General features: G+C 44.1%; 6 protein-coding genes across 10 annotated transcripts in view; all 6 read right to left on the bottom strand.

Moving 5' to 3' along the window:
• The window catches only part of LOC136478457 (probable phosphoinositide phosphatase SAC9), a 13,925-nt gene extending 6,947 nt beyond the window's left edge, over positions 1-6,978 (bottom strand). The window contains exons 1-9 of the mRNA XM_066476913.1: positions 6,475-6,978; positions 4,324-6,282; positions 4,092-4,199; positions 3,795-3,965; positions 3,107-3,349; positions 2,838-3,000; positions 2,554-2,759; positions 1,268-2,038; positions 825-1,022 (exon numbers count right to left, since the gene is read on the bottom strand). Coding sequence (XP_066333010.1) covers positions 825-1,022; positions 1,268-2,038; positions 2,554-2,759; positions 2,838-3,000; positions 3,107-3,349; positions 3,795-3,965; positions 4,092-4,199; positions 4,324-6,282; positions 6,475-6,963 — 4,308 coding nt within the window. The 5' untranslated portion in view covers positions 6,964-6,978. The remainder of the gene's footprint in view (positions 1-824; positions 1,023-1,267; positions 2,039-2,553; positions 2,760-2,837; positions 3,001-3,106; positions 3,350-3,794; positions 3,966-4,091; positions 4,200-4,323; positions 6,283-6,474) is intronic.
• Positions 6,979-18,800: 11,822 nt separating this feature from the next.
• Positions 18,801-23,041, bottom strand: LOC136475264 (4-hydroxybenzoate polyprenyltransferase, mitochondrial-like). The gene is made up of 9 exons (XM_066472820.1): positions 22,433-23,041; positions 21,751-21,886; positions 21,489-21,610; positions 20,141-20,210; positions 19,891-20,040; positions 19,657-19,792; positions 19,478-19,574; positions 19,147-19,360; positions 18,801-19,058 (listed from the first exon to the last, which is right to left on the bottom strand). The coding sequence occupies exons 1-8, from the start codon at positions 22,864-22,866 to the stop codon at positions 19,291-19,293; spliced, it is 1,215 nt and encodes a 404-aa protein (XP_066328917.1). The 5' UTR covers positions 22,867-23,041; the 3' UTR covers positions 18,801-19,058; positions 19,147-19,290.
• A 2,084-nt stretch (positions 23,042-25,125) lies between these two features.
• On the bottom strand, positions 25,126-29,180 carry LOC136470768 (uncharacterized). The gene is made up of 7 exons (XM_066468503.1): positions 29,127-29,180; positions 28,922-29,035; positions 28,717-28,830; positions 28,523-28,630; positions 28,347-28,436; positions 28,051-28,114; positions 25,126-25,372 (listed from the first exon to the last, which is right to left on the bottom strand). Exons 1-7 carry the CDS (start codon positions 29,178-29,180, stop codon positions 25,347-25,349), a joined length of 570 nt encoding a protein of 189 aa, XP_066324600.1. The 3' UTR covers positions 25,126-25,346.
• A 652-nt stretch (positions 29,181-29,832) lies between these two features.
• On the bottom strand, positions 29,833-46,905 carry LOC136478458 (uncharacterized). 5 transcript variants are annotated; one of them, XM_066476916.1, is made up of 7 exons: positions 46,195-46,905; positions 45,820-46,064; positions 31,459-31,628; positions 31,058-31,202; positions 30,588-30,835; positions 30,010-30,380; positions 29,833-29,931 (listed from the first exon to the last, which is right to left on the bottom strand). In XM_066476916.1, the coding sequence occupies exons 2-5, from the start codon at positions 45,929-45,931 to the stop codon at positions 30,588-30,590; spliced, it is 675 nt and encodes a 224-aa protein (XP_066333013.1). In that variant the 5' UTR covers positions 45,932-46,064; positions 46,195-46,905; the 3' UTR covers positions 29,833-29,931; positions 30,010-30,380. The 5 variants fall into 5 exon arrangements, with proteins under 5 accessions (XP_066333013.1, XP_066333012.1, XP_066333016.1 ...); XM_066476915.1 differs by lacking the exons at positions 45,820-46,064; positions 46,195-46,905 and adding an exon at positions 31,762-32,336 and having other exon boundaries at positions 31,058-31,112; XM_066476919.1 differs by lacking the exons at positions 45,820-46,064; positions 46,195-46,905 and adding an exon at positions 31,762-32,336 and having other exon boundaries at positions 30,588-30,942; positions 31,058-31,112.
• Positions 46,906-53,569: 6,664 nt separating this feature from the next.
• On the bottom strand, positions 53,570-56,968 carry LOC136475265 (replication protein A 32 kDa subunit A-like). The gene is made up of 10 exons (XM_066472821.1): positions 56,741-56,968; positions 56,515-56,631; positions 56,280-56,377; positions 55,424-55,465; positions 55,224-55,301; positions 55,067-55,145; positions 54,884-54,979; positions 54,720-54,802; positions 54,383-54,454; positions 53,570-54,308 (listed from the first exon to the last, which is right to left on the bottom strand). Exons 1-10 carry the CDS (start codon positions 56,825-56,827, stop codon positions 54,224-54,226), a joined length of 837 nt encoding a protein of 278 aa, XP_066328918.1. The 5' UTR covers positions 56,828-56,968; the 3' UTR covers positions 53,570-54,223.
• Positions 56,969-57,626: 658 nt separating this feature from the next.
• On the bottom strand, positions 57,627-59,556 carry LOC136475266 (delta(24)-sterol reductase-like). The gene is made up of 2 exons (XM_066472822.1): positions 58,312-59,556; positions 57,627-58,195 (listed from the first exon to the last, which is right to left on the bottom strand). Exons 1-2 carry the CDS (start codon positions 59,554-59,556, stop codon positions 57,752-57,754), a joined length of 1,689 nt encoding a protein of 562 aa, XP_066328919.1. The 3' UTR covers positions 57,627-57,751.
• Positions 59,557-70,524: the final 10,968 nt, after the last annotated feature.

Consider the following 70,524-nt stretch of genomic DNA (forward strand, 5'->3'; position numbering starts at 1 on the left):
TTGATCTCCACTTCGTTCGTGAACGGGTCGCCATTGGTAATGTTCGGGTTCTTCACGTACCAACAACGTCCTAGTTTGCTGACATCTTCACCAAGGGTCTTCCCACCTCCGTGTTCCAAGATTTTCGCTCCAGTCTTCATATCAGCGACCCCGCCGATTCGACTGCGGGGGGGGGGGGGGGGGGGAGGGCTAGCATGTTTACTGCTTCCTTTATTACTAGCTGACTGCCTAGGAACCTCCCCTGGCTGTCACCTACTTACTCCCCTCTTTACTGTTAGTATTTACTTCTCCTTTTGCTGCTAGACGGCTGATGCCTGGGAATCTTCCCTGGCTGTCGCCTGTGTGCTTCCCCCTCTCTCTCTTGTGTTAGTCTAGCTCCTATATAAATCCCTGTAATTTGGTTTACTCAATATGAACGAATACAAGAGCTAGTTCATCCTCTATCATTTTTCATATTGCTTCCCTTGTTAAAATGTAGCATGCTCAAGCTGTCAAGGATACAGCTGTACTGAAATGTTTTCCTTCTCTTGCTCAGGAAGAACACATATTCAATCAAGTTATGTGATTTTATGATTAAAAAATATGATTTCATTAACTCCAGTAAATATCCTTCTTTGTTCTCAATCATTAAGAAAATGGAAATGAAAGTATTAGAGATATGTATAGTCTAATACATGACTATACATATCTCTAATAGAAAGATATACCCATAGTTCTGTATATACAGTATTAAGTATGCCTGGCTAACATTGTCCGTACTGATTTTATAGATAAAAATAAGGATAACATGATGAAGGAAAAGAACGTAAAGTAGCCTATCTTACAATTGGGCAGTCAGATGTCGAGTACCCACAAGAACTGACAATTATAGCAACTCCTGCAACATCTGATAAACCACCAAGAACAATTGAGAACTCCACTGAAGTGTTATCTTGCGGAGCTTTCCAGTAAGACTTGTACTCTCCAGTACCAAAAGGTGCCAGTAACGAAAGCAGTGGTTCAGAGTCATTGGCAGTTTCAACCTGAGTATAGAGCATAAGGCATGATCAAAGCATTATCTATGGTAAAAGCAAACTTCATAGAAGAAAAAGAGAAAGGGGGGAGGGATCTTAAAAAGAAGATGTTATCACAAGGCCAAGTTTATTCACTGCTTTTCCATGGTCCATGGATCAATAGTCTTGCAAATACATCAGAGTGTATGAACAACACAGGGCAACAAATAATGCAGGAGTGCAATTTATGATCTTGGTACGAAGTTGAGAAATACCATTTGTAAAAAGTTTGCATATGGAAATTCTGCAAGGGATTCTTCACCATCAAGGATCTGCTTCAATTGTCTCTGACCAAATTGAATACTTTGAGATAAATCAGATGCTTTCCTGTACTCCAGTTGGCAGACCTGATTCACAGCACTCAGTGCCGCTTTCTCTGAACGATCTTTTCTGCGCAAACTATGAAGAACCCGGACATAATCCACATACAATGCACGTTTGATAATTTCACTACAGCATGATTTGCACACAAAACTATCTGCGAGTGCTGAATAGCCACCACTTTGACTCCCACCATAAATCTTCAACTCCCTGTAGGTGTTAAGCAAAAGGAAGGCCCCTTTCCCAGCACAGCAAGCTTTGCAAACTGTCCTTTCACACCGAAAACATTCCACAAATACTGATTGGTTTTCTCTAGTGGCTAAAGCTTGTGATGAAGACAGAGCATGGACTTCACATGCCCCACCATAGCAGGATTCATCATTTTCACTGATGTTCCAAAAGTCTATAGCGTGTTCACTGCCCTTTTCAAGCCCTATTGAAGCATTAACACGATCCTCAAGGACTGTATGGCCCAGCAGTGCCAGATTATCAGCTAAGCTGGATAACTTCAATAGGTAAGAATAATCAACTGAACGGTTTGGATCCAATGTGGCAGGAATTACACCAATTGATAACAATGCCTGGTCCCTTTCAGTGGCAGAAAGACCAAGACGGAGACGTTTTATTTCAAGCTTCATCATTTGCTCAAAGTCAAGACCCTTTCCCTGGAAAGATGAATAAAGTTTTATGTATTTTGGATTTAAATTCATAAACACCTTTTCAAAATAGGTCAACTTTTGTTCCTTCATTATTTATTTTTTCAGAATAAGCAAGTATGTATTGAAAAGCAAAGGAAGTAATAATGCCAGAACTCTAAACATATGTAACCTGAATAGACCTAAAGATTCAGATAATCTGTCATAAATTGAAACCTTTCTTTGTTAGGGGAAAAAAGGGTTCAGTAGTGTTGCTACTAGAAACTTCAAACTAGACCTGTCTTTGTTAGGGGAAAAAAGGGTCCAGTAGTGTTCCTACTAGAAACTTCAAACTAGAACGGTAGAACCATCTTGCTCATTTATCTGAACAAAGAAGCAATTCAATATTTTACTGGCAACTTCAGGATAAAGTCAATTTCAAAGTATTTTTTAAGGAATGCTCAACAAAGATCCAAGAAAGTATACTAAGAACAGAACATAGAGGAATAGAAATAAAAGGAGATGAAATTTTCACAAATGAATACCTTATTATAGCCAGAAAGGGATTCAAAAAAATTAAGATAAAGCTGTGTGCTGCCACATTCTTCAACCTGCTTATTCACTTTAGGAACAGGCACTTCCAATGCAGGGGCAAAAGGATTAACATCAAATCCATCATCTAAGAAGTTTGTTTGTTCCCCATTACCAAAAGTATTTTCAGTTATATGTGGCTCCGACATGTCAAAATCACCTGTGAGAAAATCCAACAAATTTTCTGAACCACCTGTTTGAACTGATGATGAACTTTTAGTGTAAGACCCATCAATACCATGAGAATCATTCCCAGGCATGGAAGAATTTCCAAAAGACTTGGAACCTAGATCACAGTGAACACTTGATGATTTTTTATTGAGAAACTCCATAAATTCAGGAGCATGTTCACTATTGGTTAACATGTCTGCCCATGGAAGAGAAACTCCAAGTACTTCAATCTGTTAAAGAAATTTATACAACTCATCAAGAAAAAGATAGACAAATAGTCAAAGCCAAAAGTAACTTTTTAAAAGCGTCTCAATCTAGAGAATTCATCAATTTTACCTCACCAAGAGTAATGGGTGTTCTTGATACAGCAGATGGATGAAAAGATAATGCAACAACTCGATTCAAAAAGTTTAGTTCTCCTTCTAGCTCTTCAAAGTCGTATAACAAAGGAAGATAGGAGCTCTCTTGAACATTGGGCCTAGCACTTTTCCCTGTAACAGCCAAGTCATCTGGATCAATTCTCCCAGTGAGTGGAATCAGTAAATTTGTCCCATTCGAGCACTGTGGAATGCAAGCACCCTACACAAGTAATTTCCCAATTAATATTCATTAAACAATACAAAACGAAGCAAAAACCAATTTTAAATCAACAATACCTAAACATGGTGAGGATAGGATTATGAACCTAACCAAAATCCAGGCCAAACTCAGTAACTGTGGTTAGCTTATCTCATCTCAGCCAAAGTAATCAGCACACAGTTCAGCATTGGTTCTGAATCAGGCAAAATTTTCATGGTCTTAAAGTCAGAGTTAATGCACATGAAGCTCAATTTTAGCAAGGGCAGCAATTTTTGTGTCTGCACATCTGGGGTCTTAACTTTGGGTACACTGTTGTCAGTTCATCAAGCCAAATCTTAAAAGTATGGAAACTAAATTGGTATTTGCAAAGGAACATGATGAAACAGCTGGAGCAAAAGAAAAGGATATTATAATAAAACCAGTGAGGTAAGATAGAGACAAGGACCTCAACCACGAGTTTGAGGGAGTCTATGCTTGAGCCAACTCTAACATCTACGGTTGCTGGATATGAAGAATCTTCAGCACCGTGGGAGACAGTAAGCAGCAGTTGACAAACATGACAAGGTTCCCCAAGGTATATAAAAAGTTCAACATAGTCTGGACCTTGCTGACACACCTGCATGCACAAGAGTCTTTAACATGCTATGTGAAAAAGCATCACGGCAATAATTAAATAAACCAGAAAACTATCAGGAAGACTCTTCCAGATGCATCAAGAAGAGTCTTTAAGGAAGAACTATACCCAAATAAGATCCTTCCTTTTGAAGCTGAGAAGACTGGAACCACCATCAGTCATTGGGGTGATACTAGGAACTGGTTTCAACATGCATCCAGACGGCCTTGATAGCACCTGAATTGTCAATATCAAGAATGTTATCACCAAAAAAAAGTATAATATAAATAATATAAAACTGCATCAAGACCAATAATATCAGTTTGCAAGAGATACACTGATAATGAGTAAGTTTACCTACTTTGAGAGGGAACATAGGGATGGAAGGGAGATGCTTATATAGCCTCAATCCAAGGAACATCTCTAACTGCTTTTGACGGGAACTATCATTCACAAAATTTTGGTACCTTCTTTGCACCGTAATCCTCACATTCTGAACAGCTGAGAATTTACTAAACTTTCCAGTTTCCTCCTTGAATATGTTCAGAATCTCACTGTGCATAGCTTTTGAGCCAGTGTACAACGTAGCATGGATATCGCCAGCCAAAAGAAAAAGTTCAGCAAGGTGGTTCACTGGAGCAAGCATTGTTGAGCCTTTGAACTGATCAAATGTCATATCAAATCTCTTCCAAGGCTTCTGTGGAGCCTCCTGGCATGGATGTTCCCATGTGGTAGTACGTGTATTATGATCGATATAAAATGATTTCCCTGTTACAGAGTCAAAGCGCTCCTCCCATCCAGGGGGCAAAGAACGAGTGTTTCTACCATCATATTCAGAATATCTACTTGACAACCCAAACATTGCATCTATGTCAAGCGAGATGTTCAATCGACTACACTGTTCAACAAAAACTTGAAGTGCACCAAAGTAACTAGCAGCATTGGTTCGATCAAGAGAGTCTGCACAATTGAATCGTATCACCCCATTTTGAATAGACTCCATGCAAAACCCGCCATTTACATCATCATTGCAGATAACTGATCCTTTACATTCACTAAGCTGCTGCCTTACATCATAGTAATTCCCTTCACTGAAGCCAATGACCATTGTAGGTGCTTTAAGATGCCTCCATAGGCCCTCAACTGTCTGCTGCTGCCCTTTTAACTTCACAGTGGCATGCCAGTCATAATTTACCAACTGAATCCATGTGCTTCCCAGCTTTCCAGTAGAGTTCATGTACCGTATAGATTCTTTGAAATGATCAACAAGAACAGACTCTGTTTTTCCTTCGCCGTATCTTAACAAGTTAACACAAATAACAGGAACCCTTCCAGATTTCTTTTGCCTGGACACATTCGCTTCAGATGATTTATTCCCGTATCTTCTGCCCAACCGTTGGTAGTATTGTAAGCTTCCGTTGTAAGGATCATTTGCAACATAAATTTCGGCTTCTACTGACACCGCATTTTTTATTTCTGCACCCCACCATATTGGTATAGTTCCACGCCGCCAGATATACGAGCTAAAAGGGATACGCTGTCCACCCTTGCGTGGAACCCAAACCAGTTGCTCGCACTCAACCTCATTGCCTGTGCCTGAACATGCATTCAGTCCACGGGCCAAATAGCGGGTTCCAGGGTGCAGTCGACTACGGCGTGCAATAAGGGCAACTAACCCACCTTGCTGCCCAGCACCTCCAAAGTTCCGGCACTCGGCAAACCCCTGCAGAAGAATGACGCAGTGTCCTGGCAAGCCAATGTCCTTAAAAGGCTTTGACAGCCACTCATTCCAAACGAATTCGTCATCTGGTTCCCGTAGTGTCATAGGACTCGGGAAGGGCCTGGTAACATCCCTTGTCTCACAAAAGAAGTGCTTGCCGTCAATGTCGAGATCGGCCAAGTCACGTATATTCTTCTGCTCTCCAGTTCCCTGGGGTTGAGGATTCTGCAGCTGGATCTTTATCCACTGGCTCTCTGCCACTGTGTATATGCACCCGCCTCCTGGCAGATTGGGGACGGACGCGCTCAGCTGCGTCGCAACCAGAAGCAGAGCGGAGCTTCCTAACACTGCATATCCCAGTAGTGCCTTGGCATATGTGGTGCTCTTGGATAGAACCCTTGACCCATCGGTGATGTAGTTGAGAGCCGCTGCCTCGGAATCAAAGACGTCCTCCCCATGCTTCCCCAGGTAGCGCAGGGCACCGGTGGTCGGATCGACGTATACGACCTGGGTATCTCTCCTCGTTGACAAGCTGATGACAATGTACACTTCGGTCGTCTCCAGGACGACGACCACCACCGATGTGTGCATCTGTGATTTCTGGAGAAATGGACTGATCAGATTCGGATCCACATGATAATTTTGCAAAGCAATCGGAAGTTAGTAGGCATAATAATACATGCATATACACCTGTCTGTAATTAGATTCAGATCCGATTACGAATAGTATGTTAGGGTTTGGGGGCGCACGGCTTCGCACAGCAGGAAGGGAGGACCAAGGGGAATGAATACCTGGTGTCCTGGTGGTGCTGGTCGCCGGCCAGGGTGGCGAGTGGCGGAGTAGGACAGCAGCGACGGTCGCGGGGACACCGGGACTGCAGAGGGCGGACGCCGCGCCGGAGCTGGTCGCGAGGACGCTGGGCCTGAGGTGGTGCTCGACCGAGCGCGGTCTCCTCTCCGGGTTGCGGCGCGGCGAGCGGATGGAGGAGACCGATCGGGATCGAGATTCACAGTGACTTTACTGAGGCACAAGTTAGGACGTAACTTTCCCATACACATCCGCCGTCCAACTCCGATCGAAGCATCCAGGTAATCCAAGGCCTCTAGAATTTGTTTTATTTTTTTCACCCAAAAAAACACTAGACAGCAGGAGCGCCCCGGAGCGCCCGGCTTGCTCGCGCCCGTGGCACGCGTGTCTCGCCGCTGCCCTTCGTGCCACGTCGCCCACCTGAGGCTGAGGAGAGGGAGGAGCTGGAGCTCGCGCAGCCTGGCCTCAGCCATCTCGCGCCTGCGGCACCCGCGTCTCGTCGCTGCCTTCCATTCCATGGAAACGAGGACTAAGGAGGCGGGCTTGACGGGGCAATCAGCACGGTGAGCCTTTTGTCTTTTGCCACGGCGACGGCAAGCAGAGCGTCGTACAACAGCCACGTCAACGACCCGAAGAAAATAACCTTAAATCTCGGCGTCAAAGCAATTGACGCTGAGACATATAAGCTCGGCGCCGAGGTCAGATCTATTTTTTAAAAGGATACCGCCAGGGTCGTATTTGTGAAAATCTAAAAAAAAAAAAGGCTGAAAAACAAAACAAAAAAAAAATCGGTCGCCGGACCACGTGTGATTGGCTGCTGCGGCGCCAAATGCGGTGCTGCCAAGCAGCTGAGCCAAGGCGGCACCGTGCTGGACTCCTTTCTTGAACGCGCTAGACCAAGGGGTGGCCGACGCATCCGAGGACCGCGGTGGCGTCGGCAGTGCCAGAGGGGAGCAGCAACGTGGAAGGAGCAGGGGCTCGTCCGCGAGCTCGCCGTGCACGCTCTGGCTCCGAACTCTCCCCAGTCCCCACTAGGTAACAGCATCAACTGTTTGGATAGAGATAGAGAGGACCCCCATCGACATCCTCCAGGAGTTAGTTTTATAAGTCTTGTAGGTTCTCCATCTACAGCCTAGGGAAAAAATCATTTAGATTCTATTCTTCACGCATCGCACGGCACGACCTATACTATAGGTGAACTACCCTTGCCAACAGATGCAAGCAGAAAACATTGTAAGAACCCTGAAGGATGAGCACCTGACCATCCACATCTGGACAAGAGGCTGCTCGCGCTCCCACTCCCGCTAACCCAGCCAAGCGAACAGGGCATAGAGTGACACCAAACTGTGCACAAGTAACACAGAAACATGCTCCTATGCATGCAGTGGATGGCATCTCAGATATTATCATTCAGATGTGCCAACAATTTTGACTGCAAGTATTCTGCCACCCGTGTAAAAATTGCCAGCTGACCTGAGCGCGGGGCATGACTGCATGAGCAGCATTGCTGTCCACAAGTAATCCTTGAAGCAGCTTAAGACCATTCCATGAATTTCTGGTGCACCACCAACTTATCAGCATATGCTGATAGACATCATCAATGACAGGCAGGCACCATCAAAGTCTTCCATTGCTCCAGCAAACCGGTGAGCCTGCAGAGTGATAAGTTAAGTTGGATGAGATACATGAGTAGCTTGAACGTAGCGTGTCAAAATTAATGTTACAAAACAGAGTAGCTCCATGGTGTTAGCAAACTTATGGCTGATAGGAATCATACCATCAACAAATGGATACACCCCCACCCCCTCCGAAACACACCCACCCACACCAAAAAAAAAAGTAAGTGTTCTGCATTTCTGCTCGCAAACTTTGGCATGTTCTGTAACTTTGGCTAGGCCACAATCCAAATTTATCTACTATGACCCAATTTGGGTCATACCTTGATTTGGCTGTAGCCAAATTTTGGCTTGGCCACCAAGGGACACTGTCTAAAAAGGCCCTACATCTCCCTCTTCTTGTCAGTGATTTGATTCCTCGCATACACACCTCATCTCAGTCCACCTGACAATTGACATACTTGGGTGTAATGGCTCCTGGCAGAACAGCTATTAGACTAACTAATTCAGCATACCACTCGAACAAATGATAGTAGAAAAATAATGGGATCAAAGTTTTCGGATACATGATAGTGGGAGAAACTAAATTTATAAAACCAGAACGAGCGATTAGTTCCTGTAGTTATGAATGAACTGTGTCTGTAGATATATCTTGAAATTAGGAAGGCTTAGTTGACATAACTGCGACACAATATCGAAACCTGATTTCTTGGTGAGTGATGGAACCTAAGATCAGTAACAAAACCATACGAGAGTGTAAATGCAGAAGTTTATTTAAGGCAGAGAAGTTTCAGCAGGTAAGAATGAAAGATGAAGATGCCTATTTGCCTTTGATATCACACTGACAAACATGAACTATTGGTAAAAGGCATAATAACTCTAAACAAAAAGCAGACATCTGCACTCTGCAGGTGGGCCAGTAGATGTTCACTAACCTACAGATAAGTTGATGACTCCATCCTGACGATTCTACCGCGCCCTTTATGAGCTGTGTTTGTACATGATGGGACGACAAAATCAGAGGTAGCAGCAGTACCTGTGGTTATGATTGAGCCGTGTTTGTACATTTAGGTACCGTTCATTTTGCAAAATTTTTCAAGATTCCTCGTCACATCGAATCTTTGGACACATGCATGAAGCATTAAATATAAATAAAAAATAAAACTAATTACACAGTTTAAACGAAATTCACGAGACGAATCTTTTAAGCCTAATTAGACTATGATTGGACACTAATTGCCAAATAACAACGAAAGTGCTACAGTACCATTTCGCCAAAAAATTTGCAAACTAAGCAAGGCCTTACACTGAAAGCAGGAAGACCTTGTCCAAATCGCTGGTACACAGTACCAATCCATGATTTCTTGGTGAGTAGCAGTAAAATGGTACTCTACAACACCCAATATGAGTAACAAAAGGAACTGCACGTCTGTGTTACTGCATTTGTTTATTTAATTGGAGCAGACAGGTCAAAATCTAGTACAAGGAAACAGGACACGAGCACATCTGATAACAACATGCGCGTGATAGATCAGTGTAGGATGAATGAATGTCATACAGGTTGCCAAACAATCTTCTGAAATATATATATGTTCAATGGAGTAGCAGTTACTATTAGCAGAAGCATATGTATATACAGCAAGCAGAATGAGTTGGTAAAAAAAAAGGGGTAACAAGCCCGCTTAATTTATTAATGAATGTGAATCCAAGGAGCTCCAGTAGAGCATCTAACTGATTCCATTTTTCAGTCAGTCAGTAAAAGCATGGCATTGGTACTAAAGCGCTACTCCAGTTTATACTGAATTGTGTGGGTGAGAGGAGGAAGAGATGTGGACCGAAGCAACAAATCAGGAGAAGGACGGGAAGCCGCGGGCCCTAGGCGGTCTTGGTAGGATCCTGCTGCTGCTGCTGTGGGGAGGCGGAGGCGGATCCTCCTCCTCCGAGTTTGCGGTGGATGAAGGCCTCGAGCACGCGCCGCCGCTCGGCGGCCTTGGCGCGCTGGGGCTCGATGTTGGCGTAGGAGAGCCTGGCGGCGGCGACGATGAGGGCTGCGCCGGTGAGGAAGAGGCAGGCGGTGGCGGCGCGCTGCGAGCGGGTGGCCGTGTACTGCAGCCAAACCATGATGCCCCGCGGCGGCGGCAGGCGGGTGCTGGACTGCAGGGAACGAACGGAAGGGAAGAGAGGCGGGCGGTTGGTTACTTCAGCTCCCATGGGCCATGGCCCGACCCGAGAAGGCTTCAAAATTGGGCTCGGCGGGCAAAACAAAAGAGGCCCAAAACCACCAAAATCTCCCGCCCATTCGTCGTCGTCGCCCTCGCCAAACAAACACGCCGCCCGCCCCTTGTTTTCGCATTTGTATCTTTGCGCGAAAAACCCTCGGCTATGTAATATTCACGTGTCACCTTTTTTATTTGGCATGTGCCGATGTTCACCTCCTCATCGGCAATAGCGGTACAGCCTATATATTCATCTTTTATTTACCCATTAATTACTGCCAGAGTTATAAACCCATCTATATGGAATATATGAACATAATACATAAACTAGTGATATGGACCAGCGCTATTATCTACCCGGCCCATCGGGGGGGGGGGGGGGGGGGGGGGGGGGGGGGGGATGCTAATGTAGCTCTGCACTTGGTCAAAATTTCTAAAAAATGAAAAAATGTAGAAAAATAATAATATTTATAAGACACAATATAGGTAGTTGTACCCGCGGATAATAACTAAATCTACAACGCGGAGAAAATTCCGCAAAGGTGAGGGCTCCTGCGTCCCACCAGTCTTATGAATATTAGTATAGTGCATAAACTAGTGACATAGGCTAGCTGTAATACCCTGATGTTACATTGTAATGTTTTGCTGAAACATTTCGTAAGCATCTGATTTATGTGCATTTGTGTATGATAGGCTCTTTAATCAATGTTTGGCATTGAAACATTTTTACGAAACGGGAAAGAAAAAGGTTACGTTTCATGTCACATAACGCGTTTATTGCCTTAATCGAATTATTGTTAACGCTAAATGTTATAAAACGTTTTGTGAATGACGATAAAAAAGTTGCGGCCGATGACATGGATAGCTAGCGAGTACGTCCCGGGGATCGGGTTTGGGGTTCGTCGCGAAACCATTCAGATCGACGTTCTCCGCGTAAGTCTTTGAAGTGGTCGACGAGGCCATCTTCAGCATTAGTTGTAGAACAATTGGCCTAAGAAGTAGAGCAATGTCGCGACTGATGGTGATGGTTAGGTGTACTCCTATTCGCATCGAGAAATTAGATTAGCGTTTGGAGCATGGCGTACGCAATTTCTAGCTGCTTTAAAAATCGTGCACGCCACCTGACTGAGCGCTGGGCGTGGCCACCACCCCGGTTGGCTTGCCAGCGCGCTGTGCCGCGCGGGCCTGAGCCACTGTCGCGCTCGGCTGCGCTCACGACGCCGTTCACGCGCACGCCCCGCGCGTCCTGACCATCTGCCTCACTACTGCCCGCCTGCGCGCTCTGCCTCGCTGCTGCTCGCCTCGCCAACCGGCGCGTGGCGCCCTGACCGTCGGTCGTGCTCTGCCTGCACCTTGCCCTGCCCTGCTATGGCCGTGGTCGGGCGGGGTCCCGCGTCCGCGTCGCTAGTGGCTGCGCTCGGCACCGCTCCTTTGACTCCCTTGGCCGCTTGTGCGTTAGGAGACTGCCGCTTCACGGTCACCGCGGCGTCGCATCCGCCGTGTCGTCGTCTAGCGCGGTCCGCAGACGTGCCATGCCTAGTCTCGTCGTTTGCTGCAGCGGCCGTGCGGACGGCTGTCAGGAGCACGCCCTGGGGTTCCCCATGGCTAGGCACGGCGGTACCTTGCGTTGACGCCCGCAGTCGAGCCATGCCGAGCCGTGTGTTCCTCTGTCTCCGCTGTCCCCTTGGCGCCGTCATGTTTTCCTTCCAATTCACCGAAGTGGTTGCACCCCGTTCCAATTGGTCTTGCCCGCAGCTCCGTTGGGCAGCCGGTCGCCTTTCCTGCCCCACATAGCCGCCTGTGGCTCAGTCCTGTGCGCCAATTTTGAAGGGCCGAGCACTCGGGCCGTTAAGACCCGAGGTGCCTGCGCCGTCGGCTTTCATTCGCCACCATAGCCGCTCGGTCAAATTCCTCGCGCCACTAGCCTCCCCTTCCGTCGGTTGTCACCATGCTCGCCATATCCTAGACCCTACCGCCGTAGTGCATCCCGTGGCGCGGCCGTGCCATTGCCGTGCTCCGCCGCACTCATCGCGCGCACGTGGCCGGCTTGGCCTGAGCCATCTTCGATCGTTTCTGCACGTCTTCCAGTTCCGTGGTGAGTCGCTGGTACTCGTCCACTCCTTGTTTTGTCCCGGCAGTGCTGTTGTTCACCGGAACGACATCGCCGTCCTTGTAGGTTGCCCACCGTCGTGGTCCGAGCTCGCTGCGACGTCTCGGCGCCTGTGTCTCCGCTCGGTGGTTTGCGTTCGCACGTAGGTGAGTATCGGCTCTTGATTTTAGTAAGGAGAGGGCCGGGGTGGCCGACATAGACGTCCAGTGCCGCGCCGTCGCGTCGGTGCGTGCTCTAGATGGCCAGGGACTTCACCACGGGGAAGACATAGAAATCGGAGGGTGCTGTTGTAAAAACGTAGACTGCGGAAATAGGGACCTAGAGATTATTGCGAATTCATTGTAGAGCAGGGGTGTCTGTGCATAACCTCCATCGCGCACAGGCCTCTCCCGTTGTGGGCTGTGGCCGGCTGGGCCGCGCGTACGCGCATAGGCCACGCTGCTCGGGTGTGTGCGCCGTGCAGTCGTGGGCCGAGGCCACGCGTTTTGGGCCGCGAGGCTAGTTTCGGTTTTCTCTATTTCAGTGTATTAGAAATTGTTTATCTATTTAGGTTATGAACTGAACTTCAATAATTAGTAGTAAATTTCATATTTGTCCAAAAATAGTGAAACTAAGTTTGTTAGGTTCGCAAAAATGTCGTCTACCTGTTAGTACAATTAGTTCACCATTAGCTGCTAGGATGGTAGGCTCATAAGCTTGAAGTAGAAAGCTTAGCGGTACATCGATATTAAATTGCAAGATTTGTTGTGGTAAACCGACGATAACTTTAAATTGCAAGATTTGTTGTGGTTCTGCCACAAGAAGGAGGCTCGAGGGAGGAGGGGAGCCTCCATCGTGATGCTCAGCCCGGGAGAGAGGGGGGAATCGAGGGAGGAGGAGGCGGTGCGGTGCTCTCGACTGGGGGAGGCGCGGGGAACGAGAGGCGAGCGAGGCGTGCGTTGCAAGTGCAGCGCGGCCACACGGTGGGAAGGGAGGGGGTGGGCTAGGGAAGTTAGGGTTAGGAATAATATTGGGCTGGGAAGTGGGGATTCTTAATAGGCCAAGCACCGGGCCTCCCCTAAATTGTTGGTCGTGCCGTGCCAGCCCACGTGCCTAGGGTAAGGCCCAGACACAACCTGCTTCCTCAGGTCGTGCCAGCTGAAAGGTCCTAATGGCTAGAGGGGGTGAATAGCCTAATAAAAATTTCTGCAACAACATTTAGCAAACCAGTTAGACAATTATGAGGCGAAGCAAGTGTTGCGCTAGCCTACTAAAATTGTAAGCCACCTACCATGATTTTAGTTGATATAGTTTCTATCAACACAATAGCTATGTCACTACACTAAGTTAGTATGCTCTCAAAGGCTAACTAAAGAGCCACACTAACCAAACTAATAAGCTCTCACAACTAGCTACACTAAAGAGCTTGACAACTAGTTTGCGGTAGTGTAAAGAGAGTGAGCAAGAAGGTTATACTGCCGTATCGAAGAAGGAGTCAATCAATCACAAGAATGAATAACAATGAATACCAATCACCTTGGAATCAAATGATGAACACAATGATTTTTTACCGAGGTTCACTTGCTTACCGGCAAGCTACTCCTCATTGTGGCGATTCACTCACTTGGAGGTTCATGCGCTAATTGGCATCATGCGCCAAACCCTTAATAGGGTGCCGCACAACCAACACAAGATAAGGATCACACAAGCCACAAGCAATCCACTAGAGTACCTTTTGGCTCTCCGCTGGAGAAAGATCAAGAACCCCTCACAATCACCACGATCGGAGCCAGAGATAATCACCAACCTTCGCTCAATGATCCTCGCTACTCCAAGCCGTCTAGGTGGCGGCAACCACCAAGAGTAACAAGCGAATCCCACAGCGAAATACGAACACCAAGTGCCTCTAGATGCAAACACTCAAGCAATGCACTTGGATTCTCTCCCAACCTCACAAAGATGATGAATCAATGATGAAGATGAGTGAAAGGGCTTTGGCTAAGCTCACAAGGTTGCTATGTCAATGCAAATGTTCAAGAGAGTGAGCTTGAGCCGGCTATGGGGCTTAAATAGAAGTCCACACGAAATAAAGACGTTGTACCCCTTCACTGGGCACAACACGGGATGACCGGAAGCTCCGGTCATATCGACCGGACGCTGGACCTCAGCGTCCGGTCACACGATGCGTGCCATATGTCCCCTCTATTCAAATATTGATCGCCCGATCTCAACGGTTAAGTGATGACCGGACGTAGCAACTCAAAGTGACCGGACGCTGAACCCCAGCGTCCGGTCGTTTCCAGTAAGCATCCAGAAACGATTTTTCATGACCGGACATGTTCGGTCATGCTCGACCGGACACACTCAGCGTCCGGTCACTTGGCGACTCCTCTGTCTACTGCCACGTCAGTAGGACCGGACGCACCCTATCAGCGTCCGATCACTGAGTGATCTAGCGTCCGGTCAGAGACCGATGCTGCGCGTCCTCTGCTACCACTGACCGGACATGCCGGTCCAACCGAGACCAGCGTCCGGTCACTTACAGTGACCTCCATCTTTTCTGTCTAGGGCGCCGGTGAAGTTTCTAACACTTGCTCAAATGTGCCAACCACCTAGTGTATCACCTTGTGCACATGTGTTAGTATATTTTCACAAATATTTTCAAAGGTGTTAGCACTCCACTAGATCCTAAATACATATGCAATGAGTTAGAGCATCTAGTGGCACTTTGATAACCGCATTTCGATACGAGTTACACCCCTCTTAATAGTACGACTATCAAACCTAAATGTGATCACATTCTCTAAGTGTCTTGATCATCAAAACAAAATAGCTCCTACCATTTATATCTTTACCTTGAGCCTTTTGTTTTTCTCTTTTTTCTTTTCAAGTCAAGCACTTGATCATCATCATGGCATCACCATCATCATGTCATGATCTTCATTTGCTTCACCACTTGGAATGTGCTACCTATCTTATGATCACTTGATAAACTAGGTTAGCACTTAGGGTTTCATCAATTCATCAAAACCAAACTAGAGCTTTCAATCTCCCCTTTTTGGTAATTGATGACAACCCTTTCACGAAGATATGAATTGAAATTCAATTGAATCTATGTTGCTTGCCCAAGTATATTTACCATGTGTAAAAGGATATGGATAAGTTTCATGAACCCCATATGGTAGCAATTGCTCCCCCTATATATGTGCTAAGAGTTTGGATTGTAGCTTGCACGTATGCTTAGATAGAAAATATAGGAGACAATGTCTACCAAATGATGCTAAGGTGTAAAAGATGGACCTTTGAAGCGCGATACCAATCGGAGTGCACCATTATACCATCCTTAGCACCATGATTAGCTTGATACCACTTGGAAATACTTGGAAGTGAAACCATTAGATATCCTATGCATAATAGTTTTTCATTTTATCATTCAAACCTACAACTAGCATACACCACACAAGCATGGATATTGAAATTTAAAACTTATGCCATGTAAGCAAATATATTAAATGCACATTTAAATGCACCATTCAAGTTCATGAGCTTGATTCCCCTACTTGTGTGCTCAAAATTTTAATTGATCCATTTCTTTTATCATATTCCTCCCCCTATGTTAAGTTCTTTTCCTTTGTTGCCTTTTCACTATCTTAGTACACAAATATCTTTGTTTTTCTCCCCATGTACTAATATCTTTGTTTTTCTCTCATTTTGTTATCAATGACTACAAATGTTCAAAATATAGATAGGTAGAGATTATCAATGTCAATCAATGGTGTGGGGATCATATTTTCAAATTTGATTCAATCTAGATCATTTGCCAAAGATATTTAACTCGGTTTGATCCAAGGACAAGCTTCTTCACACCTTCAAATAAGGGTTATCTTGTGCAATGTTGAGTTAAATACTTAGAGCTTATTTTCTAGATTAAACACTAGATTTACAAGCCCACAAACATATCATATGCTACCACTAGATCAAAATAAGCATAGAAGCAATAGTGGTACCATATAATCATTAAATTCATTTGATTTTTATGAATGAGCCTATTAAATATGAAAGATGTCTAGATGCACTAAACATGTCCTTAGTAAATATGTATGACATGTCAATCAACTTTTACCTTGGATTGCTCGAAGGAGAGGCATGTCATATAAGTGGGGGTGCATCAACACATATTTGAGAAATCTAATATGTTCAACTCATTCCTTAGCTTGCAAAATCTTTTCTCATCCAATGGCTTGGTGAATATATCGGCAAGTTGATCTTCGGTGCCTACACTCTCAATGTAAATGTCTCCTTTTTATTAGTGATCTCTTATGAAATGGTGACGTACATCAATGTGCTTTATTCTTGCATGTTGAACCGGATTGTTGGTCAACTTGATTGCACTCTCATTGTCACATAGCAATGACACTTTTTTGAACTTGATTCCAAAGTCACTCAAAGTGGCCTTCATTCAAAGTATTTGTGCATAACAACTACCGACGGATATGCATTCGACTTCGGCGGTTGATAATGCAACACTATTTTGCTTCTTTGGTGAAGCTGTTTTCATTCCTGCTGGATGTCCTCACCAAGTGAGAAATTTGAAGGTGTGACCAAGCTTTACCAGTGTGACAACCAAGCTGGATCTTTTTCGTTCTCCTTTTGAGTGACATCAAATATCATGGTTGTGATTGATGAAACCGTCTTCATCTGTGTGCAGTCCTGCATCAAAGTTGCTCTCGATTTTGTTTCCCCGGAAAATGTTGGTGAGTGTTAAGTTGACTGGGGAGTTCAGACGACTTCCTTCTTTCCACAGAGCTAAAGAAGACAAGCTAGAGGTTAGCACTGTGTACTTCCCATGATCTGGCCTGCGCTTATGGCTTGATATATCTGATGTGATGCCTAACCCAGAGACGAATATATGTTCTTTTTTCAGATTAAGAAGATGGTTCTTCATGCCCTGAACGAAGCTGTAAATTTCTTGGATCCTTGTTCCTCAGAAGGGTAAGTGAAACTAACCATAATCAGTCATTGGCAGCTGTACATTTTGGTGACTCGTTATGTTCTGGCAGGTTGAAGATTGGGGTTGGTGAGACCATCTGTGTAGATGAATCTGTAGATGAGGAGCCGCCGCCTAAAAGGCAGGGCAGTCGCCGAAGAGGTGAAGTGCCAAGTATGTCCAACAACAAAGCCACAGATGAGAAGCCTAAAAGGCGTGGCATCAAGGACAGCAAGTCCAAAAGTGAAGCTGCTGATGAGAAGCCTAAAAGGCGAGGTCGCCCAGTAGGTTCTCGAAATTGTGGCGATTGATTTGTAAGTCCAGTTTAGTTCCAGAAAATTTTGCAAAATTTTTCAAGATTTTCCATCACATCGAATATTTGGACGCATGCATGAAGCATTAAATATAGATAAAAAAATAAAACTAATTACACAGTTTAGACGAAATTCACGAGACGAATCTTTTAAGACTAATTAGTCCATGATGGGACACTAATTATCAAATAACAACGAAAAGTGCTACAGTAGCATTTTGCAAAAAATTTCGCCATCTAAACACTACCCAAGTTTGAGCTGGGGATCATGCATTTTGGAAGGAGATGAGCTTGTAGGCTGTATCGATGGTCAGGCATTAAGGTGTCTGAGCTTTTGTTCATGTATGGTGATCGCCGGCCGACACCGATGGATGGTTGATTAGCTGGTCCGTGGAAGTAGACTGCCATCGACCCAGTCATGTAGCATGCGGGTGCACTAGAGAGAACTAGGGTGAGAAACAGCAGGGCATATGTATGCTGCTGATATTTCGGCGACTTGAATAGCTGGGGAAGAGCCTCCCTTGTTAGATACTGAGCCAACAGCCAATGCAATGGTGGTGCTGTTTCGTTATTGTAGTCAATTTTAGGAATGAATTTGACCAACCATTTGTCTAGATTTATATATAAAATTACATTAATCTAAAATTGCATTCTTTTTCAGACTGAGGGAGTATGTGCAGTTATTATTTTTTCATGGATCGAGGGTCCGCATGAATTTCACAGAAAGTAGTCCTGCTCCTGCATGAATTTTGCAGGAAGTAGTCCATGTTAAAAAAAACATAGGAATCAGGGGGGGAAAAAAAAGAATCCCACATTCTGAAGGCCTGAAGCCCAGTTAGCTGCGTCACTATTGTTGCAGAGGCAGCATATCAATCTCAGATTGTGGACTACCATTGCACCTATACGGGATACTGAACAGATGACAACGGAGCAAAACTTAAGGTTGCCAAACCATGCTATCAATTGCCTAGATTGATTGATGACTCCTGGGCACACATGGTTGATGATGATTCATTCCAAGGCACTCGGTCCAAAACGAAAGCATCAGTATGGTAAGCTGGCTACGTCCTCAGCCAGGTAATGGACACATCGGTGTATGTGCATCTGCTTTCATGTAACAATATACTGCAATGTTTTGCCCACTTGTTTTCAGCTCGAGGTGACAAAAGGGGGAAAAAAGGGTGCATGCACTAGCTCATCTTTTGGCATACGTAACGTATATAAACGACACAAGAATGTGATTGTTGTACATCAATGTATTTTTCATGTCTCTTGTGATCTTGTCTTACACCATTGTACACGAGGTGGAGAGCACCACCATAATTGATATGCTTGGAAAACAGCCTGCTTCACAAGCCAAGGTTTGATTATTGTAAAAAAAATGCCAATTAGCAAGGATGAAAGCATATGCTATGATATGTGTTAAGGAGCTTACAAAGTCCACTTCTGCACCACACCGCATTAGCTAGCCGCCTAGCCCAGAGTCAAGGGCTTGGTAGTCTTCCTACATCTCATCACAGAATTGCTTAGGTTACACTGGGCCCATCATAGAAACACACCATGCTTCCTCAAATGATCCTCACGATACAAGACGCCCAAATAGAATCCCACTAAATACCAAAGCTCCAAACCACTTGTTGGACACAAACCTGCAGGGCATCAATTCATCGAATTAAGGTGGACACATAATGTGGATATCAACAACCACATTATGTAGGCATCAAAATGGCAATAGGTAGTGGATATTCCAAGCAAGAAGAACATACTTCATGTTGCAATCTGAGCGGCTAGACAGATCCACAGTTGAAACCTGCCACGCTAACTGTGCAGCTGCAGCTACTAGAAATGGATAGTAGGGCCATCCTGTTCGAAATGATTTCAGGTCTAGAGTCAATATCAAGTAAAAAGAATACTACTTCACTCAAGTATCACACTAAACACCAACCAAGGTCAGCATTGTAACCACTGAGTGCTAAGCTGCCAATGCATGCTGCACCAAAGCCACTGATCCAGTATTTGGTCAAATCTCCGAATCTTAATGCTGTGGACTTAACTCCTACTTTGAGGTCATCTTCTTTGTCCTGAGATGCATGTAGATACACATGGATAAGACACTGCGACAACATGAAATGGTCACTTCATCAAGGATGAGTATGAAAGAGTGGGAATAGGGAAACACCTGATGCGCATATACAGTATCATACATCAGTGTCCAACATATACCAGCAGTATACAATGGAAGGATGATTGCAGGCTCTAAGCTTTCCTTAATAGCAGCCCATCCTAATAAAGCTCCCCAGTTGAATGTCAGGCCAAGATAAGCCTGAGGCTGTTATTAATGCATCAAAAGAAATACAAGCCCTCACTCTATAAGTAGTAATATAGTATTATTCTATATAAGCCTCCATATGCACAAATACAACACATACCCAAAATGTGAACCTCTTCATCAGGGGATACGAGAAGACCAGAAAAAGTGAAGACGCCCCCAGAATACGACTACACACAAAAAAAATGACAAAAAGATAATGTATAAACTGTTTATAGTCAAGATACCTTTGTTTTGACTTTCAGGTAATGCAAAGATAAGAAAATATTAACAGGCACATAGTATGCTTCTATATATTCTTAGGGAGAACTGTGTGGCGGCCCAATTTATTTCCTGGTTATCAATCAAGAAAATGCAACTGGACCCTAGGTAGCACCATAACCTTAGGATGCAAACCCAAAACACGTTGGTTAATGGCTTAATGCTGCAGTTAAAGGACCATCCCGGTCATAGCCACAAGCATACTTCCTCCAATCGCAAATAAGTCCATCTTGTCCTAAGTCAAACTTCTTTAACTTTGTCTATTACCTAAAGTTTTATACAGACTGAAAATACAAGACTGGCATGACTAGATTGATGATGAAAAATATTTTCCTTATATATCACTTAATATATTTTTATAGATGTTGCTAGTCAAAAGGGTAAGCTTTATAGGACGACGATTAGACCTGCTATGTTGTATGGTGCAGAATGTTGGCCTACGAAAAGACGACATGTTCAACAGATAAGTGTCGCGGAAATGCGTATGTTGCGTTGGATTTGCGGTCATACAAGAAGGGATCGAGTTCGGAACGATGATATACGTGATAGATTAGGGGTAGCACCAATTGAAGAAAAGCTTGTCCAACACCGGTTAAGATGGTTTGGACATGTCCAACGGAAACCTCCAGAGGCACCGATGCGTAGTGGAATCCTAAGCCAAGATAGTAACGTGAAGAGAGGCAGAGGAAGACCGAAGTTGACTTGGGTAGAGGCAATAAAAGGAGACTTGAAAGGATAGAATATACCCAAAGACTTAGCCTTAGATAGGAGTGCTTGGAAAACAGCTATTCACGTGCCTGAACCTTGATGGCTTCTGCTGGGTTTCAACTCTAGCCTACCCCAACTTGTTTGGGACTTCAAGGCTTTGTTGTTGTTGTTGTTGTTGCTAGTCAAAATGTCATACTGAAGACCATGCTGATGTCCAGGAAGCAGTGAGTTTATCACATAAACAAGATAGAAAGAATATGGGAAGTAAAATGAGTACAGTTCCCATCAAATCAAATTGCAGGATATGAATATCCTAATTATCCTCAAGAAAAAGAGTTGGAATAAAGAGCCCCTAAATAATTTGATCATAATGTTCTGCTATTGATACTCACTGATAAGTGGTTGTGGGAACATGGATAGTCTAAATGCATATAATAGTGGCAGCCGCATCAGACAAAGAAGCATCTGAGTTTAAATACCTATAACTGTTCAATTGGAGAAGAATGCCCAGTCCCAATAGGAGCTGAATTCCAAGGAAGCCCACTCCCTGTAAAGGAGTAAGCACTCCTGAGGCAAAAGGCCTACTTTTGGTGCGCTCAACCTATGGAGAAATATGTCACCAGATAAAGGCCATGCAACATCCAGAACAGTTTGTTCATTGGTTGATTATTTGTTGTGCTTAATTCAGGTTAGGTGCAAGGTATCATCAGCACTCAGAACATCAAAAGAAAGCAAAATCACCTTATTATCAATGTCGCGATCGAGAAGATCATTCACTGTGCAACCAGCCCCCCTGAGGAGGACAGCTCCACATCCGAAGAGTGACAGCATTTTCAAGTCTGGCAACTCCCCTGGCATTGCTGCTATTGTGATCGACCTGTGAAGCAAAGGTCTGATTGATTCTTCAACACAGAGGGTAAAACATCCTATCAATTTAATAGTGTAAAAGAATTCAATTTCAACACATGCATAACAGATAAAATAATGCCCCTCCTCCTTAGAAGCTCTAACAAGACACAAGACAGCAGCTCGATGATCATTGTTACCATTTAGTTGAATCTGTAGCTAACAAGGAAATATGCTGCGTTTGCTATGAGGACTCAAATTTAGTATGTGTGGTGACAGTATAAAACTGGGGAGCAAAACATTGAGCTGTTCTTGTATCCAGTACCAATGTGCATGTCTTCTATTCTTCCTAAACTTTTTGGACTGTACATCGACAAGCAAAACCTCTCCCTTTTTTTTCCTTTCATCTTTCATAAGGCAAAAGTAAAGCATTTAACAGTACATATGAGTCGAACCACTAATCGCCACCTCGTTTTTCTGTTAGTGTTGGGACGCATGGACTAACTGAATCAGACATGCAAAGGCATGACAATACAGAGCATTGAGAAGCAGGAGAACACAAGAAGGAAAGGCATACCACATGCAGGGCCAGGCGAGGAGCCAGGTCCCGATGGGCTTGTCGAGGCGGGCGAGCATGGCGTACGGCCGCGCCGCCTCCGGTACCCACTTGTCCACCCACGTGAGCGGCGGCGTCGGCGAGGCCTTGCCCGCGGGTTCGGAAGAGGACGAGGAGGTGGAGAGACGCGAGGCGTGCGAGAAGTGGCTCGGGAGAACCCTTCCGTGGAGCACCTCGGGGGCGAGGACGGCGGACGCCGGGTGCGGCGGGCACCGGCGGAGCGCGATGAGGTGGCGCCGGTCGGCGTGCGGGCTAGGATCGGGGCGGCTGGAGGCTGGGCTCTGTGGAGACGGCGAGGAGAGGAGCGACGACAGCGCTGGTAGGGGGAGAGGGGCACGGCGCCCCCGGCGGCGGAGCTCGGATGCGGCGGCGCGGAGCAGCGCGTGCGGCGCCATGGGTGGCTGTCAGTTCAGTTGTGGGATGGACGAACTTCCAACCAAGGCCAGTTGGGGTGAATGTTCTGGTGGCAGGCTGCTCCTGGATGGGGCGGGCGGCGGAGACGGCTTGTCGGAGGGGCGCGAATGGAACCGCGGCGGGCGTCGTGAGATGGGCGTGAGGGCGGCGGGCGGCGGCGGCGACTGCGACGACAGGGCTATGGGCTATGGCCTACGGAGTATGGCCTATGGGAGGGAGAGGCATGGGAGGGCCCGGCCCAAATGGTTATGGGCCTGCCTATGGGCTATGGCCTATGGCCTATGGGAGGGCAGGGGGGCCCGGCCCAAATGGCTTCTAACATTGGAATGTCATTCCCCATCAACAATACGTCATCCACATAAAGGACAAGAAATACAATTGCGCTTCCACTAACCTTTTTGATTTGCTAAAAAAAACTAGCCTTTTTGTACTTCTTCATTCTTGATGATGCCAAAACCCTTTGACCACTTCATCAAAACGAATATTCCAACTGCAAGATGATTGCTTTAACTCATAAATGGACTTTTAAAGATTGCTTATTTTGTATGCCAGGCGGCTTCTTGCATGTTTTTTTTTGTCATGAGTTTGACCGCTCATCTTATTATTCAAAAAATTGTTCTAACATAAAAAACATAAGTCGTGCTTAAATAAAATATCTTATCTTAGTGCTTAAATAAAATATCTTATCTTAGATGATGAAATGAGCCATACACATAAGATATACGAAACAATAATTTTTTTGGCTTCATCAACCTGGGCGTGCCCCTCATCTTCGTGGTTAAAAAAAAGACAAGCGATCAAACTTGTGAGCAAAAATCAACGGCGACAAATATAATCCCTCCATCCCAAATTATAAGTCAATTGCAACTTTCTTGAAGAGTCAAAGCTTCTCGACGAAAATAATAGAGAAAATTGTAAATATTTATGACATTAAATAGATATACTATAAAAATATAATTAATAAATAATAAAGAATATAATGATACTTATTTAGTCATAAATGCTATTATTTATTATATAAATTTGGTCAAATTTGAATGTTTTCACCGTCCAACAAAGTTGGAATGATTATTTAGATTCGGAGGAGGGAGTATATGGCGTGGATCCGGGGCCAGTAGAGTAGGTCATTGATGCACCGAGACAGAAACGAACGTACTTGTAGTAAGTAATTACGATGGAAATTAATTAAAATAACAACTCGTGTTGGAATCGGAGTTTGGTACTGAACCGTGTCCATCCAGAAAGAAAAGCAGGGAAACAAGGAAGAAGAAGCGGAGGAGCCCCGGCCCGGCCGCACTATAAACCCTCCGATCCCCTCGTCTCGTAGCTACGTCACGAGAGAGACACCGCGTCGGCGTCGTAGGTAGTAGTAGCTAATAATTAAGCTAAACCCTAGCTAGGCGACACGACAGGCAGGCAGGCATCCCATGAACATGATGCAGGACTTGATGGAGGCGATCTCGCAGTCGGCCGCGGCGGAGCACACGCGGGGGCGTCGGCGGTGGCGGCGAAGCTGGCACAGAGCGTGGGGAAGGCGGCGTGGATCGCTGGGACGACGTTCCTGGTGCTAGGCGTGCCGCTCATCTTCGTGGTGGAGCGGGAGATGGCCGTGGAGCAGATGGAGCACGACCAGCAGGCCGAGATGCGCGTCATCCTCGGCACCACCACCTCAACCTGAACACCCCCCCCCCCCCCCTCCACCAAAAACCGATTAGCTAGCTAGCAGTGCTTATATTACTAATAAGCATTATTTATTAGGTTTTCATTCATTGCCCATTGTATGTTCATCTGCCCGGTGATCGTGAGTGCTTGACGGGTCGATCTTGTGAGCAAAAGTACACTACACCACAACACCAAGATTAGCGATGAACGATATGACGTTAAAAGCGGCTACAGCGACAGACAATCTGACACTAAAAACTTACAGCGACAGACTTTTGCAGACGCTATAAGTCCTGTCGCTAAAAATCTTTAGCGTCAGACAGTACTTTTAGCGACAGATAATCTATTGCCTCGAATATTTATAGCGACAGATAGTCCATTGCTAGTTTTTAGCGACAGATGCTCTGTTACTAGACATATACAGACAGATCATTCAACAGTCCATGTATTTATAGCGACAGATTGTTCTTTAGGACAATATAAATATATAAAAAAAATACAATGAGAAAATATGTAGCACATATCATACCCAGATTCAAGCTTAAGGTCCATCACGTAAAGATATAAAAACGCATACATCACATGGAGATCAATACATATATAACATACAATCTTGTCTTGCACAGTACATCATTCAACAAGATCAGCCACCAAAAGATCACATCAATACTAGTAGTTTGTGTTTGACATACTAAGGTTTGTGCACACAATCATTTCTAGGAATTCAAAAACCAAAAGCAATGGCTTGCCAACACTAGAGCCTCCACCAGGTTATGTGCAGAACCATTTTCCAGAAAACTCAAGCCAAAGACTGCCCAACACTTTCTGAAAAATATAACAACCATGTAATTAGGATGCATTGAGCATGGTCTATGGCAATTTTAACTAGATGATAAATAGAATTACTAGCAAATAACATATAAGTAAGAAATATATGTTGAACGTTACGATTACAAAAGTAACAATGTGGACATCCATTCCAATCTGAAATATGACTTAGGAGTAGCAGGGAGCACACATCAGTTACCCGTCTGGAGTCATGGAATTTCCAGTTCAGGGGAAAGTGAGACACAGCTTGAGTTGTATAGGATGTCTAATGCACAATGGGATCCAGGATTGTGTGCCCAGGATTATAAATACAGAGTTGATGTAGATTTCAATGAGCATCACACAGCTCTCAGGCCATTGGAGAATGGTCTTATGCTGCAAATTCAACAACATCTCTCGGCCAATGGAACTGAAAGAACCATTGTCCTGACAGAAATAAGGCTTTATTGGGCTCCTTATCTTATCAGTCGGTGCACAGTGCTAGAATATCGAGCATTTAAGTGCCAAAAATTGTGCAAACTATACAATTTCAAACGAGATGAAACTAGTCATGGAGAAGATATTCTACATGCTTCAGTACTCAATGAATTCTTGACTTGGATGGTGTGGAGATGCATATCAGTATTACATCTTGATGGTCCATGGGATCCTGGTATTTTTCATGCCGTTGCTTGTGGACAAGCAACATTTTGTGGGGGTGGAAATGATATATGTCAACACATGTTACAGTCAAGTTGTAAAATGGAGACGCATGCTATAGTCTTAGGTGCCAATGATGTATTGCAGCATATCAGTGCTTGTTCTCTATTCCTACAGCTTGGTCACAGAAAACTATATAGGGTGCTGTCCAGTGGTGGTGACTCTTCCCAATTCCTAAAACTTGGCATATATGTATCAAACCAAATGTTTCGAGAAATACTTGGTCAATTCTTCTATTCTAAGGCCTAGAGATTTGCTGCTGAAGAGCTATACAACATTCTTGACCAAGTGGATGAACTATTGTTGTTTCCTGACCAAAAGATCGGTAGACCATGGTGTGACACTGATCGGATATGTGAACTGATTTTGTCTTGGAGAGGCAAAGGTTTCAGCCCAAGCAAATGTTTGTTGCAACTAAAGCCATACATAGTGAGACAGCGGGATCTAGGAATTTCTGGGATCTTTAGTCATCGAGATACAATTCATGGTCTTGCCGTTGCTTGGGGACAAGCAACATTTTGTGGGGGTGGAAATGTAACACCCATGAATAGCAAGGTGTCCAAGGCTTTAGCTGACAAGTGGACTACCCACCCATGGGACCCAGGTGGAAGACCGGATGATGTGTATAAGTTCCAAGAGGATGAACCGGGGAGGCTAGAAAGAAAATAGAGAAGAAGACAGAGGTAAGGAGGCCAGGCTTCCTACTCCGTATCGAGATCCCCTCCGATCTTCGATTGTTGCCGCTCACGTCGCCGGCTTGATCTCACTGGCGGCCACGGGTCGTGACAGCAAGTAATAGTTACAGTTACAATTTTCATCTCTAAACAAATGCCTTCTTTCTCCATCATATTTAGTATAGCTATTACCTATAAACTACAACCTGACAACATATCACATGTATAGGTACGACTTGGGTGAAGCTCACTCTTGTTTCTAAGTTATATAGGATCATCTTTTGGGAGAACAGCATTTAGGCCAGCGGCCAGCCCCTCATGTGGATTTAACAATGATTTTCTCCCGGGTTACATCTCAGGTGGTAAACTATTTAGTTTGAAAAGTAAACTCAGTCTTCACAAGGAACGGTAGAAAGCAATGCAAATGACAGAACGAGAATCGGAACTCAAACGCGGAAGATACCAACAAAACAGCTTGCTGGACCAGAAATTCTAAGAGCTAGAATCAGAAAATCAGTCTTCACAAGGCAACGCACAGCACAGGAAGGATATGCTGCTGCTACACAAAAAGCTTGGTCGATTTGCCTGGATGGCCTGACCGATCAGCAGGCTTGGCCGAGCAGCCTTGCTGCTGCAACGCACACACCAGAGAGAGGTACAGATGGAGATAAGCTCTCAACCATGCATACTACTCTAATCAAAATGAAGTAATTTAACACCTCCAGTAAATAGCCAATGGTTGAGTTGATATTTCACGGATGAGCGGCCAGCCCCTCATATTTATCCTATGCATGAGTTGTACGACGATCTCATGCACTAACTAAAACCTGCTCACCACCCAGAATACTAGATACACAATCCAAAAGTGAAGATAGCAAGTTTCTTTCGACCTACATACTAGTGTGATCTTCTTCATACTGCTAAGATCAAACTGCTTGGTGCTGATGTAGGTATCAATTTTAAAGGTGATCTATTATATAGATAACAGAAACAAAAAGTACCTACGTGCCCATCATACTCGCTGCTATGATACTTAGCAATTGGTAAGTCAACCAGGCAGATAGAGATAGACCCTGTAGTTGCAAATAAGATATTTCTAGACGATTAAAGTTGTCTGGGAAGCAAGTCCATTGCAATAATAAACTTGAGGGCCCTATTGCTAATAGTAGAAGCCATCACTTTGTGACTTTGTCAGACCATGAGCAGTACTACTAGCTAGTACTTGCATATGTAATTGAGCTGTTATTTTCTATTCACTTGCAGCCTCTATTCACTTTGTCAAACTCTAATTTAGGGACATACCTGTAGTGCCCTTGAGAGGTGTACTAGATGCCTTCTTGCATTCCTTCTTCTTGCATTCCTTTATCTATCACAAATAGGTTTAATTAGGACATTGGTCATGCATCACAGATCAAAACAAAATAAAAATTATGTCAAGTCTAGTTTATTACTTTATTGTATGGCCATGCAATGCTCATCTTGAGAGCACTAGCCATAGTCTATATCTTGCCATAAGTCTGAGGCAACATAGCATCCCTTCTCATCACAACATTGACAACTACTTCACAATATTCATTTCCAAGAGGCTGGCCTCCTACCATGGTGTTTGGATTAGTTGAAATGATTGTTCCCCTAGCCACAGCTAACTCAGATCTCAATATAGCAAACAATATCACGTCCTTTCCAACCTAAAATAAATGATGCGCCCATAAGAATTTTAAAGCAAGGAATGTATATGAAACCACAAAAGAATGTAGGAAGACAGGAAGATTACAAGGTTATCATGAAAGCGAGGGCCATCATTTGTTGCTGTAGTTGTCTTGTTTATAGGTGAATGGGCTACATCGTGTCTATGGGGGAGCAAGCTCTCATTAGTTTTAGCCTGAAGTAAAGATACACTATTGAGAGCTGTAAAACATGGAACATTTAAAATCACATAGAAACATTGCTGCAGCATTGCAAGATTACATGTGTATCATTTGTAAAGCGAGGGAGGATATCATTTGTTGGTGTAGTAGTCATGTTAATAACTGAACGGGCTGCAACAGGCCTAGGGGGCAGCAAGCTTTCTTCCATTTCAACCTGAAATAAATGATGCACTCATGAGAACTATAAAGCATGGAACATTTTTGAAATCGCAAAGACAAACATTGCAGTAGAAAGGCAAGATTACTTGTGTATGATTTGCAAAGTAAGGGTGGATATCACTTGTTGGTGCAGTAGTCATGTTCATAGCTGATCGGGCAACAGTAGGCCTAGAGGGGGGCAAGGTCTCTTCCATTTCAACCTGAAATAAATGATGCACTCATGAGAATTGTAATGCAGGGAATATTTTTAAAATCACAAACAAATACTTTGCAAGGGCATAGGAAGATTACATGTGTATCATTTGCAAAGCAAGGGCGAACATTTGTTGCTGTTGTAATGTTCATAGCTGATCAGGCTACAGCATGCCTAAGGGGGAGCAAGTTCTCATCCTCCTCACCATAGTCATCATAGTCTTCATCCTCTACATAATTATCATAGTCTTCACACTGAAGAGCATTATGTGCCTCGTCGATAGGTCTTTTAGGTGTCGGACTCTACACAAGAATCGGAATAATAATATTCATTGGCTGCTACCAGAGAAATATATGTGCAGATTACGACATGTAAAGAGATAATTTAGTTCGAGTTCTTTACCGCATGCTGTCGTGAATTAGAGCCATGCTGTGACAGGACTTCATCATTTGTCCTTCCTTGTGCCATCCTTTCCTCTTCCAATTCCGCAATGCGTTGTTCAAGAGTTCTGTTCTTACTTTCAGCTTTCTGTCGAGCAAAAATTTCTATTTGCATCCTTGTTGACATGAGTGCTTTGAGCCCTGGGGTACCAATCTCTTGGGGAGTTGGTCCTAGACCCAAAACACGAACACGTCCTCTTAGCTCCTTTGCTCCATAAACAGCAGCATACGCATCGCCTTCTTGAATTGTTCTATCCTTCAACTCTGGTTGAGCTTCAACAATGGTTTTAATCTCATCCTACAAAATATGAATAAGTAAAGTGTATACAACATATCCATATTTCTTTATTTGGGGAAAACTTACAATTGTTCCTGCTGCCTCCCTTAAAGGTACTCCATTTTTTCTTGTATGTGTATTGATGTACACTTCATCTCTTTGAGGGGTGCGTCCAAGTGCTTTACCCTACAAGTTTATAACTATGTACCAATGAAAATGCCCCAAAATAATTTACAGGATAAGTAACATGATAGGATTCTATACCAGATTATAACTACGGCAAGCATGGCTGATGCTTCCAGATGTATGATGAACCCTCAACTTCGCATGATTTGCTTTTCCTCTTTCAGTGTGAGCCTATAGTAGAAATCATTGAGATTTGCACATTCATAGGCAAGTAATGGAAAAGAGAGATTCATATGAACTGTTCCTTGACGTTAAGGAGACCTCCAAAATTTAATAAGATAATTGATGTCATCATCATTTAATATATTTTTAAGTCTTTCCTTCATTTGTTCATCTGTTAATGTTTCATCAAAAAACTTCTCTTTTAAGTTTGCCTTGTAGTCCTTCCACTTCCTTGCATACGTATCCATAAACCATTTCTTGACAGCCTCATACACATCATAGAATGCCTAATTTGCCATTAAAAAGGAGCCATCAGATCATGTACAAATTATACTAAGCTACTATTAATTGCTATGTGGGTATTAGATTGCTACAAAAAAAGCTGATTATTGATGTACAGATTATGTACAGATTGCACTAAGTTGCTATTGATGCATAGATTATACTAGCTGCTATAAATTTGATAACTTGCACAAGGGTAGACAATGCTATACCTACAAGTTATCCCAAACTTGAAGCTTCTTTCCAAGGGGAACAGATCTCCAATCATTAAATTGAACTGGTAATATCTTTCTCACTTGACAACCAATGGCACTAGCAAACTTCCTATAATTTTCTCCTACAGGCTGTCCATATTCATTGACTATTATTTTGATTTTAGGCATGTCAGTTGTCCTTGAGAATATGTCATTCATTGTGGTGATTTTCCCTTCATTCCTCTTTTGAGTACCATTGTACAAATCTATACAGATGAAAAAGTAAATGTGAGTATTTTCAGAAAATATCAGCATATGTCATTCATTGTGGTGATTTCCCCTCCATTCCTCTTTTGAGTACCACTGTGCAAATCTATACAGATGAAAAAGTAAATGTGAGTATTTTCAGAAAATATCAGTATATGTTCTCAGAAATTGTAGCCAGAAATTGAAAAAAATGTTCTAAAAAATTTTCAGAAATACAATACCTTCATTGTCACATAAGAACTCTCCGACTACTTCATAATCAGGATCATCAATAATCTGTTCATTTGCAGTCTCAACATTATTTCTTTGTGGTCTTGGTCGCAAATTATGATGTTCAATGGCTGCATCACTTGTGTTATGAGTTGTCTCCAGGAAAATGCACATGACAATGCCAATTAGTATTTGTACTAGTTTAGAAATCACTATCCTTTATTTTAAAAAGATCAGTTTAATCCAAGTGCAGTATCTGAGGTAGTAGTAAAGTGCAGTATCCAAGTGCCATCTAAAGATTATTATTTTTTTATGCAGAAGTTAACCGAACATAGTAAGGTAGCAATTCCGAGCAACCCATAAGTATTTGTTCTAGTTTAGAAATGTTCTAGCACTATTGTACAAGGCTAACCTTTGTTCTTTTATTTGGTTGGGCAGGCTGGAGTGCGACGCTCAGCTTACGAAGATGAAGGGAATCCATCTTCTCCTGGTTTCTTGCAACTTGTTCCCATTTCTGCCTCTCATACTCAGTCATGCCATTATCTTCGTTACATCTTCCTCTTGCGTTTGACATTTTTTCTCCTAAAAAGGTACAAAGGAATTAGCAATCTTTTCCTTGTATAAGAAATAATACAAACTGAAGGGAACAAAATTTTCAATGAGGCAATCACATACTGCATAAATAACACTTATTTTTTAGGCTCAACAATTATACCATCTATGTCTGTCCTAATAGTGGGGACAACCTCATTAATAACATCCACAGTCACCTTGGCATTTAGATCAGGCAGTGGCAGAACTAGTCCATTGCCATTAACTAGGTGCTCACTCTCCAAATTATCCATATCATAGAAGTCTCTTGGTTTGGACTGATGAACAGAAACCCACTCAGAACCAGCATGTTCAGGAACATAGAAGACTTGCATGACTTGTGATGCTAGTATGAAAGGCTCATCTGATACTTTTTCACCAGTATTCAATAAATGTTTAAAGTTGACAGTGGTGACCCCGAACTGATCGGTTTTAACCCATTTGCCCCACACATGGTTGTCAACCCAATCACACTTGAAAAGAACAACATTTTCTTTGTGGTCATAGTTCAATTCAACAATCTCCTTTATAATGCCATGATAAGTCTTGTTTCCTATTATGACATTATCATTATTACCCCTCTAAAAGCATGTGGACTCTGCAACTAGAGCGACGCCACTATTTTTGACAGACCTACCCACATCATAGGACTCAGTGTGAAAATCAAATCCATTTATTATGTAGCTACTATATTTTTGTGCACTCATAATTGGCGCCTTGGGTAAGATTTGTATCTCATCTGGTACTTCCTCACATATTTCTTCCACCTATGATTAGTAAGAAATATTATTAAGGTAAATGAGAAGTTCAACTTAGATAACATGTGTTAAGTTCTCTTCCTACTTACATGCGACCTAAACCACTCATGGAATTGTTCATGCTGCATTCGGTTGATAGCTCATTGGTTTCGAACACCAATTGAAGATATATAGTGAGCATACTTTCTACAAAGGTCAATTTTATCATCTTACCATTGCAAGAGAATCTAAACATATGGTGTGAAGTGAAATAGGTTACTTACTCCAAGTAAAGCCCTATATTTGCATAGTTGAACAAAACATATCTATGTGCTTGTAGCCAAGTCTTGTGGTCTAAACTCACTGTGCACTTCCCAGCTAAACCCCGACCAATGCTATCAAAGAAAGGGGTTGTGGAATTTTCAGCTTGCAGTTCTTCAACATTTCTAAGTGCTTGGCTGTGTAAATAGTGTCCACATAGTGTAAGGCTCTCATAAAACATAGAACCCTTCATAATTGATCCCTTCGGATGGCTTTTTGTATGAACATCACCTTTCAGTCTCATCAAAAACCTATACAAATATAATAGGCTCATTATGTTGTAAAATAGTATGTATTTTTTATACGTATGCTGCAATACGCTCATAGAACTTACCTCTCAACAGGCCACATGCTATGGAAATGTACTGGACCAGCCAGTCTTGCTTGTGCAGGAAGATGGACCATCAGATGTACCATAATGTCAAAAAAGGAGGGTAGGAATATAGTCTCTAGAAGGCTTAAGGTTTCAGCTATTTCAACCTCTAGACTATCCATATCACTTTTGTGGAAAACAGAAGCACAAAATTCCTTGAAGAAATGACTAACACGAATCACTGCAGCACTAACTACTTCTGGCAATACTTTCCTCACAGCAAGCGGTAGTAAGTGTTGTAGAACGATGTGGCATTCATGACTCTTAAGGCCAAACACCTTTCTCTCATTGACATGAACATTGTGACGTATATCAGATGCATAACCAGCAAGAAACTTTACCCCTTTTAGTACTTCACAAAATAATTTTTTTCTCATAAGGACTCATTGTATATGGTGCAGGTGGTAAATAAAATTGGTCTTCAACATCAACAGGGTAGATATCGCTTCTAATACCTAAAGTTTGAAGGTCTAAGCGAGAATTCAGATTATCCTTAGATTTCCCATCGGTACCCAAGAATGTATTAACAAAGTTCTCATACACATTTTTCCCTATGTGCATGACATCAAAATTATGTCGCAGCATCAGTTCTTTCCAATAGGGAAGTTTAAACCAAATAGACCTCCTTTTAAAAATGACTAATGGCTCCCCTTCCTTGCGTTTCTTCCTTGGTGGTTTCTTTCCATATGGATCCTTGCCAAAAACTATAACAATATCTTTAGTACACTCCAACACTTCCTCCCCAGAGAGTGGAGTAGGTGCCTGCCTAAATTCAGTTGAACCAAACTTATCTACATCGAACCTAAATGGGTGATTTTCATCCAAAAACCTACGATGACCCATATAGCAAGTCTTGCTGCCATTACCAAGTCTATGTGAACAAGTATATGAGTGGCAATCAGGACATGCCGCTTCACCAGCAGTGACACAACCAGATGCATAGCCTAGACCCGGGAAATCTGTAATAGTCCACAACACTGTTGTTCGTAATTGGAAGTACTCACCCTTCGATGCATCAAAAGTTCTAACCCCCTTAACAAACATATCTAACAAATCATCCACAAGTGGCTAGAGAAAAACATCCATATCACTACCAGGAGCATGTTTTCCAGGAATTAGCAAAGAGAGTATGAAATTTGATTGCTTCATGCACATTGATGGTGGAAAATTATAGGGAATACATATACCAGGCCAAATGCTATAGCTAATACTTTGGGTTCTATAAGGATTAAAACCATCGGTGACAAATGCAAGGCGTATATTTTTGCTATCCTTAGCAAACTCAGGATGTTTAAGATCAAAATCTTTCCATAGAGGAGAATCTATAGGATGCCTAAGAACATCATCTCTTGTTCTCTCCTCATCATGCTATCTTGTTAGACTTGCTGTTTTAGAACATAGAAATAATCTTTGGAGCCTTTTCTTTATCGAAAAGTACCGAAGAACCTTCTTAGGAACCTTGTACACATGTTTCCCATCTAGACTCTTCCTAGCTGATTTCCAACATGAAACCTCACACTTTGGACATGATTCAGATTTTTCATGTTCCTTCCAATATAGAATGCAATTATTGTCACAAGCATGAATACTAATGTACCCAAGTCCTATAGACTTAATCAATTTCTTAGTTTCATAGTAGTTTCTAGGTAGTGTTGAACCCTCAGGTAAGACATCATTAAATAGATCTAGTATAAGGTCAAAACTTTTGTCAGTCCATCCTCCAAGGAGCTTGATGTGAAGTAGCCTAATCAGGAAACGCAGTTTACTATACTTCTTGCGATTAGAAAATAATTCTTGACTATTGGCTTCTACCAACTTTTGGAGGTCAACTAGTTCTTTAGGAACCTCAACAGAACTGTTGTCTTCGAAATCCCCTCTATCATCTAAACCACAAGCTAGGTCTCTAAGCAATGCAGATATGTCATCCTCTTCACTAGACTCTTCCACAAGATCAGCACCATCACCATTGTCGGTATTCACAAAAGAGGAACTAGCTTCCCCATGTAAGTTCCAAGTTGTGTACCCTTTTAGAAACCCATCACATATCAAGTGCTCTCGTATATCACTTGAGTCTCTCCAAAATGAGTTAACACACTTTCTGCAAGGGCATAGTATCTTGTCCCCTACCGCTGAATTTCTAAATGCAAAAGCTAGGAAATTATTGACTCCTTGTAAGTATGCCTTTGTGTGCCTAGCATCACTATTGATCCATGATTTTTCCATGAGTCTTTGTGGGGACTGAGCGTGTACCTACAGTACTTAAATCTGTTGGCTGCAAGCAATGAGAAGAGGACGACATTGATGCAGCAGATCTATGACTCGTTGGGTTTAGTGGGCCAGCTCCATAGTACTTTCACCTAGGGAGCTGAAATGAATTGGAAAGAATAAATCAATTATGCCTACTTGTAACACTGGAAAGAATGGTTTCGGGCTTACGGTAAGAACAAGTATATAGACCCCTCATTATTTTTAGAATGGTTTTAGTAAGGAAACATGCAAAAGCTAGGAAAAGAAATTATCCCAACCACTGCAAATGTAAACCCAATATGAAGAGCTTCCCAAAATTATCCCAACCACTGCAAATTGACTAGTTGGGGCAGCAAAGGATAGATGTTCACATCAATAGATGGGAACTGGTTACATGTTAACATTAATCCATGGGCCCCATTCAAAAGCTGGACAAGAGCATCAATCCTCAAAACATATTATTGTGGTATAGGAGATGATTCTTATGAGATGAACGCCAATTCATACCAACTGCTTGATAAATTTGTGTCATCTCCTTCCAATACCATGAGTTCAATTAGCCTCTTGGATTGCTTTATACATTTTCATGTCATAATGTAGATTTGCACCAAAAATCAAGTACGGAGTACATAATATGAAGCCTGAACTACCATGAACAAAATTGAATCAAGTGCCCAAACTTCTGATTACGATTACATCTGACAGTGATACAGCTAGAGCATACAAATCCACAACAAACTGATGGATGGACAGCTCAAGAAAAAAAATTCTCAATTTCAGTGCTCAGGATAGCAAAATAGATCCTATAGAATGGAACTCGCTATCAAGGCAATCGATCCAACAGCTTGCTTACCAGGAAAAGAAGTAGTGATGCAGCATCACGGTCAGCTTTGGGGGCGCGTCCTCCACCGTTGCGTGCTCCAGGGGGTGGCGTGCTCCGCCGTGGCTTGCTCCAGGGGGCGATGGGCGGGGATGGGTGGGGCAGGATCTGAGGTGCTGCACTCCGACACACAGAGGAAACGGACAGAGGGCGAGCTCCGACCGGTCCAAATCTCATCCGTAGGGGCTGCACTACGGAGAGTAGGGACCGAGCTGGCCTGGAGCGCATGGCAACGAAGGCCACTAACGCTGCCCGAAGCTGGCTAGAGCGTGATCGAACAGAGGGGCCGAGCGAGCGGGAGCTTGGGGGCCGGGCGAGGCGAGTGAGCGAAAGGCTGGGATTCGGGAGGGAGGGCAGCGATGGGTAGGAGATTGCGAGCGGCAGATTGGGGACAGGGTGGGCTAGGATTTGGGAGGGAGCTGAGAGGTGGCGGGCATGAGATTTGGGGTCGGGCAGGCGCGATTTGGTGGGAGAGGGCGGCGGCGCAGGCAGGTTCATTTCGGCACCGCTCCTGGATTTGGGATTTGGGGGAACAGAAGGGTCTAGGGTTTCTGACTTGTGGGCTAGGCCAAAATTTGCACGGGAGCTTGGCGCGAGAGAAGTGGGCGCGTGAGCTAGATGGGGCCCATTTATTTTTGGTGGCAGACTGACTGACGGTGTACATGATATTAGCGACAGATCGTTAAACATTAAAAATGAATACCTATAGCGACAGACACTGAATTGCTAAATGTGGATTTAGCGTCAGATGGTCCATGAGTTATCTTTAGCGTCAGATCATCCATCAATAAATATAATTTATAGCGTCAGATGTCTGACGGTGATGTGGTGTTGTAGTGTAGTGGTAGAGGTCTTTATTTTTATTTTATTTATATGTATTTGTTGGTGGTTATGCGTCATGTCTTGTGATCGGTTTTGTTGTTACTATATGGAATGAGGAGCTAGTATCAGATTACAAGGCATTGCCAAAGGCATGCATGGTCACCAAAAACAAAAAATACATGGTAGTTGCATGAGCTTAATTAATTTGTTGTTCCAAAAGAAAATATTATGTATCCATGGTTATATTATTTCAGCTTTTACTTTCCTTTCCTTTTCAAAGTACTCCCTTGCTTCATGATTCGTAATTTGAAAAATGGAATGCTACCATTAAGACGTCTGGAAGGCCGGACGCCTTGCTCCACTCACTGCCGCATGCGCTGCTCGCCTAATAAAAAGAAAAAAATCAACTCCCGCACGCCTCGCTCGACTGCTAGCCCTCTCCTAGTTTCGGCGCGCGGCCGCCCTCTCTTGGTTTCGGCACACGGCTGCCTACGAGTCACGGCGACATGGCTGCAAGCCCTGCTAGGCGTGCAGCCACCTATGAGTCGTGACTCTTGGCTACCGGCCCTGCCGGGCGCGGTGAGTGGCCGCTACCTCCTTGCCCTATAGCGCAGCCACCGCGAAGCCGCTACCTACAAGCACCATCGGGCCGCTGTCCCTGGCGAACTCCACATGTCGACGAGCCTCCACTCTCCAAGCAGCAAGGAGATGTTTGCGCTAAAACTGCATGTTGCAAGCACCTGTTTTAAATGTTTCAGATGTATGTTCCAAGTATTTCATACGGATGTTGCAAAAGTAGTCGGGATGTTGCACATGTTGCAATGGTTGTACACGTATGTTGCAAGCTCCTGTTCTCAATGTTTCATTTGTTTTTTTCCGACGTATGTTGCAACTGTATTTATCAGGATGTTGCATATGTTTTCACACGTATGATGCAAGTGTTTTATCTGAACGTTGCGCATGTTTACAATGGCTTCAAGTGTTTTTAGTTGTTTTTGCAAGTGTTTGAGGCGCATGCTTCAAATGTTTTATTTGTTTTCAAACGTATGTTGCAATTGTTGCATCTGGATGTTTCAAAACTAGATCGAGTGTTGCATCTCCCTCTTTGCCTTTTCTGCTATCTCGCCTCGGTGTTAGGCGCGTGAAGGCGGAGGCGGTCTGTAGTGGCACGGGCGGGACGTGGGCGGGAAGGCTCGGGACGCGAGATGGGGGGCAGCGGTGCGGGCGTCCGGATGTCCGGGCGTAGCCACGCCCCATTGGTTAGTGCTTCATCAAACTTGAGTTGCCTCTTTTGTCTGTCTGCTGTTGCATTCATTCTCTCACAGTTGAGCCACGAGAAACAAGCCCGAGAGAAACGGAACTTATTTGCTTTTTCGAGGAGCCTGGCTCTGCGAGGCATCTTGCATGCAACAGGCCTAGCCCCATCAGCCGTGTGTCGAACCAAACATAGGATTCTTGCACACAGCGAACCAGGTTGAGCTACATGGAGCGCACCAAACACGCCCTTAATTCATAAACTGGCACTAGGCCAAGAGACGAAGCAACCCTAGCAACATGCCCACATGAAACGAAGGTCCAAGCACACAAGTCCACTATTGACTTTCCAATCAACCAACCAGTACCACGCATAATGCCCCCCATCATGCCAGCTTGCATTGCCTCACCACAATGAGACTCTCATCTCGAACGACAGCGTGTTCGAGCTCGGTTTCTTCACACTAGAGGGGCGGCACATATCTCGGAATTTGGTACATTAAACCCCAGGGCCAACCATTGTTTACAGGGGCGAAGCTAGCACAAAATTTGAGTGGCAACCTTTTACTATAGCTACACAAAGGAATATGCATTTTCTTTGAATACCCATAATTTGAGTGGGCGCACGTGCCCCCTGCTCCTTCTGTACTGGGTCCGCCCCTGATTATTTGGGTTGCCAACCGGTAGAAGCCAGTGGTTGGTACCCTCGGAGAGCTATGGCTCTCAGCCGACGGGCAGCTCTAGGTCCTCGACGTAAATATGGTGTCGTGGTCTTCGGTGGCGGCAGCGCACAACTACTGGACACCGGAAATTTTGTGATCACTTTAAAGAATAGAAGCATTGATGATGAAAGTATATGTTGGCAGAGCTTTGATCATCCAACCGGCACGCTGCTCCTAGGGATGCAGCACGGAGTGGATCTTCGGTCCGGAGTCAGCACAAGCCTCACCACCTGGAGAAGTGCGGCAGATCCATCAATGGGTAATCTAAAGTTCCAACTATCTAAGGCAACAACCTCAACTAGTTCGAGCTCCTGAATGGAACAACCAAGATTTATGCAACTTCCACGTGGAACAGTGGAATTTGACTTCCCCGTCCTCTCTGGCTCCAGACGAACCTACTTCTCTATTCGAATCCCTTCACTTCTATCCTGCTTAGTGTTGGACAACTCTTAGGACGGATCAAAAGGCTAATCTGGATAAGCAAAAAATGGATAATATTCTTTTATTGCCCATCAGACCCTGCGATGCCTACACCTACTGTGGTGCCAACGGATACCGCGTTGCAAACAAAACTCTGATGTGCAGATGCCTGCCGGGGTTAAGCACCGATCACTGTGCAACTAGAGGCTGCGGGACTTTTCAAATGGCTATGTCCGTCAGAAAGCACTTGTATGCACTAGAAACAAAAGCACCGACGCATTTTGTTGTTTCAAGGGGATGAAGTTGCCTGGGGCCAAGTTGGTCAAGGAATATAGTGGGACTCTCAGTCAACCAATGCTAGGAGTACGCTGCCTCGAGCATTGGCTACAGTATCTAGACGGGCGAGTTGCTCGACATGCGCCAATACAACCAGGGGCTGACCTAGTACACAAGGAGTAGGGGCATGTGCCCCCACTTAAATTCTAGGTTTCAAAAGAAAATATATCTTCTTTCGTGTAGCTATAGAGATCCATTAGTAATAGGCCGCCACTCAAATTTTGTGCTAGTTTCAACAGGCCAGGAGGATTCAATGGTCGGTGAAAAAACAAGGCAGCTCCAAGCCTAGATGGCCGGTGAAGTATACTTACGCACAAATGAAACAGATTACCATGTCCTTTACTGGTATATGAGTACATGCATAATGGCTCTTTAGATTTGTACAAATTTGGAAGCATCGTTGATTCCATTGAGAGAAAACAACTTCAAGTTGGATGGGATCATTGTTGGAATAGCACGAGGTATCGACTATTTGTATGCCGGCTGCATAACATAGATTGTCCATAGAATATCTTGTTAGACCAGAACTTGCGCCCAAAGATATCAGATTTTGGGTTAGCAAAATTCTGTGAAAAAAGGAAAGAGAGGTCGATATTTCTGGTGCATGAGGCACTGCTGGGTATATCGCACCTGCGACGTACAATCGAGTTGAGCTGGACAAATGCGTCAAACGGGTAAGACTTGGAGCCACAAGACACGTAGCCACGTAGGAGCGTTGGACATGGCCTTATCATACAGAATTTGTTGCCTGCCTGAGTTTAGGGGCAGTACTCATGTACTGCAATAATATGAAACACTAGCTGATGATGAGCTTTAAAAGAGAGGACGAAAAGATACTAGTTGATGATGAGCTTTTAAAAGAGAGGACGAAAAGGGGAGCAGAGAATGTCTTCCTTTCCCTGATGATGAGCATAATAATAATATATAAAAGACGCAGTGAGAAACACAACACACGGGGAATGCGATGAGTGGAGGGAGAGAGATGAGACGATGGTAGTGGTAGATGATACATGCATATATACACATAGCTGAGCTGGTCGACATCACTAACCAACTGCTCTGATCCGTTCCAGCCTCACTCACTCACTCAGATCCATGGATCTGCGCGCGTGCTGTTGTTGTCTGCTCTGCTGGCCGGATCGGAGTGTCTGTTTGGACACTGACACTGCACTCCAGGCTCCAGCAGAGCAAGAGAGGTACGTACTCCATAGCAAGCACATCGAGAAGCTTAAGCTAGAAAACAAATGAAACCAAAAAGTAAGTTGCATTGCATGCCCAATCCAAGTAAAGAAAAGCAAAGCAAAGTTGGTGGCATGCATGCTTTGCTGTGCAACGCATTGCTTTATGGTTGGCTTTTTGGGACAGGGATAAGCATAACGGGGGCACTAGCACTAGCGCTGAGACGTTCGACGCCCGCAGCGTGTCGGGACGCATCTCTCAGTCCCTAGCCAACCGAATCGTGGATGGCGTCGTGACCCACCATTGAGACCATCTCAGCAGACCTCGTAAATAGAAAACTAAAGGGACCAAAGCGCTACTTGGTTGCATAACAGAAGGGGACAGTGTGCGCTCGTGTCCGCACCGTAATCCCCTGGTGTCTCCCATCCGTCGCCCCCAGCACACCCCCTTCGCTGGCCCTCGTTGTGTCCTCTCCGCAGCCTGAGAAGGATGCAAGGCAGCAAAAGACGAGGAGGAGACACCAAGGCGAGGTAGCGAAGCGAGGAGGTCGGCGGTGCAGAGCTCGTCGGGCAGGTGGATGAAGCGCAGCTGCGACGGGAGGCGCGAGTACGGACGGGCGGGCGGGGAGGGTTGGCAATGGCGAGCGGGGGCGCACAACACAAAGCGACGCGGGCAGGTGGATGAGGATGAGCCACAAGGTCCGGATGGGAAGTCACGCGACCGACGCGGGCGAGTGGACGAGGATGAGCATAATAACATGGCAATGACAAACAACAACGACTCATCATATCATATGATAAAGATTTATCACACGCCGCATACCTAGCTAGCTACAATTAAAGAGAAGTCGAAAGCTAGCAATTCTGTCTCCACAATAATGTTTTCCTGCCCACATTCCCGTCCCCTTTCCCACTTTCCATGTTCGTGCTGAAAATTAAATAATAATGGAGTACTGATTTCTAAGCCCGGCAGGGAGGGTTGTTATTGCTGATGAATATAATGCTGATTGGATGGAATGAGAGCAACCCTGCACCTAATAATAAGCAAAATAATAAAGTTGTACGTGATGTCTGATTGCATGATGGACTGTGACTGCTCTCCAAACCAAATTCTGAACATTTTTGTGTGTGTTTATATCCTTCTTGTTCCTGTTAGAGTGTCATGTCAGCACCAAACGGCGTAGGAGTACTTGAAACTGCCTGCACACATGTACTCGTTGTGCTACGACAAAGCATATATGTCTAATCTGCCAGCCATCATGCATGATTATGTTCAGATGTCTGATTGTCTGAAGCTGTACTAGCTTGCTTGCAGCTGAATTATCTATTCATCCATCTGTACTTACTTATGTGTATGTCTGATCAGGACCACCACACTTGCATTTCGCTAACATACTCCTCCTCCTAGTGTGCTGCATTACTGAGCCCACAAATTCACATCAACTATTTTATATCATCAGCAGAGTCAACTGGGAATGAGATTACTTTCAGTCTGTAACATAAAGGGAGAACTATTCCCTCCGTTTCAGATTGTAAGTTGTTTTGGTTTTTTTAGGTACATAGCTTGATAGCTATGAAAAATCAAAATGGCTTAAAATATGGAACGTAGAGAGTATTTCAGAGAAAAAACATGCAGAGTTTTTTCTTTTCTTTTTGCATGCTGCACTCTGCACTCTGAAAATTACTGTCTTTCAGTGCACTGAGTTGTTGCATCAATCAGCTCCTCGGCCGCTGGCTGCTTGAAGCATTTATTTAGGCACGCAAATAAAGCGTACTAGTGCAATAGTAAGTCGGTAGCTTTATGTTCAGTTTGCATTAGTTGAGGGCATGCAATCAGTCAGGGGATGCCCTGCCCGACACTGGAACAAAATGGAAACGCATTAGCAGCTGCACTGCAGAGGTAGCTCGTCATCAGATATATGATTCAGGGGTCATTATCCGTGAACTTTAAGGTGTTGTTTGGATGCAGTCGGATTCGCATCAATTCACATATGTTGAGGTGGATTGGAGTGAAACTTGAACTAAATTTCCCCCTAATCCACCCCAACACATGTTGATTGAGGTGAATCAATAACATCCCAACAAGGCCTACTACGTATACAGCAGCAGAGGTGCAGCAGGTTGGGTTGGTGGAGCAAGCTACAAAACACACAAGGAAAATTCTCTCTTGCATGCATGAAAAGAAAGGAGAGAGGAGAAGCGGCAGCGAGGCATCAGTGTGTGCATGCTATTGCTATCATGGCATGCATGGTCCGAGCACGAGCAGGGGCGGCAGCAGCAGGAGGAGGAGGAGGAGCATGTCATGGCATGGAATTCTGAATCTCTCATGATGGATCCACAGTGAAAGCAGCAAGGCGACTGTGGAGCAAGGCAACGTAGGGACAGAGAGATCCATGGTTGAACAGCGGCTAGGAGTATTCCTTTCCTACTATGCACAGGCAGGCAGAGGTAGCAGAGAGTCTTGCATTGTTGTGTCACTTCATCTCCCTGCCTTGCCTGCCTGCCTTGGGCCGACGCAATTTTCACTCACCACATCGATGATGCAGTGGTGATGTGGTGAATGAAGCATGGATGACGATGCGTCATGAACTCATGATGGTGGTAGGAGTGAAAAGAAAAGAAGGGTTCTTTCCTGTCCCTTCCATGCATGATGATGATTCAGGCAGCAAGTGAGCATTGGTGTGCCAATTATTGGGTTCAGTTGAGTTTAGTTTCAGTCAGTGCCGGAATGAATTGGCATGGCAGCTTTAGATTTCCAGATATGGGACAGTAGGTTGCAAATGCCTGCTTGCTTTGCTTTGCTGGAGACTGACATTGTTGATGCATGCATTTGAACTGAACTGGAGTGAAGTGGTGGTTTCCAAAATGCAAAAGTGTTCAAGTGGAGAGAAGAGAGATGCGAGAGGAGACGAAGAATACAAAAGGAAGGGTCAGATGCGCAGGTGGGAATGAAGCGACAGGTCAGGATGGATGGATCGACGGGACACGAGGGAGGAGATGAATGAAAAGCAGCTCAGCTCCATGTCCATGGATGGATGGATCATGGATCGTCGTACACACACGCGCGCGCAGAGATGAGTCATGAGAGACGACAGGGACAGAGCAGCAGCAGCAGGGTTGGAGAAGGAAAGAGGTGTGTGTCTGCTCGTGTCTAGTAGTAGCTTCTGCCATTTCAATCTTTCTGGGCCAACAAAGTACAGTAGTCCAACAGTAAATCAGCAGCTACTCCTACTGCTGGCTTGCAGCATAGCTCCTCCAGTCTACACTGCACCTTCCCTTCCATAAATAATTTTTACTTTCACTAAGTATATAGAAAATATTAATATATATTGGTGATACATAATTACTATTATAAGATTAATTTATGAATATATTTTTATAGTAAAAATTTATGAAATATATATTTTCTACAAATTAATCAAAAGATTTGACTAGAACGAATCTCAGCGTGACATTTTTATTTTATTTTATAGGTCCTTACTGTATTCTTAATTAGTAGGATTGGAAATGAACTAACAGTTAGTTAGTCAAAGTATATTTATGCTTATATATATATAAATAGAGAGAGAGAGAGAGAGAGAGAAGTTGTAAAAACATATTCACACATTTCATATATCCAAAAAATTAATGTACGTACAACTAAACTACACGGGCCGGTGCCCTTTGCTCAAGAATTAATGCATATTAAGCACAGAATGAGATGTACTGTATTCGGTTTGAGGCACAGGCAGGCACCCAAGCATATATCGAGCTCCTTTGTATCTTGACAATGTTTAGTTTTCTGCTCGATCCTAAGTAAAGAATCTGTGACAGAGTACATGTTTAGATAATCTAACGCCACACAGTGCACAGCAACCAAATAAACTAAAGTCAGTAACATTAATTTTTAGCTGAATTTTATGTAAGAATTCAGTTGCATTATTGCATCATCAAGGGCCGGGTCGGGCCGGGCCAGGGTAGATTTCTCTCTCTAGCGCGCACCCTCTCTCTCATATGTAGGTCTTACAAAAGACAGGTAATACACCTAGACATAGCCCCGTTCGTTTCTCTTAAAATCCGGCTTATTCGGCTTTTTTTTTTAGCCAAAACAGTGTTTTTCTCTCACAACAATTCAGTCAGAATAATGTTTTGGCTTATTTTTTCAGCCAAACGAACGGTATGCCTTATTAGCCATTCCTAGTATATATTTGTCTCATGCATGTCGAAATAAATAATAGCTAATTCCACCTCGGAAATATTCTACAATTAAATTACTCCCCTCACCTACTGCATGCAGTTCTTGTAGTTAAACTCATAATATGATTATATTAATTTTTACTGCTATAAAAGTTATGCAAGAAATAGAGCATCGGTATGTACTGGTACTGCTTGTATATAGCAATAATTCCTTGGTCGACCAACTCTCTCCTGCTGGCTGATGAACTAACTAAAATGAGTCTCTCCTCTAGTGTAAAATTAAATCTGGCACAATTGTAACAAATAGAGGCATATTGGACTTTCGCAGGAATCAATTTAATTTCTTAAGAAAAGGAAGAAAAATCAAGAAAATTTCACACAAATTCCAAAGCGGCCTAACTAAAATCACATGGTATAACAAAGCACACACACAGACACAATATATACGGCAGAAAATTCCATCGTCAGAGGTTAAGAATCAACAAGACAAATAAAAGTCAGGGCCGGCAAAGAAATTCCGGAACAAACTCAATCAACACCAAACTGGAAAAGAGAGAGGCTGGATCTGGCAAAGAATTATATTGGAAAGTGGAGTTAAAATAAAAAAAAATCAATTCGCATCAAGTAGTGATCCCAAGGAAGAGATGATGTGCATACATACGATAACCATCAATCCAGAAGAATTAATGAAGAGGAAAGGGATCGGAGGTTCGTACCTATATATAAGAGATGTGATGGCAGCCAAAATGAAGACAACATGGATCCATGTACTCCGGCCGATCCAGCACCAGCAGCTACGCATATGGCCGCATCGATCACCGCATGCATGCATGCAAAAGATGGAGTTGTTGGAGATGGAATAGGGCGGGGGCGCCGGCCGGCCGGCCGGCCGGGCCGCCGGGGCAATGTTAATCAAGCAGCTAGCTAGCTAGGTAGCTATCTACCTATATATATTCGCCAGCTTGTAATTCACACAAAGTCAGGCATGGATAATTGAGAAATTATTGAAGAAATATTATTGGGACCGGGCATCATAATAATCGATCAGAAATCAGAAATTTAAGAACAAATAAAGACAGATATAGATTTACCTAGAGGTAGGTAGCCGCAGGCCCGCAGAATCGAAGGTAAAACATAGACAACGATAATCTATCATGAATGGTAGTCGACGGCGTCGAAAGACAGACGCGCGCCATCTATAGTCGGCGGCGGCGAAAGACAGATGCGCGCCATGTTTTCCAAGGACTTTCTTGAACCATCAACAAGACCGAGCAAGCTAATAAAGGATCCACATGAATCGATCGAGTTCACAGTTCAAGAAAGCCTGTGGAGAACATGACCACCATCTTGCTGGTAGATGGCTAGCTTTTTCTTCCCTTAATTTGATTGCTGGCTGCCGCATGTATTTATAAAATTCTCTCTTCTCTCTGTTTGATCTGATCTGCTGCATAATTCTCTAGCTAGCTCTTCTCTAGCTCTCTGATGTGCACAAAGACAGTGAGATCGAGTATATATGTGTGTGTGTGTGAACTGAGATCTAGAGAGGGAGGGGGACGGATCGGAGGGAGCTTCGAGAGAGGGAGAGAGATGGGGCCGTATAAATAGACGATCCATAGAGATGGATGGAGCCATGGAGCGAAGAGGATGGATGGATCGGAGAGGCCGCGCCGCCGCCACAAAATTAAACATCCGGCTGCCCCAGGTCCAGGTCCAGCTGGAAGGACATAGAATAGATACAGACAGCCACCACCATGGGTGGGAGATGCCGGCGGCAGGTAGCAGGCGAGGGGAAGAAGAGAGAGATGAGCTAGAGAACGCGGCGGTCACCATCATCATATACTAGCAAAGAGGGCCGGCGGGAGGATATGATAGATGCATGGTCATGGTGGGCGTGGTACCACATCGATCGGGCCGGGCTGGGTTGGGCCGGCACGTACGTGCTGTGTTGGCTGTATAGTACGCCAGCCCCTAGGCACTAGCTAGCTAGTTCCTCAAAATAAAAAAAAAATAAAAAACGCCAGCTAGCTAGTACGCAACTTTCCTCACACGTGCGGTGTTGTAGATTTTAGGTTTTTGCTTTAAAAGTTAGCCCTGGTTTAGTTCGCGAAATTTGGATTTTGGGGCTATTGTAGCACCTTCGTTTTTATTTGGCAAATAGTGTCCAAACATTGACTAATTAGGCTTAAAACGTTCGTCTCGCAATTTCCCACCAAACTGTGCAATTAGTTTTTCTTTTCGTCTACATTTAATGCTCCATGCACGGGCCGCAAACATTCGATGTGACAGGTACTGTAGCAACTTTTTGGATTTTGGGGTCCAACTAAACAAGGGCTTAACTTTCTGACTTATGGTTTATGGTTGCTGGCTTTTTGCTATTGGTTTTTAATAAAATTTTAGCTTCCCAGCATCACTTCAAAAGCCAGCAGATAAGCCCACATCTTAGTGTGCTTTTCAATTTTTAGTTCATTTTCTCACAAGCCTGCAGCTTTAAATTTCTAGGTTCTCAAAATAATTTAGGAACCACATGCACATACAATTTACTCATTTTATTTCTTCATCAATCCTCCCTTCTACTACAAGCTCATGCATGATTGTACGGACTCGTCAACGACATAACTTTTTTTTTACACTTTCACTAATTCACTACCAAAGCTTTATTTCCCTCTACCCACAAAAAACTCTTGTATACGATTAATACCCACATATACATGTCCACCATACATATGAACCTGCAGAGGACTAGAACTCTAGATTTTGAAATGGCGCGCATTGATAGTCACCACAATCGTGTTGTTCACTAGCAAATCATCCACCTTACAAAAAATAGGACTAATAAGGAGACATGATGGGAACCAATAATGCATGGGGTTTGATCTATAGTACTACCTGATTATTACAATTCTACATTATTCGTCCAATCCTAAGGCATCATCTCAAGTTTATATAAAAAAGTGTTTTAATATTTATGTCACCAAATTTGTATACTAGAAAATATATTTCATGATAAATCTAATGATACTAGCTAATCTGTAAAATATATCGGTATTTTTATATAAACTTGGTCAAATATACATGGTATATAATGTATCTAGATATATGCATGTCCAGATACATATAGCAAAATCCACATACCAATTCGAAAAGAAAAAATCTACATACCAAGAAAATGTCAAAACGACTTACAATTTGGAATGAAGGGAGTATATGATATGGTTCCACTTATATGATGATATAAACCTTATAGAATTATGTTCCTTTTTGGTACCGAGATATATACCTCAAGGACAGGCTGCAATCACAATTCTTCATGGCAGCTGTTGTGCTTATCTGCTAGAGCATTTGGACAGCAAGAAATGACGTACATGATCTTCAAAGAAATGCCAGAAGCCTCTTCCGAAAAGAAATTCTCTTGCTTCTGCATAGAGTGAATTCAAGCCCCCCCACCCCCCACCCCACCCCACCCCCACCCACCCCAATTTGAACAATGGATCCAAACCCTAGTGTAATTCATAGACTTAGCCTGATTTTTTTGTTTCTTAAATTCTGCTGTGAACTCTTGCTTTTTTGCTTTAATTAATAAACTCAATCTGTAGGGGTTGCTGCCCCTCCGGTTTACACACACACACACACATGAATTGTGAATTGTTTGGTTTCAGGCTAGACATCGATGGATCGGATCAACATTATTGGATTTGTGGAAGGATCACGGCCGGGCTGTCCGGGCCAATAAGAGAGGTGGTTGTGCACGTACCAGCACTAGCATCACATGCACCATGAGTACTGTTTACACTTTTCACGTGTACTCTAGCATCATCATATATATCGCGACGAACTGACGGAGGCCCATGGCCAATCAAACATTTCTGATTCCATGGTAGCATGCATGCATGTTGATTTACTGCATGCCTCTGTGTCCTGAAATATAAGGAACAAAACACTGTAAAAGGAAATATATATTCACATGCATACCTACTATTAGTGTTTATCACCAACCCAAATATAGTAATCAGATAGGCTTATATGCCTCATTTGTCTTACCACATAATATATCTTTAAATTACTTGGATACCTTATATTTCAGGACACAGGGAGCACACTACTGGACTCCTTGAGTTTGCCGAGTGCCCGAAACACTCGGCAAAAGACATAAAACACTCGACAAATGGTTCGCCGAGTGTAACACTCGGCGAACAGCACTCGCCAAAAACAGTGACGACAAAGCCAACTTTGCCGAGTGTTTTTTATCGGGCACTCGGCAAAGCCTTTGCCGAGTTGAAACTGAAAAAAAAAACCCGAAAAAAGGAAATTTTTATCAAAAAAAAATGGATTTTTTTAATCGATGGAGGCCCCCACCGACCAGTGCCCACCCATCTACGACATTTTTCACGTGAATTTCATGGCTACGTGGCCGACGCGATTCGAACCCGAGACCTCCCGCTGTGCGGGTACCTCCTCTACCACTACACCACACTCTCACTTGTGTCTGGATTCCGTTTTAGTTCCTAGTATATTATACTAAATCGAGTGTAAATTGCATGTTTAAGGCCCTAAACGAATTCAAATAAAAAAGTCGTAAACTACAAAGTTTCATAACTTTTCGAGATCTACACTTTTAGTTTAGAAGTTTTTCCATCCAAGGTCGTTTACAAAATTTGAATTTTAAAATTTTGAAATTCAAACACAGTTTTGCATGACAAGATGTTTTCAAATCAAAAAGTTGTAAACTACAAAGTTTCATAACTTTTCAAGATCTACACTTTTAGTTTAGAAAGTTTTTCCATCCGAGGTCGTTTACAAAATTTGAATTTTAAAATTTTGAAATTCAAACACAGTTTTGCATGACAAGATGTTTTCAAATCAAAAAGTTATCAACTACAATGTTTCATAACTTTTCGAGATCTACAGAGTTTATTTTGGTTGTTTTTTCATCCGAGGTCGTTTGAAAAGTTCGAATTTTAAAATTTTGAAATTCAAACGCAGTTTTGCATGACAAGATGTTTTCAAATCAAAAAGTTGCCAATTACAAAGTTTCATAACTTTTCGAGATCTACAAAGTTTATTTTGGTTGTTTGGTCATCTGTTCATCCGACATGGTCGTTCTAACATTGTTCACAAATCTTATATATCTCTCTTGTAGTTTCATAAACTACAAGAGAGATATGTTAGATTTGTGAACAAATTTATTTTCACTTTGTCGTATGAAGAAAAGACCAAAACAAACATTGTACATCTTGATGAGTTATACAACTTTGTAGTTGAAAACTTTTTCATTTGAATTAATTTACTGCTTCAAAATGTGCTTTGAAATTTTCTTTGCCGAGTGTCAAAAAAAAACACTCGGCAAAGAAGCTCTTTGCCGAGTGTCAAAAAAAAAACACTCGGCAAAGAAGCTCTTTGCCGAGTGTCAAAAAAAAAACACTCGGCAAAGAGACTCTTTGCCGAGTGTTAAAAAAAACACTCGGCAAAGAGCATCTTTGCCGAGTGTAAAAAAAAAACACTCGGCAAAGGCGTTTTTGTCGAGTGCCCGAAAAACAACACTCGGCAAACCACCTGGCACTCGGCAAAGAGCCGGTCTCCGGTAGTGGCATGTATATTAGAGAGATTTCTATCGACTTATCTAGAAAATAGGTTCAGGTCTACCTGACTGTCTGTCTACACACAAATGAGAGCCTACAAGATAGGAAGAGCGGCTAGGCCATGACGAGTGGATCCTCTAGCTAGGGAAGGCACCCGGCCATGACGGATCCGATGATAATTCTGATTATCACTATCCACTATCACCAATAAGAACGAAAAACCGACGATGATAGAGTTACATAGCTAGCACTAGCAGCGATAATATTTGTGCAGTAGTGCATGAAGTAAATTAATAATCCTAATAACTAATAATTGCAGGGCACACGCAGGCCATAAGAAAATTAATTTACCAATAGTTATAATTAATTTTCATGATGCATGCATATAGAGAGTACGGTGCATGGGTTAGTTACCCTTCCACGGAGAATATATAATACGGCATGAATACAACTAGCATACTTTGCAGAGAAGTAGAAGATGAAACGAAGTGCATGAAGTCACAAGTACATATAGAAGAAGGAAGGAAGAATGGTAGATTAGATCTTGATGAAGAGACGACGAAGACTCAGTGCAGTAGTGTCGTTGCGCAGCTACTAGCAGAGTATGTAACAACAAGCTGGCAAATCAGCAGCTAGCACCAAACGGAACAGCTCATCAGATCACGCTGTGTGCCTGCCAGGTGGTGATGCTGTGCCAACGCTCGATAGCTATATATCCCTATCCAATCATCGTCCAACAACGACGATTCCATATAATGCATGCATGAAATCCGTTTCGATCCATTCTTTTGTTTCTTCCCCTTTTTCTAGGTGCAGATCTAGAAATATATATTTACATTTATATTTGTAATAAGGACTCCTTTATTTTCATTATTTTTCAACCTCGAATATGTCTCTCCTTCGAGGCTGCATGGTTATAAATTTACAGGGAGCTCCATACTTTCAGCTGAGGTAGGAGGCCGGAGCACGAGCCAATCCGTAATAGTAGCTACCAAGCAGGCAGCAGGACCAGCTCGATCATCATGATGGATCAGCTCGTGTGCATTAGGTGCAGCACTGTGACAGTACAATAATGTGGTCACCATAAGCTAATTAGATCTACCAACCACTAATTAACAACAGTCCTTCTCCAGTAGCATATACAGTTCTAGCAGTATATTTCATCCTGTCGCTAGATTTCTTACTATATCAGTTATAATTGACCACGTCGGTACATTCTGTCTCTTGGTTGCTTCCATTTTCTAAAAGAAACCAGCTAATTATATCAGGAATTGCACTATTTACTGGAGTAGTATCTATGTCTGTCTATCAGTGACCCTGAATTTTGCAATGGATGTTTTGGTGGTGTGGAGATGTGCGCCAGGGAAGGTAGTGGTGATCCCTGACGTACAGGGACATGGATTTTGTGGCACTGCAAATCCGTCAGCCAATTCATATTTCTCTTGATGAACCACCACACCACAAAACATTATGAGCAAAGTGCCAGTGAAAATCGCTGTGCATGCGTGCCTGGCCTGCTTTTGCATCTGAATTATTGGCTCCAGATTGCGATTGGACCAGCTACCCGAATCAAAGCTATTGGCCAATCTACAAATGTCTCGCTGTCCATCTCTCTGTCTCTCTGTCTGTCTGTATCTACATCTTTTCTTGGCTCTCTCGCAGTCATTCAGTCGGACTGTCGTAGTATGTATGGATAATCAGTCAATCTGCACATGTATGCAGACATAACCAAGTCTTGGTACCATCTGTATGCAGAGATAACCAAACAAACTCGCCAATTCCCATGGAATTCTATCGATTCATGAACTAGTTTAGGAATTCAGGAAAATGGATTCCTGCCATGCCAATATACTGCTAATAGCATCAGTCTGTTAATGCCATGCCATATTTAGCCTATCCAGGGTAAAGATTGGATAAAACGTTGGAACAAACCTTTCGTAAATTCCATCAGAAATTATACTTTCAAAAATTCTAGTATCCACAGTTAGGTCTATTTAGGAATACATGGGAAAGTCCAAACTAAATTTCTTTTGCCATACGCAAGAAATGACAAATTACTAGTGTGGACGCACGAAAAAAAAAACACATAGCATATATATGGTCCATTTTAACATAGGTATCTGCATTTTCTTTAGCAAAATGAAGATATGATTTGTAACAAAATTTGTATTTCTTTAAAAAAGAATTACCCCATGTACACCTAGATCGCCCTCAAGATAGATAGTGCCCAACATAATAAGAGAGAGATGGGTACAAAAGCTACTGTTGTGCAAACAAGAAGGAACTGTACGGTTAGTAGCTAGCTTCCAAGTCCGCCTCACCTTGTATTTGGGCAGGAAGCCTTAGGGCCTGTTTAGTTGCCAAAATTTTTTGCGCAGTACCCATTACATCGAATTTTACGGCACATGCATGGAGTACTAAATGTAGACGAAAAAAAACTAATTACACAGTTAGGTGAGAAATCGCGAGACGAAACTTTTGAACTTAATTAGTCCATAATTAGACACTAATTGCCAAATACAAACGAAAGTGCTACAGTAGCCAAACCCCAAAAAATTTTGGATCTAAACGCGGCCTTAATTGGGCTCGTTGCCGGTCTTATTTTTAAGTAAATTTGTAATGTCTCGTTGCCACTCTGTTCGCTTATACTAAAATTTAACTTATGCTGAAATATTATGAGAGGGAAACACTATTCCATGACTGAAAAGTAGTGTCGCTTGAGCTTATTCAGCACTACACTTAAGCTTATTCAACATTACTTTTCAGCCATGAAACAGGTTTTCCTCTCACAGCATAACAGTTTGACCGATGGAGACTTTGGAGAGGTAGTAGGCTGGACAGTGTAAAATTCAAGCTTTTCAACATCCATGGAGAGGCAGCTGTTCACAATTCGAACTGTATAGTAAGTCTCCTGTAGTTAGGTGCTTGCACACATGGACAAACAGCATCCAGTACAAGTATGCATGACCGGTTCACAATTTGTTTGGTTAGTCCACCATCCGTGGATTAGTATGCAATTCCTTCTGGCAGCACTGTTGCTTAAAAGCAGCATAATAACTTTTAGCTTTATCCCAACCCAGCACTGCATCAGTACATAATCTCATCAACAAAATAGCACATCATACTGGCAAAAGGACTACACAATGATGAAAACATACCACACCATATCGATTTGTCACTACTGAGACGAAGATTTACTACTCGTCTTCATTGGCACAATTTCATCAGATGATGAAAATCAACTAGTTGACACAAGATATAATATTTCCATAGCCCATGCATATAGGACCATCTAAGATAGGTCTAACACCATCAAAAGTCTTCCTTGACACAACTTCATCAAATGATGCAAATCAACTAGTTGACACAACATGATATTTCCATAACCCATACATTGAGGACCATCATAGATAGGTTCAACACCATCAAAATTCCCTTCCTTTTCAGACTTTGGTAGTATAGGGAGGCAGAATCAGTTCTGTCAAGTGATACTTAGTCCTCTGCCATTCGAGCAGGCTGACTGCGCTTGATTTTGGCTACAACTTCAATCGGTTAAAGCTGACTTGAAGTGGAAGTCATCAATTGTTGAGTAAAGATGCCCGCCATCCACATGGAAATCAATAGCCTCCCTGCATAACAAAAGGAGCCGCTGAGAACTCTGTTTTTTCTGTGTGTGCTAGTGAAAGTGAAGAGAGAGCTCTACTTGATCTTCTCCTTTGGCAGTTGTTTGAACCGCTTGTATACTTCATCAACATGCACCCCGTGCTCACTCTCACTGTCAACAACAGAATGACAAATAAAGATGAGAAAACATGCTAACCAAGGCATCACAACAAAGCAAATTTTTATTTGTTAAGTGAAAGGGCAATTATTAAACGTAAAACAGGTAATGCGGCATCATATTTTCATAAGAAAGAAATAAATATAAGAAAGAAAAGGATGATTATGTGTAATATAAACTTTATTTAGGGCAAGTTATTGGAAAGGCTGATCAAAACATAGTACACGGAAAAAGGAGGGGCCACAGATATGCGACTTACAGGTTCACTGGTTCACTAAAAAAATTCAGCACCTGCTTGTTCAAATCAGTATCGGATCCACTTGCTCCACTAGTCAATGGTGCCTATAGGAATTAGTAAGACATGATGATATGTGAAAAGGTTTTGATTAAATAATCAATGCAATAACTGCAACTATAACTTACTGGATTCGTTTTCAAAGATGTTGGTGTGCTTGATTCACTGAATCCACTTGAGACTGACACTCCCATAGAAGAACTGGTCCGTGCAGGACTGCCAGCCTATGATATAAACCAGAAGCCTTGTAAAACAAAGCCACGGAAAAGATAGCAAGGAGTATATGACCTTAGTACAGGAAAGGGTGACACCTTTAATTTCGTGTTCTCTATATGCATCCGAACACACTGAATGAAATGCAGCGTAACCTCATTGAAATCAGTTATAGGCCTGAAAGAAAATAAATATATTATTTGTTGGCTGCATTGCAAGAATTGTTCAGCTTAAACGAAGTTACTGCGAGGATACCTAATTGAGAAAGCAGTAGCACGCTTCCTCTCTTGAAGTCCCTTGAGGCTTCCAATGACCGCGACGTACATACCATTCCTTGATAACCAAAGAGAGAGAGAGAAAACTGTGAACTATCCGCACAAAAGCATGTCGACTTTCCTCCAGAAAAGATAGTGAAATGCTTTAGGAACAATGTAAAGGTTGTAGCTTATACTTACTGAATAGCAGCAGTTTCGGAAGAATCTGAAGCATCATTCACCCTGCGAAACAGAAACATAAATAACATAACTTTGTTAAGGAAACATATTACTAATCGCAGACAACCAACATGATAAGCCATGAATAACTTGGTTGAATGTAGGATTATGTAATTGGCCTAACATTGGAACTGGTGACTATATCTTTTTTTATAAAACAAGACAGATCTCCTTATCAATATATTATTGGCAGAACTCCAGCCGGCCATTTCTTTTTAGAAAAGGAAAAAGATCTTCACTGAAGTGCAGATTGAGTACATTTTGGGGAACTGACACACAAGATTTGGCATGGTAGGAACTTCAAGGGCCAGGTTGGTTATTAAATCAGTTTGCAGAATATTTTGTGCTATATATTTACATCAAGATTTGGTAAACCAACAATGCAACATCTCGTTTCTGTTCAGGTTAGTCTACACGAATTCTGCAAGCAGTAATTAAAGCCGGCAACAATATACGATTACTTTCAGGTTAGCTTTTCTTGACAAGTTGGCATCAACAGCGCAATTGGTATCACTTCTGCTACTTATCAGGTCACTGTAGAATCACTATCCTTGCAGGGAGAACTTGAAGTTGTTAAGGAGGTTCACATGGAGGATACAATGGCGAGGCAGGTTCAGTGGTTGGAAGGAACAACAGATGGAACTGTTACTGAAACATTCCACTTCCACAGGTATGCCTTTCACATGCACCTATGCAGTTTTGTGGTTATAACCTGATGTTCAGCATTGGTGTTTATGAGCAAATGATGATGTGTTCTGATAAGATTTCTGGGATTGACTATGAGAGAACCAAACAAGCAGTATTACGGTAGGCTCACCATCTGATGAAATCGAGGCGGCCGGTGCCATCATCGAGCGTGAATGTCACATCGGTCGTCCGTTCCACCTTGCCGTTGACCATCCCCACAAGTCGAATCTGAAAAGGGAACCGCGGCTGACGAATTAACGGCGAGAACATGTCCATGTCAACGAATCAAAGCACGACGAAGAGGAGGAAAGGCTGTGAAATGCATAGCACAGGGGAAGAGGAGTATCGAATCTAGGGCCGCGTACGTTAGCCATCTCGACGCCATCCACGACGAACGGAGCGCCCTTCTCGCCGGTGCCAGATTGCTGCGCGTCGACGACCTGCTTCACGGTGAGCGGCATGGTACTGGACGCCCCGCGCATCTGACAAATCCAATCACACAAGTCAGGTAAGTCCATGGCTAAGGGAACCGACGGATTGAGGTTGAAGAAAGCAAAAGAGGGAGTCCCCGCGGCGAGTGGAAGAGAGGACCTTGGAAGGCGTGGTGGAGTCGGCGGCGGCATTCTGGGAGGAGGTGAGCTGTGACGGCGAGAAGTCGGGTTGGCTCGACGGCATCATCTTTCCGGTCACGAGCGGCGGCGGCGGCGGCTGAACGGCTTGCGGGTGGGCAGATGAGAGGATCGATGGGAGGGGATCTCAAGGGAGCGGAGTCCTAAAGGCGGAGCAAACTGGCGGGAGACCGGGGAAAAGCGCGGGAAATGAATCCCTGCTTCCCGCCATTTGCTATCACGGTGCGTGAGCGAGCGTGAGTGGGTATGGCTCGGTGTGGGCCTGTCCACATTCGCTGACAGGTGGGCCTGACCGTACTGTTACGGCCGAGGGCTGATACAGGAGGGATAGTCAAAGCTCAAATCTCTTCTCTGAACAAAATTACAAAGCTTCACCTTCAGACCTTTTTTCTTAAAAAAAAGGCAGTAGCACTGCCACTTTTTTTTGCAGCAAGAAGAGGTGAAACCAAATGCAAAGGTTACAGGAAAAAACTAGACTCAGAATGAGCTGCTTGATGTTCAGGAACGCATGATCCAAATATGCATATTACAAGTAGCATCCTGGAATAAGATTCAGCTGATGACTGCATGCGCATGTTCTGGCAGGCAAACTTACAGAAAAAAGGTGTGCAGAGATTTGGCAACACGCAGGGTTTAATTATTATCACAATTACAGTTTGGCAAGCAAACTTACAGAAGAGTGATTTAATTATACATATTATCAGAATATTGCAAAAAAAAAAAGATTTTATGGCACAACATACAATTCCAACCTGACAGGCAGAGATGCAAATGCAAAAACTCCAACTAAATGTATTATCAGAATGTTGCCATCAATGAGTGACTGTTTAGCCAAAGGTGATTACAGCCTTAAATTATTCAACAGCTTCCAACAACACACATCAAGTTATAGGGGAAAGGATATATGGTTCATAACTGGATGTGTAGAGTAGCCATGATGGATGGAAATGGAATCAAAGTCAAGCCTGTTATATCACTCTGCATCAGCATCAGCAGGTTCTAGGATGGCAGCTTCAGCTTCGAGCACCTCCTCCTCACTCTTTTTGCCTTTCTTGGACTTGTAGTGGGCGCTCATGAAGGTCCCTACAGCGCCGTACTTGCGGCGGCAGTGCTCGTAGTGAGAGGGATCAAACATTCTCCAGAAGTCCTTCTCGCTCAGCTCAGACACTGCATACTGCGCCTGGTAACCGTGGTTCCTGATGAGCCACTGCTCCAGCCTATGCACGGCTTCAGCACCGTTGAACTCCTCACCCCGTAGAACAGAGGCGGGAGCGTAGTAGAAGCCAACGTCGGTGAACATTTGGGCGTAGCTGGTGTCACCTTTCCTGCGATGCTGCTCGAATCCTGGTTCCGGGTGCACCATCGTCTTCACAGGAAGCTTGTACAGCCGATGCGGGCACAGCCACACTGGGTAAACCTAAGATCAGATCAAAAAACAAAATTCTGAATACCAACCCAACCAAGTTGAAGAGGACGGTCTAGAGACTCTAGGCTAGCCACCAGCGAGGTAAAAGAAAAAAAAGGAAACTATACCTCCAGTTCACGGTGAGCAAACTCAAGAGCGTCGCTCACTTTGTGAAGCTGCACCAGCACGTCTTGGATCACGTGGTTGTCATGGTAGTAGTTCCTGATAGCTTCACCCTGCAGGGTGATCTTGAGCAAGGAAATCTTTGGTGGCATCAGCCAGCCAAGCAGGAACCTGAACCAGAACTGGTCCCCGAACGGTATGATCAGTTTTCCTTCCCAGTACAGGGACCTCGTGTGGCGATGGTAGTATTCTCTCGTAGGGATGTACTCCACGAACTCACCCTTCTTCAGAGCCGTCTCAGCATACTGGTAGAACCAGGGCTTAAACCACCAGCCTACACGGTTGATCCTGTTGCCCTTCTTCTTCGCCTCCTCCTCCGAGGCATAAACACCGGTCATCATCACACCCTGAGAGGATGAGTACACCATCCCTTCTACAAAGTCAGGGACCTTTGCAGGGTCACCGTCCCTTGGCACGAAAGAATCAGCATAAGCCTCTGCAATTTCCTTCAAGGTCCCCCTGACAGGAGTATATGTGAGCCTCATGTTTTCCTTGATGGGAATGAGTTTGATCTCAGCTGAAACGAGGAGTCCGATTGTGCCTTGAGACCATGGCATGCCATAGAAAAGGTCAGAGTCCTCATTGTCCTTGGTAGCTCTCACAACCTGACCATCTGCAAGAACAACCTCCATCGCGACAACCGTGTCAGAGAAGAGGCCATAGATGTGAGAGCCCCCTGAAATTCCATAACTATTTATCAGACCACCAACGGTAAGGTCATCAAACTCAGGAGCCACAGCGAGCGAAAGATTCATCGGGCAGGTAGCTTTAGTTATCTGACCCATGCTTACAAGAGGCTCGACCTTGGCAACCATTCTCTCTTTGTCAATCTCAAGAATGTTCCTGAATGCAGAAAGGTCAACCTGAAAATGTCTGGCACGCTTGTAGTCTACGTTGCGCATACCGACGACCACCCATGGCTTCCTAGCAGTGCAAACAAGGCCATCCCTCTTTGGATTCCTCTCTTTAAGACGCTTCACGACTCTCTTTATATTCTCCTCATGTTCCTTCTGTCGACGTTTCTCAGATTTCATGGCAGACCACGTGTTCCCCACAAAGACACTGAAGTAGATCAGCGCAGATATTGGAAGGGCTATAAAGAGAGCAGGAATCCATCGAAGTCGCACCAAGTAGTCCACTAAAACCTTCTTCCTTTTGGGTCGCACTAGAGGAGTCTGCAAATCCGCCATGTCTCAAGGCAGCATCTACTTCTGTGAAGAAAAAAGGCATAAAATCAAGGTACATGCATGCCGCTTCCATCAGTCAAAATAATGATGATAACTGAAAAAGGAAATTGTGGAAAACGGGCGAACATTGTGTCCATAATCATCAGGGTTGGCCGGCCTTAGGAGATGTAGTGTAAATAACATAGGCATGTAACATCTCGTACGTGAACAAAAATAACTGGTTTCTACTACTTGTAGGGTCATATGGTCTATGTGTTTATTTACATTTTATTTTCCCACAAAAAATCTTTGAGGGCCAGTCTTAAATTTTGGCCTAATATTAGCGTTGCTTATTTTAAAACCAACTGCAGAAAAACCCTAAGAGGCGACAGTCTATCGGCACAAATGAACATAACAAATTAGTAGAAAACATAAATAGCATGTGTCAAATGAAACATGTGTATATTATCCTACAATTCTTAAGGAAGAGGATTGGGCGACTACAAACACTGCTTTCTGAATTGAAAAGATGTGAGCAAACATTTAAATTCGAAATCTATTTGCAGATGAAACAATAAGGAGAACCTTAGCACTAATTAATTGTAGGGACGGGCAATAAAGGCAAAAACTCGCTATATATAAGTACTGTGACTTTGATGGCCTGACAACTCGTTTCCCTGTACGACCTTTGAGGGCAAGGATGGACTCAATGGTGTTGTCGGCCTAACAACTGTTAAACCGAGAAGGCAAATGTTACCAATTACAGGGCCACTATTGCTACCAATTACTGCACTACTATAGCTTAGATCAACAGTCATATACACTAGCCATTGCTGCCCGCGCTTCGCTGCGGGTGATTTGCTTGGTATAGGAAACCTCATATTGCTAATATGTTTTCTCATCGTATTAGTACTTAAGGCTGGTGAGGTTGGTTGTCATTACATGGTGCCTATTCTAGTGGAAAGAAGTATTTGATGGAGTTAGGTTCAAGCAACTAACACACTTAGATTTGAAGTACAACATTAGATAGCATTACATTATAGGCGAAAATAGGAAAACTAAAACACAAATACTTTCCCTAACGGGAGGGTTTACAAAAAGTGAATTATGATTCACTCTTCTTAGGTGAATCTACAGCACGCGTCCAATAACTACGGATGACAACAACGACAAGAGGAGCATCCTAAGGCAACTAACCCACCTTGAAACCACGCAGCTTGACTCCTGTGCTCGGTGGATTCTTTTATTGTACTGGATATGGATCTGCAACTTCTCGCGCTAATGGTTGAGTGAGAGAAACTAAGGGGTCTGCTTCTAACACTTCCGAAGGTGGAGGCGCTGGCGGTTCCACATCACCGGTTCTCCTTGTTTCAGTTGGGTGGATAGGGATCCCCTCCAAGATCGGGGCATCCCGCATTTCATCAACCAGCGCCCTCCGCTTGGCCCTAGTAAACACATAGGCCTCACCCAGTTGATGAACATGCCGATCTTCGGCCTCCTTCAGAGCTTCTGACATTGCAGCCTCCCGGCTCTCAGCAGCTGCAGCACTGGCATGCGCTTCAGCGAGCTGCACCTGGAGCATCCGAGTGAAGATCTTGGCTTCTTCGGCGCGCCGGAGGCACGCCCTCAGCTCCAAGGCTTGTCGGTCATACTGCTCATCTAGAGCAAGCAGGTACGTGGTCAAGTGCACCACGGTAGGACTATCTTCTTGCGCATCACGCCCTTGCAAAGCCTCCATGCGAGCCATCCATGGCCGCCGATTCCTATCCAAGGGTGGAAAGAACTTCATGGGGGTACGGGCAACGGGCTCTTCATAGAGCTGGCAAAGGTACCGCAAAGCTTTGCGGGCCACAACCTGGTAGGTGTCGGTGAAGCTAAATCCGGTTGCGGTCACACTCCAGGCTTCGGTGATGTCGGGGAACTCTTCACTCTTCCCAATGTAAACGGTAACCTCACACCGATCGGTGCCATGTTTCTGATACTCACGGCCCTCATACTCGGGACGATACTTGACTCCGAGCTTTTGTAGGGTGGCGTGCAGGATTCTAGGAAAACCCTCAACGTTTAGGCAGTAACTACTAACCCAGGTTCCTGCCATTTCTGGTCGTGGCTACAAAGAAGGCCCGAGTAAAAAGCTTGCTCAAAGAGAAAACCTAAGCGAGCTAAAGTGCGACGAGTGGTGGTGCCAATGGCCAAGGCAGGCTTTGCTTATAAAGGCCGAGCGGTCTGTGGTCCTGGCGTGGTTCACTAGGGTTCTTGCGTGGGATCACTACGAACGAATCGACCAGATTTCGCTCGTTCGAGGCGAGCGACGTGTGGTGCCATTACTGAGTAGTACGACTGTAGGGCAAGGGTCCGACAAGAGCGCAGAAAAGGGGTACAAGGAGGCATGGGTCACTATTGACGTGGCTCATGGGCGAGTGCGGAGCACAAAGCCACAGTGTAGACCTAACTATGTAACAAGCACGAGTAGGCCATGCAGACTACGGCACGCGTGACACCTATGGATGGCGTAGCTGCTAGTAATATGGGATAACAATGCACAAACAGGCCATGCATTAATGCACGTCCTATGCGTTTGAGGTGAGCGATGTCTGAGGCCATTAAAGACTAATATGGTTGTAAGCCAAGGTTGCGACAAGAACTCAAAAAAAGAGTGCTACCGGCTAAGCCAGGCTCTGCTTATAAAGGCAGAGCGGTCTGTGCTCTTGGCGTGGTTCACCAGGGTTCTTACGTGGGATCACTACGAACAAATTGACCAAATTTCACGCGTTCGAGGCGAGTGACGTGCGGTGCCATTACTGAGTAGTACGATTGCAGGGCAAGGGTCCGACAAGAGTGCAGAAAAGGGGTACGAGGGGACGTGGGTCACTACTAACGTTACTCACATGTGAACGCGGACCACGAAGGTACAGTGCGAACATATTTCTGTAACAAGTAGGCGTAGGCCATGCACACAACGACATGTGTGGCACCTAAGGATGGCGCGTCTACTAACAATACGGCACAATAATGCACGTACTACGTGGCTACACCTCAACTAACCACCTAGGTATGTAGTAGAATTTACAAGATTTTGTTCTTTGTGCCAGCGTGCTGGCACTTACTGGGCCTCATCATTGTATACATATAAGTATATAGTTCCATTGATGCGCACGTTCGTGTGTTCACCTATACGAAGTACAGTGTACCAGCCATTAAGGACTAATACGGCTGCAAGACAAGGTTCCGACAAGAGGGAAAAAAGCGCGGGGAGACTTGGGTCATGGTAGGCGTAACCGCAAGCGACGCTAAGCACAAAGCCATTATGGTAGATGTAGTAATGGCGATCAACCCCAACCACCGACCATCCTGGGAGTAACGTGGCCATGCATGTGTCCTAAATCGTAGCAGTTTAAATGGTCGTGCATGGTCCTACATATTACTTAGAAACTACCACAACGTTCCTACGAGTTCATATTACTTAGGTACTATTACAAATAGTTCAGCTTGGACGGTGAATCATTTTTATCTGATGGTAAGGAGAAGCGACATTAAATGTGTCCACCAACCCCAACCACTGCTTCTCACGCTTCGTTGCGGGTGATGTACTTGTTGTAAGAGATTTGAAGTGTTCCAAGTAGAGAGAGTACAACTAAGTGGCAAATGCCTTAACCTCTTTAGCGAGATGGCCAGACGATTTTTAGCACTAAGAAAAAGCACTGGAAAGTTCGACCGGTAGAACCAGAGGGCTCCTGGCTATGTTAGTGGCTTGTCACGGAACGGCCTCTAAGCCCAAAAAAAAATGGGCCCGGAAAGCTAGGTCTGGCCCATTGGGCTTGTAGGGTTCCTGTCTTAGCGACGTAGCGCGAGTGAAAGACGGGTCGCATCTTCTCCCAATCTCGCAGGCTTCGCAAGGCGGCCACACGCCGATGCCTCTAGCAACGCTCGCTTCGTCGTCTCCGCCGTCGTGCACGCCACCATGGTGGCACCGGCCACGCGCCTCGTGGCCCGCCGCCTCCTCGGCCTCGCTTCCACGTCTGGGTTGGAAGTAATCGGCCGTCGTCTAGCCTCGTCTCCGGTTAGCCCTCTTCTCTCCCAAACCCTACCCCCACTATTTCCCCCAGACTAATCGTCTGATGTCCTCTATGGGAAACTTTCCTTCCAGATCGCCGCAGCCTCTGGGGGCTCTGTCTCCAGCACCAGGGCCTTCTCCACGGCTCCTAACTACGTGAGCACTTCTCGGATGCGTTCCCCCCGCGTTTGCCTGATATGTTTAGTGGTTGATAGGTCAGTGAGGTGGCAGACTGGCAGTAATGGGACTATATACTGGTAAGGCATCTGTTCAGTTTCTTTGCATAATCCATGATCTCCTAGCAAGGAGTATCGACTAAAGGAATTACTTTCTGGAATAGGGAACTTATTTAAGCAGGCCACATGAAAATAGAGTTTTGGTCAGCATAGAGTATCGACTAAAGGAACGATTTGTGCATGGCAAAACTTAAGCACAACATCAGTGGCAGTGATCAGTGAAGCAAAGGTAACTAATAAATTCCATTGAAGTTATATTATTATATCCTTTATATTGTAGCACTCCAGGGAGGCAAAGATTAACCTCTATGTGAATCGAACGAAGATGAACAATGTAGTCATGGAGAAAAGAGTCTTCGTGTTTTGCTATAACCTGAAAGTGATTTTGAGAATGTGGATTCATGTTTTTTTTTCAGCAAACTTCACGGCTTTGATTGGGCAGCAAATGCCATACAAGTAATCTTGAGCTTTGCCATTACTAATTTAAATCATTTGCAAAAAAATGCACTTGCTGGTGTCTAAGTAGCTGGACATGAAACCACACTACAATTAGTGACTCAAATTAAAAAATTTCAATTTTGAATTCATGGACGATTTTATATTCAATCTTTATTATAGCTGAATTTTTCTGAGTGCATGAGTGCTTCTCTGTTCTCTCAGGTCTTATTCAATGATTTCTTAGTCACCATAAATTCAGGGCTTTGTGATATATGGCAATAATTAGCCAGTACAATGACCACAGGAACATTTTGTTTCAATAAGCTCAGCAACTGTTCAGGAAGGTTTGCTTGCTAAAAAATGCATTTGCTGGTGTCTAAGTAGCTAGACATGAAACCACACTACAATTAGTGACTCAAATTAAAATTTCTCAATTTTTAATTCATGGACGATTTTATATCCAATCTTTATTGTAGCTGAATTTTTCTGAGTGCATGAGCGCTTCTCTGTTGTCTCAGGTCTTATTCAATGATTTCCTAGTCACCATAAATTCAGGGCTTGGCTCTGTTCAGTTGGCTAAAAAAATGGCTGCTGCTGATGCTGATGTCCGTGTGTAATCGGCGGCGGCGGTTCCGCATGGAGGTAAGAACCGGCTGCTGTGGCTGCATATTGAAGCTAGGGATTGTGACGGCGTGACACACGGAGGCAACGCTAACCGGCGGCTGCTGTGCAAGGAGGCTCAAAGGGGAAGGCCACGCCTACGACCGCAGCAGTGCTCGCCACAGCCTATAGGTGCTCATGTAAGTTTCTGGTTCCTCTTGCTTGGAATTTTACAAGAGTGCTAGCAAAATAGACTGTTTTCGTGCCCCATGCCAGTAATTGTTGGGTGAATTTTGGCGCTGCGCATGTTTGTATTTGCCATTCCAATAGATGTTTATGGTAGGGCTTCAATTGCCAGCGCCAGGCGCGATCACAATCGCAGTCAACAAATAGATCTTTTGGACCTAACACCACACACAACTAATTTTCATTGGACATAACACAAGAATGGACAGTGGGTGTAACATACGAAGAACTATTTCTAACCAAAAAGGAAACTACAAATCCAAGGGGTAGTCCCTCCCAAAACAACTGTTCAGTGCCTAAGCAGCTAGGAAAAATGCTTCTTGTTGATCCCACGATGGTCGTTAGTTAGGGTGGCTGCCTCAACGCCGGCGGTGGCAGCAGCACCATCAGTACCTGGCACTGTCGCCACCAGAGGTGGTGCCAGCAGCACTCCTGGTACCTCGGGGCACACGAGGGGTGCGAGGAATGGAGCACACCTTCGGCCGTAGTCTGCAGCGATCACCCCGATGGTGGCTATGTTGAGGTGGATGCGAAGGTGGTCAGGGATGGCAGGGCGCTGGACGGCCGGGAAGTTGAACTTGCGTTGTCTGGGGAGGCACTCACCATAGAAGCAGAACATGGCGGCATCATACGCCAGAGCCGCCTCAAGGGCATGCCTAAACCTACCGATCCAGAGCCTGAGTCGTGTGTGTGGGATGCGGATCTCCGTAGCCTAGCTGCCCCAACTCCGCTCTCGTACACCCGTCCAGTCTAGGCCCTTCTGTGGGCGACGGCGGTTGGACATTGTTGGCACCGTAGCAAGATGCCCTCCGCGGTGCTGTTGGGAACATCCCCTCTTTGCTGGTGCTACGTTGCTGGTTGGCGTGGCTACTGCGGGCATAGCTCACCACCTGCAGTGTGCAAGAAACTTGAGCGAGGGCAGAGTGGTGGTGTTGAGTGGAGATGAACGGGACAGAGGGTGTGTTTTTAAACGCGCGTTCAGAGACAGGCCGGTGTACTGCTACCTGGCTGGCCAATTACTGAAGTACGAAGTAAAAAAACAGAGGGGACCATATTTCGATGTTTTGTAAGCACCGACTGGACCCTGAACCTACTGGTGTGGTTGTGCTAGATTCTCTCCTCAGATAGTAAATGCATACACACATCATTTCAGGATTCTATAGGTTGTTTTATTTGCTGGCAAACGTAGTTTTCTGGGTTTGTTCTTGTTCCTATGCTTGTTACTTGCAAGGCATTAGGACCTACACCTCTTAGATCATAGTGGTTATTAGCACACAAGGTAAGTGGTGTTCTGATAAAGGTTTTTGGCGTGGGTGTATTGAGAGTGTTTCAGTCAGCGTTAATTTAGTTGTTCCGCTTTCTTGTATTTGTAAACAACTGATTAGAGGACCACTAAAATGAGCTGTCATTGGCCAGGCTCCAATGTGGCTGGGCATATTACCAGATAATATATCTGGATTAGGGAACGGTACTGCCGTTCCAATATAGAATACATGTCATCACAAGCACCCAACACACACATTTATCTCAAGGTGGCAAATAAGGCCATTGGACAGTACATATGCGAGAACACATAGAACCAAAGGTACACACATAGGTAATTAACAACACACATGCTAGAATAGCATAGGAGGCTAACATTGCTAAACAACATATTGGAGACCAAGACTCTAGGTGGATGGAATGAGGCATGGGCTTCTAGTTGCACATGTGCTGGTATTAGCGATGAAATATTCACTGGATGGTACATAGCATTGTGCCATAGCACTAAGTTACAGCGTTCTCAAGAGACTGGTAGGATAGCATAGGGCTCTAGATGTAGCACCCCCGGACTTCCTAGAGAGCTCTGGTGATTGTGTCCCTGGCAGGGAGTGCATAAGTATAGGTTAGCGAGTCATTCGGAAGGAAACAGAAGAGTGTTTGGGACCAGGCGCAAACCAAGGAGCATGCATACCTTTAAAGACTCCCAGAAGGGATGTACATAGGGGTGCTCTCCAGGACAAGGCTGAATAGTTGTTTGACAAGCTGGACATACCATGGGTCTGGTCCAGGACAAGGCTCTGCTCCAATGGACGTAAGAGGAGCCGCTAACGAAAGGATATCACCATAGCTTGAACAGATGGAGCCGAGGCGGTCAAGAAGTTTTTTATGAGATTTCAATAGATCGTCCGTCTGTACATGCAGCATATCATACCTGGTCTGAACAAGCTAGGACCAGGACATGAAGTGGTTCAGTTGCCTGTATGTTTCCTTAAAGGCAGGATAAGTTAGATCATTGATGCAAATATTCAGCCTCGCTATAAAATAGCAGATTGCTTGCTCAGAAACACTTTCTTGTGCCTTATATTCGGTCATGCAAGGGATGCTGTGGAAAGTCTGAACTTTCGGTAAGCCCTTGCTGCCCGGTTGGGAAGGAAGCTCAATGCTGAGCCAGGCCATGGTTTTCTTGTTATCCACCTTAACTGCGCCCTCGGTGCGAATAATTGCGCCTATCTTGGGAAGGATCTGTCTTAGAATGCTTGTGCATGATATGTCAAGTAAAACTGGATCCTACAACAAAGTTAAGCAAATATGAAGAGTCAGAACATCTGCGCGTGTATAGGTGGACCCAGAGAATTAAGCCACCACCTGAATTCATTTAGGCACGCGAGCGAGGTAAGCCAATACCATCATTCTTCATTCAAAGCCAACTAAATAAAGTAGTACCTAGGGCACGGGGACATGGGCACCCAAGCCGCCCGATGGAAGTGGTGGCACGGGGGAGATGGGCACCCAAGCCACCCGATGGAAGTGGTGGCACGGGGACATGGGCACCCAAACCAGACGATGGAAGTGGTGGCACCAGATCATGGGCATCTAAACCATCCAATGGAAGTGGCGGCGCTGGATCCTCGATGATGCTCTTACCCTTATCCATGTTGACGATGATGCTCCTACCCTTATCCATGTTCCTGTCAGATGAGTGAGAACCTACTTTGTGAGAAATATAACATACACTGGTGTATACATAGACCACATAACTTTTATATCTAAAACAAAAGCAAATATAGTCACGACTTCATGTTTGTAGTTATATTTGTTCAAAATAAAAAGTGTCACCGGCACATGCTAAGCCCTGAAAAGAGGACCAAATAAGATAAAGCGGCTGAAAGTTGCATTAATGGTTTCATAATGTATATTCTTGTAATTTATCTAGTGGACCACTGCCTGGCACATGGACCACATCAAGCGCTGCTTTGGTATCTATACCAGGAACCTATCGCAAGGAGAAATTTGGAAGGCTGAGTGACCCAGTGCTGACCTATGCCTGCCTGCAGGCCGCTGGTGCAGTCCTAAACGTGGAACGTGCCATATAAATAGAGAAGCCTGCATAGGTGTAGTATTGGCAGCGAACATGAACCCATGGGCAGGTGAACTACATGCACGACAAGGATGGCCTACTTGAGTAGATGGTGGGACTGGTAACAGTAGGTGTCTTCAATGAAATGCACCTCAGGCATGCTACCAATTTGGGAGGGATGCAGTGCATCGCTACGAACACGTTACGCACGAGTGGGTGCATGTGTGACTGTGATTAAACGAGTGGTGCCTTTTGTCCACTGGCAGGGTCACCTAAGACCCTTCTAGGCACCGCCTCCTACCCTACATAGGTTTCTAGGAGTCTGTGTCAGTGTGCACCAGGCACACCTAAGCTGTCCTGGTTTGGGCGCCTACCCTAGATAGGTTTTTAGGAGTTTGTGTTGGTTCCATTATGGGCACACGTGCACAGAGAAGTACATTTTTGGCCGGATAGATGCATCTAGGCACGTGGTGAGAAAGCACACATTAGGTACCCCTTTTGTATTAGATCTCTCACCCTACCGATGGTAGCGCGAATGCATGGCCATATTTCACTCACTTAGTTGATCTATTACTTGCATTGACGGGCTCATGTACTGACTTAATGGTTAATGGTGGAAGCCTCATCCGTCAAAACGTCAGTAGGTAGCAGTAACCTATATTGCAGGCCCATACTCACTCGGTATGGTGCCATGACCTGCACACACACAAAAACAAAGATATCTAACAGCACACTAACGTAGCTTGGCAGCCCTTTCATCAAAGTTTGATGGATGCGATATTTAGAAGCCATCATCATGCCTTGTCCATAGAGCTAAATGGGTACGGTGGGTGAGGAATTGGGTTCACCAATTACGACGCAGGTCCATCGAAAGGCCATGCTGCCTCTTTCTTGGTCGGTGAGAGGAAGCCCCACATGCGCTCAATGTGTTGCTGTTGAAGTCTGTGGAGGGTTTGACAACAAAAAAACAACACATATCCAATGAAACGTATGAACACTTGATGGGACATGCATAGAAGGACAAAAAAACACCTGCTCTTCCCAGGTAGGATAGTTACTGCGTTAGGAGAGATTTACCCCACATGTCTTCTTCCCTTATATACAAATTGACTACCAGCCGCTCATTTACACGCACGCAAGCTACTATCAGCTAGTGCATTTCTTTGCACGGGAAAAAATACTACCAGCTACTTCTCTGCGTGCAGGAAGCTCATAGCTAGCGGTAGGAATTTACAGCGCATCTAATGCCTTGCATGAGGCAGATGAAACGCAAAACAGGAACACAGCATGCAGGCCGCTCTGAGGGACAATACAAGGTACGGTTAGGTAACTCATAACTCCTCCCTTTGTCCACACCTATGGACATGCTAAATAATAAGATCTGGCATCAATTAAACACAGGGGGTGGTGAGACTAGTAAAGCACAACCCCTACTCCATCAACCTGGTTTCTACAATCTCAGCGGTGAAACTTTTCCGTTCTCTCTTTTGTTCCCATTCACCAATCAGAGCACAGCCAAGAGGTACAACCCTCCTGGGGAGCAAACCACATAGACTTATATTGATGATGATGTTCTTACCCCCATCCATGCTCCTACTAGATGAGTGGGAACCTACTTTGTGAGATATATAACATACAGTAGTGCATACATAGGCCACATACCTTCTACATCTAAAACAAAAGCAAATATAGCTATGAGGCCATGGCTGTAGATATATTTGTTCCAAATAAAAATTTAGACCAGCACATGCTAAGCTCTGAGAAGAGGACCAAATAACATAAAACCGGTGAAAGTAACATTAATAGTTTGACACTGTATATTTCTGCATTCTATCCACGGGACCACATCCTGGCACATGGACCACAGAAAGCGCTGTTTTCGCACCTACACGAGGAACCTATCGCAAGGAGAGATCTGGAAGGCTGAAGTACCTACCGCTGAGCTATGCCTACTTGCAGACTGCTAGTGTAGTCCTAGACACGGAACCTGGCATATAAATAGAGAAGCTTGCACAGGTGTAGTATTGCTGACTTACATGAACCCACAGGTAGGTGAACTACATGCACGACAAGGATGG

This window comes from Miscanthus floridulus, chromosome 8, assembly GCF_019320115.1.
Source record: "Miscanthus floridulus cultivar M001 chromosome 8, ASM1932011v1, whole genome shotgun sequence".
Lineage (NCBI taxonomy): Eukaryota > Viridiplantae > Streptophyta > Magnoliopsida > Poales > Poaceae > Miscanthus > Miscanthus floridulus.

Bases quoted from the DNA above. Each gene is read 5' to 3' on its own strand.
- LOC136475264 (XM_066472820.1), bottom strand. From the start codon at position 22,866: ATGGCGCCGCACGCGCTGCTCCGCGCCGCCGCATCCGAGCTCCGCCGC. The intron at 21,887-22,432 runs GTATGCCTTTCC...TTTGCTTCACAG, and splicing joins CTCGCCTGGCCCTGCATGTG to GTCGATCACAATAGCAGCAA. The intron at 20,041-20,140 runs GTATGTGTTGTA...CATTAATAACAG, and splicing joins TGAAGAGGTTCACATTTTGG to CCTCAGGCTTATCTTGGCCT.
- LOC136470768 (XM_066468503.1), bottom strand. From the start codon at position 29,180: ATGAACATTACAACAGCAACAAATGTTCGCCCTTGCTTTGCAAATGAT. The intron at 28,437-28,522 runs GTAATCTTCCTG...CATTTATTTTAG, and splicing joins CTCGCTTTCATGATAACCTT to GTTGGAAAGGACGTGATATT. The intron at 28,115-28,346 runs GTAGGAGGCCAG...TATTTGTGATAG, and splicing joins CAACTAATCCAAACACCATG to ATAAAGGAATGCAAGAAGAA.
- LOC136478458 (XM_066476914.1), bottom strand. From the start codon at position 31,972: ATGCAAGTCTTCTATGTTCCTGAACATGCTGGTTCTGAGTGGGTTTCT. The intron at 31,629-31,761 runs GTATAATTGTTG...GTACCTTTTTAG, and splicing joins TATTAGGACAGACATAGATG to GAGAAAAAATGTCAAACGCA. The intron at 30,836-31,057 runs GTATTGTATTTC...TCATCTGTATAG, and splicing joins GTTCTTATGTGACAATGAAG to ATTTGTACAATGGTACTCAA.
- LOC136475265 (XM_066472821.1), bottom strand. From the start codon at position 56,827: ATGATGCCGTCGAGCCAACCCGACTTCTCGCCGTCACAGCTCACCTCC. The intron at 55,466-56,279 runs GTGAGCCTACCG...TCTGTTTCGCAG, and splicing joins CGCCTCGATTTCATCAGATG to GGTGAATGATGCTTCAGATT. The intron at 54,980-55,066 runs GTGTCACCCTTT...TTTATATCATAG, and splicing joins TAGAGAACACGAAATTAAAG to GCTGGCAGTCCTGCACGGAC.
- LOC136475266 (XM_066472822.1), bottom strand. From the start codon at position 59,556: ATGGCGGATTTGCAGACTCCTCTAGTGCGACCCAAAAGGAAGAAGGTT. The intron at 58,196-58,311 runs GTATAGTTTCCT...ATCTGATCTTAG, and splicing joins TTGCTCACCGTGAACTGGAG to GTTTACCCAGTGTGGCTGTG.